Below are 70540 nucleotides of genomic sequence, written 5' to 3' on the forward strand. Positions count from 1 at the left end.
GACTATAAGTGTGTAAATTTTACTTTTAGTGTACACAAGAAATTAAAATAGTTATCTTCTCTGCTCGTTTCTGTTTCTTTTGGACAGACACAACGTTTCTGTTGAAATTAAACGTGAGATCTTTGCAATCTGGTGTTTTGAAGTAATTCATCAAACTGAAGTTCCCTCGGACTCGAGAGGATAAATCGAGGAGATTTCTCCAAACTGTCCGGAATGAATCACGTGAAACTCGTCCTTGTTCTGTGCCACAATTTAAAATGTTAAATTATTCTTAATTAAGTTGACCAATTTTAGATGAATTACAACTGAATTTAAAGGATGCATTAAAAATAAAATAATAAAATGTTTAGTAATATTTCCTTATTTTGTCTTTTGCTGATCACTTTCATGTCACATTTGTATTAATTGAACTATGAACATTAATGACAGAATAAGGAAATGGCGTATACATTTAGTTTTGCAGTGCGTCGTTCAAATGCAAATTTTAAAGTCTGACTAGTAACGGGGAAATCATTTTACTGGCATCTTGGTTTTAGATTTGTTCTTTTTTTAAATATTTTGACCACTTAGGTGGAAACCAGGCTTGGAATTACTCTGATTACTCGCTCCAGGCTCTGCACAGACTGAGTGATCTTTTTAAATACTTATTTTGGGGTGAACTGTTCTTTTACTGTTGCTTTTTCCTGGGGAGCTGACGACTAACAGCAGCAGAGAAACGGCTCATCTGAAAATCAACATCAAGAGATAATTAAGAATAATTAACTAGATCTGGGCTGCAAAGTCTTATCACAGCTTCTGTAAGGAATGAAGAGAAAAATGAGAAATATATGACCAAAAGGACAAAGATGAACTAATTTTCATTTATTGTAGAAAATAATATTACCAAAGTGGACCCCCCCAACCCATAAGAACAAAACAAAACAAAAAAAAAATAGAAATCCTCTGAAGAAAATGTCATATTGCATAGCACAAGGCACAGATTCAAGGTCAAGCACGAAGCTGAAATTCATGTAAAGACTAAAACATAAATTCATCCTTCTGTTAAAGAACCTCCAGGAGCCACACAGGTGCTACACACCACAAAAAAAATAAAAACAAAAACAAAAACAATAACATTTGGTTTGATGAGTTTTTGTCCAAACAGTTTTCAGTCATTCGATCTTTCGTTCTCTGGATGGAAAAAGAAGAAAACAAACAAAACAGCAAAGACGAATGAATGAACAGCAGGGAGCCCGTTTTAAAAATCACTGACTGGATTAAAAACAATGATCTGGGTCTAGTTGGACCAACCTGAGTTTATGTGCTCAAACTTATGTTACACGAACAACAGTATGTAATGTTCGTATGTTATCACTATATCTGCAAAGACGTCACTGCGTCCCTCTGCTGAGCTACACACTGATCCACAGCAGAGTCTGTGCTCACACTGGAAGAGTGACAAAACAAGGACCCCCTGATTTTTAAGTGTCTCTCAGTTGTAAATGAATTGTAAAAGGTAGTGAGACAGCACCAGAAAGATCTTAGAAAACAAAGAAACAAAAAGTATTCAATATTAATTACGTTTTTCTGTCACTTGGTGAAGAACTGGTGGTGTCAGTTTGATTGTGTGATTTTCTGTGAGTATAAAACAGTCAAGTATGAAGACTAAAACTGTTAAAACTGTGTCCTATAAAGATACAGATAGAAATACTTCTGAAAAATCAAACATATAAAGACACATTACACATACTGTATATCATTAGTATGTAACCAGGACAGAGGGACTCAGTTTTTACTGGTGTCTCAACCAGCTGTTACATCTTGTGTCCAGCAGGTGGAGACACAGATGAATATTTAAAGAATGCAGATCTGGATTCAATTCTAATATTTATGTATCAGGATATGATTGATCCAGTCTGATCAATCTGATCTATGTACGACTCTAAAACCCTTAATAAACTTCAAATCCTGATGGCAAAGAACAAAGAAACAAGAAAATAACAGATTTTGGAGTTCAGATTGAGATTTGAAGTAAAAAAACAAAACAAAACAAAACAAAAAAAACGGCTCACTGTTTATCCATTTATAGAGTTCACACACACACACACACACACACACACACACACACACACACACACACACACACACACACACACCTTACAGCTGTGGCATAGGTTGAATTGATGGTGTTTGCATTGCTGAAATCCTAAAATATATTACATAGTATTAAAAAAAACTCCAATCATTTATCAAATGACGGTAAATTAGATTTCCACCACGAATGACCTCTGAGTTTGACATTTTTAACCAATTACTTGGTGGGTTTTTCATTTAAAGTCAACTTAGAAGTCAGTTTTGGTGGATTTATCCTTAAAAAGAATACATTTTACATTCTGTACAAAACAAAATATTAGTGTCCAGAGTTACAATAAATATACACTACAGCTGAGAGATAATAAATAATTCATAGAGCCATGTGCTCTATGTTGTTTCTCATAAAAGGGAAAGCCTGCATTTCAAAGTTGGTATCATCACCACTGTTGGGTAAAAAGAACACATTCGTACCTCTATTACTGCAGTTTAACTTCTGTTTCCTTAAACTGAGCTGATCATACAAACATGTACAGTTTAATGTGTTTTATGTTTTATTCATCTCCAGATGTAAGGTTTTTACTCCAGGTTTAAGTTAAACAATTAAACTTTTATTGTAGTTGGAAATAATTTCACTGGTTGAGTCAAACAGAGATAAAGGTGAGTGCCAACAAACAAACAAACAAAATTAGACTGAAGCTCATTTAAAAACTCCAGCTGAAGATGATGATACAATTTCAAGGAAACATTGAATGTAAGTGTTTTTCCAAAATGTTTAACTATTCCTTTAGCAATAATAACAAGAGAATAAAAGAGAATTTGTCCATATTAAATAATGTAGGGTGGCTTGTTAAGATGCGCTAGCATAAAAAGAGAAAGGAAACAAACCTAAAGCTAGCAGCTAGTAAAGACAGTCTGTGTTTAAATGGAGCTACACAGCTTCAGTTCATTTTTAATAACATGAATATTCCAGTTCATGATATTTTAGGAACGTGTTGTTTTTTCTCCCACAATACAAGCTGACACTGATGCTAGCTAATGCCTAGTTGGTGAATCATGTGACTAACAGGTCTGTCTTTGCTAGTTAGCTTTGCTAATGCTCATAAGCTAGCAAAAGTGTGTCTTTGTTATCTGAACCTGAGATTCTATCACAAAGTTGATATCTGCTTCATTATTCCTCTAAAATGAGTTTGGAAACTTTGGTAGCTTGGCTACTAGCTAACAATATGTCAGTTAAGTGCAAGAAAAATTCATTATTTTACACTTATTGCACCAGCAGTAAAAACTGTGGTTACTTGTTTTCTACAAGTTCTTTCTAGCTAGTTATCTACGCTAACCCTCTTTCCTATTTGGTTTACAGTTATCTAATTTGCTCTCTCTAACTTTGTTCAATCGTTATCATCGTTTGACTCAACCAATGAGATTTTGGTCCTCTTGTGCTACTGAAGCTACAGCAGCTTTGACAAACTGTACTACAGGAAGTGTGACTGATAGTTAGCAACAAACTAGCTAAAGATGTCTGCTGTGATTTTTGTGACCCTGATTTCTCAACAGACAAAAACTACCAAATTAAGTTCGAAACAAAAAATTTAAAGTCTGATGATTTTATATATTTTCTTCAGATCAAATATCATGAAATTAACAAAACAATGAGCTTTGATGACACTAAGAATACAGAAGCACAGCAGACTTTTTCATTACAAATCTACAAGAAATAGATTAACAGTTACTTTCTTAAAAGCCTTTCACACTCAAAAATAAATTCATTTTGCAGGCTAGATTTTAAAGATATTACGTGATGAATTTTACATTATTAAACTGCATTCTGGAATAAAACCTCCTTCAGTGTTCATATTGCTACGTGACGAGCAACACCAAGACGTGAGCGTGTGATGGAGGTTTGAAAAGGCACTGGTTTGCTTTGTTTGTCATAAATGCTGCTGAGATTTCTTTCCTCATTTGTGAAAACATGCACAGACAGTAGAAAAGTCTCTGGAGACTTTGTTTCTTACAATTGTTGGACAGCGGTAGAAAACAGGACAGTACTTCACATTGGTGTTATTGAACCTGGAGTTCACCTGAGTCAACTGGAAGACAAAGACAAAGATCTCTGTGAGGAGATTATTCTCATGGTGGATCCTCAGTGTGTAGCACAGTATGACTTCTTCCAGTACTTTAACTCAGAGAATAAAGATGCTGGTATATTTTTTAACGATCAGTATATCTTTCATCAAACGTGACCTCCCACATTAAAGGTGTCACTCCAGCACTTAAAATGGCAGAATTTTGCAGTGAACCAGTTCTATGGAAGTCAATCCACACTAATTTTTCTGCGTCAAGTTCTTGCACCGTTGACCTTGACCTTCTTCTTGACAGAAGAAAGAAGAAATGGAAAATGAAAAAGCTTTTGTAACTGACTAGTGTTAGCGTATTGGCTAAAATGTTGTCAGTGCTGGATAAAATAATACCATCAGCATGGACAGCATTATTGCATTTATTCCATTTACTGGTGCACAGTGCATATTAATAAACACTGCTGGAGGTGTGTCACCTCTAAACCTTTAGCCCTGTCTCCTCTTGCACTACGGTGCCATCTACCAGTTTTATTGGATAAAAGGCGCAGATTTCTGATGAAATACAGCTTACGTAATTAAACTGTCTCAGAATCAGTGTCCTCACAATTTAGTGATGTTCAAACTCTACACACAGCAACATGAATCCTCCAGAATAAGGCCACTGTGAAGTACACTTGTAACTTTAAAACTGTACAAAATGAACAAAAAGTTCTAAAAAGTCTCCTCGCGTCTCTGAGGCGACTCTGCTCGTCCTCTCAGCTGCCCACCAACACCTCCATGATGTGGTCCAGCTCAGCCAGGTCCATTTTAAAAGGCTGGTTCTGACTGCCGGCCCCAGCAGAACTGTACCCAGACATAGACCGGACAAGGTCGTCAGCCATCACAACAGGGGCTATCTTGGATGGTGGCGCTCCCGATGGGGGCGGACAGGGCCCAAGGTCATACATAGAGGTGTCAATGTCTGTGAAGAGGACATCGTCCAGGGCAAAGTCAGTCAGGAAAGAGCCCACAGAGGATGGTGAAGGAGGAAGAGGAGGCGGAGGGGGTTTCTCCAACCTGCTCTCCACCTCCTGAAAGCCCCGTCCCTCCTCCTTCATGACAACATCAAATAAAACCCGAGAGGGAGGAGGTGATGGTGGGCTGGAAGTGGAGGAGGAAGATGAAGTGGAAGGACAGAGCTCCTCGATCTCCTCCAGGGCTGAGGAGAAGCTGTCTTTGGGCGATGGCGGCGGCGGCCTCAGGGAGTGGTGCAGGTGGTGTTGTGAGGAGGAGGAGGGCGGCAGGGTGAAGAACATGGGCAGGTCCTCTTCCAGCAGCGAGGCGGGAGTCAGGCAGGAGTCCAGTGCTGTCAGTCCTGACAGTGACGATGAGAGGATGCTGAAGGAAGAGGGAGGAGGCGGAGGCTGTCTGTAGCTTTCATCCTCATGGGCTGCAGCAGCAGCAGCGACGGGCGGTGCAGTAGAGAAGAAGAAAGCGCCGACGCCTCCTTCCTGTCTGAAGTCGTCATGGATGCGGCGGATGATGTTGTTGATGAGGACTCGACGCTGCAGGCCGAGGTCGGCGCCCATCCGTGGACCGTACAGCTTCATGAGGGACATGTTGAGGACCGTCTGGCGCTGCAGGGTGAAGGATGCCTGCGACGCGCATCCGACTGCTGGAGGAGGACCATCTTCCTCCAAACCATCCTCACCCTCATCCAGTTTCCGCTTCACCCCGTTACCCAACATAAATCTGTAGTGTACAAAGAGAAACAGTTCAGAGAAGGCGACATGAAAAAGAAAAGCATCAACACTTAAAAGCTTCAAAAAACTAAAAAAAGCAAGTGAGAAGATAATTAGAAAATTTAAGGGTTTAAAAGGTTAAAACTAAATCTGCTGAGGAAGACAGTGAGGTGCGACTGAAAGCTCTGGAAAAGCTTAGCAGGTGGACATTGAGCTGTGATTAATTCAATAAGATACAAATCAAACATCTTCAAGACATTCTGAGCTCGTTAACTGTGAACTCTGTACAAAAACAACAATGTGTTGGGACATGAAACCACCTGAAAATCAGTTTAAACCTTTTATAAAATATACTTTCAATGTTACCAGCAAGATCAGCAAAGATGCCCTTTTAAAAACCCAATGCAAGGAAGGAGATGTTGTACAGAACAACAAAGATCCAAAGTCAAATCAGTTTTATTAACTGCACATAGACCGATTTCACAAATCACAGTTTCGCCTCAAGAGGAGAACAGAAAACATCTTTGGTTCTTCAAGCTCAGATTCAGATCAGGAAAAACCCCAAAAAACCCTTTAATGAGGAAGGAACTGAAGGAAGATCTGACGAGTCATTGAGAGCAGCACTCTGAATAAACACAGTAGAAGAAATAGAAAGTTGGAGGTCACCTCGACATCACAGGCAGTCATGTGACAAGAGAGTCACATGACTGCTGAAAGTCCCTGATCGGCAGGGGAAATCTGACAGGAGAACAGCTGCCATACAGGTGACTGAGCAACATGCTGCCGTTCGCATCTTCTGATCAGCAAACTGAGTTCAGCTGAAGAACATAAAGAGCGATGCTGAAAAGAGCCGAGTGTCACGTGACTGATGACACGTAAAGCTGGCGTGATGGAGGAGCCGCAGGTTGGCTGGAAGCTGAGAGACTTCCTCTCAAACTGGGATGAGAGATGTGTGTGTGTGTGTGTGTGTGTCTGTGTCAGCTGACTTGCTACCATGTGAGCCGTAGTCAGCTGACTGGGTGGGAGTCCGACACCTTCTGACTCCCCAAACAACACAGGAAACAGGCGACTTCCGTCCTGATGACCAAACACTGAACAAAACACACACACACACACACACACACACACACACACACACACACACACACACACACACACACACACACACACACACACACACACACACCCTTGTGGGGACACTCACTGACACGATTCATTCCTGAGCCCCTCACCCGAACCTTAATCTAAACCTAATTCTAACCCAAGCCTTAAAACCAAGTCTGAACTCCAAAACGCATTCTGATCTTCACTTCAGTACAATTCTGATGTACTTGTACTATACACTAGTTACATTTTATGCTACTTCATTCTTCTACTCTGCAACATTTTTTAGGATAATATTGTACTTTGTACTTCACACCATTTTTCTGACAGCTTTTGTTACTTTTCGGATTAAGATTTTGCATGAACATGATTGTAACATGATTGTTTTCTGAAATATAATGTTACAATTAAACTAGCTAAAGGTATCTGATCGGTACATGGAATCAGCACCAACTCGGACAACTATATCAAGCTCCTGCTGAAATGTTAATGCATCAATAAAATTGATCCTAAACCACGTTATGCATGATGAATATGTTCACTTTTGACATCTTTTGTATTCCAATGCTTCTGTTCTTTTGCAAAACTTGAAGATATTCAGTTTTCAGTTATATAAAAACAGAAAAAAAGCTACAACTAATGCAGTTGAGTAGAAGTATGAAATATTCAAAATTGTTCTTCAGTGCTTGAGTAAATGTTCTTTTTTAGTTTCCACCACTGGTTTAGCAGTATATTTGTGATGGTGTGTGTGTGTGTGTGTGTGTACGCGTGTAGGAGTGCTGAGGAGGGCAGCTGTTGGGTTGGAGGTCTGTGGTGATGCTAGTGGCTGGGATCTGAACCTGTGACCTCTCGATTACTCAGCCCACAGGAGGCTGACAGAGACTGAATAAAGCAGCAAACACACACACACATGCACATGCACACACGTGCACACACCATCTTATACATGATTATTCATCAGCTCCGTCAGCTCTCCCTCCTCCTCACCTCTTTAAACCCTCCAGGGGCCCCTCAGAGGGGCCATCTGCTGCGACAGCCAGAGAGGACGAGGTGAAGAGGTGACTGGGCGAGAGACACAGAACAGACAGAGAGAGAGAGAGAGAACAGACAGAGAGAGAGAGAGAGAGAACAGAGAGAGAGAGAGAGAGAGAAAGAGAGAGAACAGACAGAGAGAGAGGGAGAGAACAGACAGAGAGAGAGAAAGAGAGAGAGAAAGAGAGAGAACAGACAGAGAGAGAGGGAGAGAACAGACAGAGAGAGAGAGAGAGAGAACAGACAGAGAGAGAGAGAGAGAACAGACAGAGAGAGACACAGAACAGACAGAGAGAGAGAGAGAGAACAGACAGACAGAGAGAGAGAACAGACAGAGAGAGAGAGAGAGAGAAAGAGAGAGAACAGACAGAGAGAGAGGGAGAGAACAGACAGAGAGAGAGAGAGAGAGAGAGAACAGACAGAGAGAGAGAGAGAGAACAGAGAGACAGACAGATCTTTGATGACACTTAAATTCTGACTGATTCTAAAAATGTAACTGATCCTGAATCCTTGTGGCAACAATTGAATATATATAATATATTCAAATATAATATACCCATGACCAGGTGTCCTGATGACCAGGTGTCCTGATGACCAGGTGTCCTGATGACCGGGTCCAGTCCAGTTTAGGATGAAATAGAAAAAAGAAAAGCTGCAAATCTTCAATCAATCAAATATTTGGTAGTTTTGCTTGAAAAAATAACTTGATGACGATGATTTTCTGATGATTGACTAACATTCACACTGATCACATTTAGAGGCGTTGGTGAAATTCTGCAGTTAAATGAAACTCACGCAAATAAAGTGACACACCTGCAAGTCGCCCTGCAAATAACCCGTGGGCAGAGTCACTCACAACAACAGGTATTAATCACAGCAGAGAGCACAGACTGGTCCAGTCTAAGTCCTGAACACAGACTGAAGACTCACTCAAGCCATGTGAGTGTGTGACATGTTCTTAGGCCTTTGAGCCTAAATGGCACAAAAACTAACTTTCCTCAGTTCGGATCAAAGGCGAGACTCTATCAGCGCGTGTGGGATCAAACCTGTGGCCTCTCAGTGGCAGGACAGCGTCTGTGTTACGATCACACTGTGTGGAGCTGCTTCACTGAGCAGCGGCTGCCTCCTTCACAGGAATTTTCTTGCTCAGCAGGCTTCAGCGTTTAGTCATCCTGACGACAGCCAGCAGCACACTGCCGGCCACCATCTTTCTGTCTTTTTACGACTTGGCCTTTGCAGGAGCTGCATCCTGTGGACGCTGTGGCTGCTGCTGAGCGTGTTTTCATTCACTCTAGTATCACGGTTCTGATCAGGCTCTTTGGTAAACGTGAACATGGAAAGATGAAATCCAGACCAAAGCTTTGAACCCGATTGTCCTCAATAAATGATAGCGCATCATGAGAACAGGCTCCTGATCAGTGTCTGCTTTCTGTACAGGTGGAACATGTGGCAGGAAGCCTGCAACAGCTAACGCTTCCCACGCTGGAGGAGAAACGAATTCATGAGCTGAACTGAGTTGGCTGTTTATCCACGTTATTCCAGTCTTTCACAGAGCTTTATGAAGACTCAATAAAAGCAGACGTAATGATCTGCAACTGCTTTGATGATCGAAGAATCGTTTTGGTTACTTTTTAAGCAGAAATGGAGCTGAGTGTTGGTCAGACATGAAGAGCTTTCGTGCAGCTGTGGGAAATGATAACGGAAACAATTCATCAAGAAAATAATACAAAATGAAAATAATGGTTGGTTGCAGCCCGACAGGCCTGAGGTTTTGGTGTGGTTGAGGACTGCTGTAATTTAACTACATCCATGTCAACTGGCTCCAGCAGCTTCACAATCGTACAAAATACTGAGGCCTCACTGCAGGAAACACTGACTCACACCTACGATTTATGACTATTTTCTGCTTGTTTCGTTGTCTGACAACAGGAACAGAAAGTGCATCAATGAGAACAACTGAAAAGTGAGTTTGGCTCAGTGAAAACAAAGTGACTCAGAGAGCAGGCGGGACGAGACCGAGCAGACTGTCCGACCCACGAGTGAAGACGTGCTGATTCATGAGATTTACGCCCAGATGTGGCCGTGAATATCAAACTCACTGTGTCTGTCACAGCCAGCGTCACAAACTGTCACGAATTCATGAGCTGAACTGAAATGAACATTCCACTCATAAGGAGGATTCACACCTTTACCGTGAACAAAGCACAGAATAAATTACTTTTTTCAAATTTGGGAGCAGGAGTTGAAAGTTTTTGTGCTTGTTTTTGCTGTTTTTTCCTCTAAGATTTGACGTTCCTGGAAAGAGAACAGGATTCAGTCTTCGGCCAGTTTCAAAGAGTGTTTGTCGAGCTAACAATCAGTTGCTCAGCCTGACATGCAGGAACACGCTGCTGCTGGCTGACCTGTTTAAGGTGAAGCTCCTATTTACAGCGCTCACAGAAAAAGAGATATTTCCTTAATTTAATCTATAATCTATAGGTTTCCTTTAGCACACGATACTTTTTCTGGTTCTTCTCATATCAACTACAGACCAAAAGAAAAACTAAGCTTATTTTTTCTTCGCACGAGCTGAAATTTTACCCAAAATTATATTTCTGTGTGCTATTAGTTCCAACTCTGCATCTCTATAAAAGCGTGAGACGCCGGTGCTGCTGCTGGTGACTGTGATCTGTGTTTAAAGGGAAACTGAGACTCCAGGAAGTGAAGGTGGACTTTACTCAGAGAAGAAACCCTGTGTGTTTGCTGCAGCAGCTGCCGCCTCCTCAGCACACTGCAGGATATTCCCCGCTGTGTGTGTGTGTGTGTGTGTGTGTGTGTGTGTGTGTGTGTGCGTGTGCGTGTGTGTGAGTCATCATGTACAGTGCGTCCAGCAGCAGTCACTTTAGCTTAAAGATGAAACGCAAACAAAACATTTGCATCTCTTTGCTCTCATTTCAAACAGAAACTGAGACACGAGCGTCTTTATGTTTCAGTTTCTTGGCAGAGCCGCCTGCACGAGTCACCGATGAGTCAGTCCGTCTGTTTTTGCCACTAAACCTTTCTGTCTGATGTTACAGAAAATAGAGAATAGCACCTGTGGGGAAACGTTTGTCACGTTTTTCTGTTTGAGGCTTACAGAAAGCGGTGGGTGGGTGGGTGGGTGAAGCTCTGTGAATATACATATAGAAAGAAGATGCAACATGTCAGTTAATTTATTTGCTGACGGGCAAAAAATGAAGTATGAGACCTCCTGTCCCATGCAGCAATTACACTTGAATTAGCTGCGAAACAACGTCTGAAATGAAGAATGAAGAAATCGATGAACTATCAGTTAACGCATCGTCTTTCCACTGCAGCACGCAGCAGGAACACAGCTGCACTTCATCTCCCACCGTGTCCTCAACATCTTACTCTTGACTCCCAGCCACAGGCCGCTCTTCTATCAGAGCTGAGAGCAACTGGCATCATGCAGAGTGTGTGAGTCCAATGTCGAAGCCTTACATAATACACACAAAGTGCTGATTGTACTGAGAGCAGAGTGAACGTCTGTCAGTCTGCTCTAACGCTCAGCGACTCCTCCTGCTCCACATTTTAAACTGCTGCTCGACCACATTCTTCCCTTTAAACCTCGACTCCGCAGCAGGAAACATACAGCGCGCTGACCTTTGACCCCCAGCTGCCAACCTCTGTCACCACAACTAGTGTAAACACAGCTCGAGAGCACTTGGTTCTACACGCTGCCTTCATGTCACCACTGCTAATCTGTTCTTTTTAATACACAACTGTCTCCGTGCACCTTTTCTACTTCTGACACATTTCTCCTCTTCTTGTGGCCCCATTTTAAGACTTTTTAATAAACATTACAGCTTTACAAACTGGTGTGTTCGACTGAAACTGATGCCTGTAAACTAAACCAATGGATTTTACATGTGAAATTATTGAAATTCTAACCCTTCTTTATTATAAATGTAATAACTCTGCATTTGTTTTTTTTAACTGCAGGTCAGACAAGATAACTCAATTCAAGACATCACTTTGAAGTTTGGTAACTTACTCCAGCCATCTCTCTTTACTGCCGGCCAATTATGAATCACACAGGTTGATAATTAAAAGGGTCAATAATAGATTAATAAATAACAGAGCCTTCATATTATGTAATATGTATTTTTTAGCTATATACTGATATATCGTATTGGCGTCTAGCTTGGCAGAGTTACCAGTTAATAATGGAGAAATGAACACATAAATATGAATTAGTCATCTGTGAAGTAACTGATCATAACACAGGCTTGGTCACACCACACACATTTAACAGTTAGTGTTGTGTGTCAGTGTGCACGTGCATTTAACAGCCTCAGTCTGGCTTTAATCCACACAGAATAATATTACTTGCACCTCTGCTTTATTCTACAAAGAGCCATGACAGGTATGATTCATAGGCTCACAGAAATATCAGTAAGTCCAATGAGATGAGTATGAAGCACTATAAATGTTGAGTACTACATGCTGAGCCCCCCTCTGCAAACATTAAAGGGAATTTAAAGTTACACCAAACAAGTGAGGAAAAGTCACTGCTGACCACCAAACCCTCACTACAACCATCTAAGACAGCATTACTGTGATTTAAAAGCCACTTTTCGCCATTTCTCTGCCCGGGTTTTGCTCTTTTGACGGTCACTTCGCTCTATGTGTAAATCACTGCGAGCCCAGTGTAAAGCTGTCAGAGCAGCAGCTGGTTTCCAGACCCTCCGGGACCTCCGTGCCACCGGCTGCTCCTGGCCACCTGCGCGGCCAACAGGCACCCGCCCCCGGCCACAGCCTCCACACAGGAGCGGAGAGAAAAGCGGTTGATCTTATCACACTTTCTTTTAAAAAAAATGTCACTTTTTCTAATCATAACCTGGCTCCTGACTGGTTAAAGGCATAACGTTACGCTGAGGAAGGAAACTATCAGGAGCAGCTTTCTTCTTTCTGTCCGCAAGTTCCGACACAAACCGCCCGGACTGTTCGGGCTCCCCGCGGACAGACGGCTGCCCGCTGCGGCTACACCAGCGCAAGTTTCTGTACGGTGAAGGTGTCGCTGCTGGTCCGTCACTCACCACATGTAGCTAGTCCCGTCCAGGGTCTCCTCTGCTGCATGGGTGTCGTCGGTGAGGCCAGGAGCGGAGCGGCGAGCGGTCAGGAAGACGGAGAAGAAAGAGAAGAAGACGAAGAAGAAGATGGATGAGAGAGGAGTCGTTAGTCCGTTTGTTTGTTGTTTGTTTCTACTCCGCCATCGTCCCCACGGCTGCCTCGATCTCAACAGTCACCGAGCCCCACACACAATGGCGAAGTGGAGCGGAGGAGGAGGAGGAGATGTGTCACCCAGGAGTGCGAGTCAAGACAGCGCAGACTGCTACGGACACGACTTCTGGCAAGAAATTTCAGAATAAAAGCTTGTTTCAGTGACTGCTGAGTACGAAACCTCAAGGAGCCAGGCCGGGGGGTGCCAAATAATTTGTGTTTTTCTGCTGAGGTACTCGCTGACTTACCTGTTGTTCTGCGTCACTGTAGCCACTGATGAGTTTCACTTGGGGGCAAACACACGCAGAAGTTCACCTTGTCACATAGTCCATATAAATAATTTTAAATAGATAGGAATTTTGTGAAATGTACAAAACATGCACACAATATATCACTATAATGCTAATATATTCAATATCTAACAGTCAAGAGAAGGAATTTTAGGAAGAAGTCATTTTTGAGAAGAGGAAGCTTTTAGTTTGAAGGCACAGTGGCAGTAACCAACATCCTTATCTCAATGTGATGAGCTTGATGCTGCTCCTGCTGTGGCTCACAGCACTGACAGAATAATGGTGCTCTGTGGGACCTTTCTGGAGAAACACAACACTTCCACACAGGAGCTGTGGTGTCAGTGAGTGGTTTAAAAGAGGATGAAAATGATGTGACTCACGTGTTATGGCCTTCAGAGTGACCTGATTCCATCTGAACACCCACTGGAGATTAAGGCGCAACAACCACAGTCATCAGTATGAACATCTTTCCTTTAGTGGGAGAGCCAGGAGGAGGCACAAACATGCAGTTACAAATAAAAGCAAAGGCTAAAGTGACACAATGACATTGTGAAGATAACATAACTATTATCTGAATCTGCCACAGATTACTCAATTTTCCTGAGAAAACCTCCTGATGATTCTTTGGGGTTAATAGTCTCCTAGCTGTTAACTGCAGCGCCTTTAAAACACTCACTCTGCAGAAAGTGTTTTCCATCTGTCTCAAGTTATGAAACCGTGTTTTCACTTCAGCTGAGAGCCAAGAAGCAGAAGAAGAAGAAGCATTGAGCTGAGGTGGTTTGATTCATTCAGACAGTTGGGACAGAACAGAAAGAGCTGTGGCTGGGTTGGATGTTGCCAGCGGACACTCAGCTCCAAGAAACTTCACTATCTCTGGAAAACTGTCGTCAAGATTTGATACAAACTTCTCAGATGTTACAAAAATAGAATGTAAATCAGGTGGGTTTCCGAGACGAAGGAGCTCAAGCTGAATGGAAACAGCTCTCCATGAATAATTGTCGCTGCAGCTTCTGCTGATCATAGTTTCTGTTTGGAAATTGTTGTCCGGAGCTCAGACAAAAACAAAAATATAATCCAAAGAATGTGTTCGTGCTGCAGGCCTTCATGCTCACGTCTGAGCTGCCGCTGATGTCTTTTTGTTTTGATGACAGTCCCTGTTTGTTCTGGGATGTAACCTCAATGTGGACGAGGAAAAATGATGCAAGTTCACATGCTGATTTTGTTTTTGCTTATAAACACAACGTCACAGCATTCAGCTGGTTGTTCGTGGTCGTGTTTTCTTGCCAAACTGTCAAAATTATGACAAGCGGCTGAAGTCAGAGGTCAGATTTACAGTCAGTGGTGGAAGAAGTACTCAAATGTTTCACTTTAGTTAAAGTAATAACACCACAGTGTAAAAACACTCTGTCAAAAGTAAAAGTCCTGCATTAGTAATGTTACTCAAGCAAACAAATTAAAAGTATTAGCATCAAAATACACTTAAAGCACCAAAAGTGAAAGCAATCATGATAGAGAATTAATATGTTCAACACTTTACTGCCTCTACTTGTCACATGGACATTGCCATAACTCTATGCGTTACATTAATTCTCAGCTTGGATTTTCTTGATTCCATTTGCACATTTGTAACGTTTGATTTTTCGTAGTGTATCACTGCCAGCTTTACTGCTCTTGTTATTCTGAAAAAACAGACTGTGTATATATATTTCCATCCATCCATTTTCTATATCGCCTATCCCTTTCAGGGTCGCGGGGGGGCTGGAGCCTATCCCAGCTGCCAACGGGCGAGAGGCGGGGTACACCCTGGACCGGTCACCAGTCGATTGCAGGGCAACATATATACACAAACAACCATTCACGCTCACACTCACACCTAGGGGCAATTTAGAGTCAGCAATTAACCTAATGAGCATGTTTTTGGTCTGTGGGAGGAAGCCGGAGTACCCGGACAGAACCACACATGCATGGGAAGAACACGCAAACTTCACACAGAAAGGCCCGACATCACCAAAACAAATTCCTTGTATGTGTAAAATCATACTTGGCAATAAAGCTTTTTCTGATTCCAGATTAATGCCGCAGCTGTTAAAGGTTCAGCTGATGTTAAGTGCTTTATATACTGCTGGGTAGTTTGTGAATTTACCCCAAGGAGTCAACAGACTTATCTTACCTTATAACTAATGTAATGTTTATTGATTTATTAGTTGGTATTATGAATCTTAATCAGAAAAGTAACTAAACTGTGGTGGAAGTGCAACATTTCCAACTGGACTGTGGTGGAGAAGAAGCAGAAAGTTGCAGAAAATGGAAATACTAAAGTACAAGTAGCTCAAAATTATGCAGCAGTAAGTGAGGCTGAAGAAAACTTCTGCTTTGCCTTCAAAGGTTCAGCAGAGCGTCTGTTCTTCCATCAGTGTTGGCTGCTGCCTCTCTATCAGCAGCTCGGCCCCTCTCATAGTAAATATCCCTCAGATGAACCGTCGCTGCTGGCCTGCTGATCACTGCAGGTATGATCCAGAGTTCAGACAAAGAGCTGGTGGTCCAGTTCAGCAGTGCAGAGCTGCTGCACAGTTTTCTGCCTGAGCATCAGCCTGTTTATCCCTCCAACTGTTTTCTTGCTTCTCCTGTGAACAACCACAACTATGTGAAGCATTTGAGTTATTCAGCATTGGACATCCCAGTGATATCCAAGCAGAGAGCAAGTCCTCGCTGTCAGCTGCAAATTAAAACAGAGGGAGGGACAGAGTTTGATCGAAGTCCACCATTACTCTGGCAAGCTTTCTGTGCACTTAAAACAGCTTTCACCTGAAGTCCTGAAATTAGCTTTATAGCACTGGCTCATGGCTGGTTTATATTAAAATCCATCTGGATGAGATCTTATTTATTTGTTAGCTCCCTCAGCCATTTAAATTTTCACCTACGGCAAATTTACAGACATAAAAACTCTTTTTATTGGATTAGTTGAGGATATCAAGACATTTCAAGACAAGTTATTGGGAATTAAATCAAGTTTTTGCTCTTTTTTCTCCCTTTTTTGTAAATTTAAATTCAAGCCTGACTGCTGCTCAAATATGTGAATTAGAGGTGCAGCACAATTAATGTTCAAGTCCAAATGTACGACACTCTGTGTTGCCTGAAAAACTATCTGTACAGTGTGTTGACTTTCTGTTTGACTTCTGACTTCAAACGTATGGTCGCCCGCCTGCAGCTCATCCTGACGTCACGGCTGATTCAGTGACTGAGGAAAGTTAAACTGGTCAAACAAGTTCAACCAAACAGGCCGTTGTTTCTACACGGCACTGAGCTTCGTCTTCATCTTCCAGTAAAACTCAACACAGAATGCACCTCGGTCCTCGCTGGAAAGATGTGATCATCCTGGTGCTGCGTTCCCCAGCAGCTGTTCAGTGATGTGCCGCTCAGGCCTGAGTGAGGCAGAGCGTGACATAATTGGAGACAGATGGCCAGAGTAAAAAACAGCACCAGCAGCTGATCCCCTTTACATGAACATGTGAGTAAAGATATGGAAATCCCATATGTGACTGCTCGGCTCTGAGCTCCATACCATCAAACAAACATGGAGCGCTGATGGCCGCCTGGCTGACGGTGAGCAGGTAAAGGTGTGTTTCACAGACGTCTGCAGATTTATTCCAAATAGGTTTTCTGATTAGTGAGAAGTGCAAAAATCTGCACCAATAACCACGTGGAGGGCATAAATCCAACACAGACAGACAGACAGACAGACAGACAGACAGACAGACAGACAGACAGACAGACAGACAGACAGACAGACAGACAGACAGACAGACAGACAGAGGCAACTTACAACAAATTACTTTTCATCAGTGAAGCTTTGAGACCACAAGAGAAAGAAAGAAAGAAAGAAAGAAAGAAAGAAAGAAAGAAAGAAAGAAAGAAAGAAAGAAAGAAAGAAAGAAAGAAAGAAAGAAAGAAAGAAAAGACAGGAAGAAAAGAAAAAAGAAAAGACAAGAAAGAAAGAAAAGACAGGAAGAAAAAAGAAAAGAAAAAAAAGAGAGAGAGTAATAGGAAAAGAAGTAAAGAAAGAGAAGGAAAGTAAGAAGAAAAGAAACAAAGGCAGAAAGAAAAGATGGAGAACGAAGGAAGGGAAAGATATGACATACTTTGTTGTGTCTGAAACAACATTCTGGTTCTAATCATGGCTGTGATGTGGAACATAAGAAACATTGTTATTTGTATCTTTGGTACCTGACTGTGACGTTTCTTTGACATGTCGACATCGTAATCAGTGTCTGTCATACTGGTTCTAATAGTTCAGGCATCATCAGTGTCCTGGTCGTGTTTTATGACGGGGGTGTCCACATACGTTTGTCCAAACAGTGTGTGTTGATCTTAAGCCAGACGTAGATTAAGAACATTGTTTTCTGTGGGCTGTTAGGGGAAAAGTACAGTTTTATGAGTAAGTACAGTAGATTTGATGAGGTCCTGAATGTGAAAATAGAGGCCCGGCTTCATTAGACCTGATCCTGCCCTCCTCTATTTACTCATTAAACAGTTTGTGTGTTTGACTCAGCCTCCGAGGCTCCACATAACACACTGGTGGCTTCTTCACCACAACATAAACCATGTCAGGCATCATGCACCACTTAATGTTTACACTGTTGCCATGGACATCAAAACCTTGTCTCTCCAGGAACTAAACCGCCAAGAAAAGGGAATTAACTCGTGGACAGAACTGGTCCCAAACAGCCGTCTCCTCTCTGCAGAGACAGAGGTCGAACCAGGAAGTAACAGTCTGTGGTTTGAGAGCGTGGGCGCCCATCCATCAGCGTAGTTCTCCTCTCACTTTGAGTCGCCCGGCTCGACCCTGGAGCTGCTTCAAACGCGCTGAAGTTCAACCACTGCTGTTGGATGATTTGGTCACTGTGAAAAAGCATAGCTCACTCTCTAAGATGGAAGATATGAGGCAGCTATTACGAAGGTAATTCACATTTCAATTGCTACAAGTTTGTGTTGTTGCTCCCTTTTCTTTTGGCTGCTCTCAACACTTGTGGCTGGTTTCCCAGATGAGGATTAAGGTTAGTCTCAGACAACAGGCTCCTACGCACCGCATGTCACAGTGTGTAAGAGAGGGCTAATAAGGTTTGGTTGTAATGTGTGTCAGCCTGTAATATCAGTTTTGAGGATTGTCAGATCATGTGAAGAACGTCTGGTGAATCGTAGCGCTTCAGTGTTAAGTGAAAAAAAAAAAAAAGCAAGCAGACAGCATCATTAATTTATGTCGGCCATCTGCGCTGATCTCATGCTTTGAAAATGCAGAAGCATCACAAACAAACCTGGCTGCATTCTGTGTCAATACTTGTTATATCCTGTGTTATAGTGGCAGTCATCTGGTCCTACATTTTGACACATGCTGTCTCTGAACCTCTAAACTGACTCAATGAGAATAAATACAGATTTCAGATTAGCTGCAGGTGGAAACAGCTTCTCTGCAGCTGATCGATGTGAATACTGATGGTGTTGGTTGGTTGGTTGGTTGGTTTCAAGCCTGTTATTTAAGTAAAAGAACAGAAGTATCAGCAGTAAAAGTACACTAGTATTGTCAGGCTCATGCAGTAAAAGTACTGGTTGTGCAGTAAAATGTCTCCTGTGAACTGATTTCTGACTCTGTGTGACATTATTAGATTGTTAATACTGAAGCATCAATGTTAAAGCAGCTTGGAGCTTCTCCAGCTGGAGCTACTTTCAACTACTTCATATACAGTTAGCTAGTTTAGCCCAGCGGTGCCCAACCTAGGGCTCAGGCTCCTCCAAAGGGTCACTGATAAATCTGAGGGGTCGTCAGATGACTGATGGGAGAGCATCTTTGATTTACTTGTAAAACATTGGATAATTAATCTCTCGGTTTGATCTTTAACATTTCACTGTATTTTGCAAAATTGTATGTTTTTTACAGTAAAATCTCAGTCTGAAAATAACTATAGCTGCATAATACCACAGCCATAAGACTGGTGACAAAGAAAGAAAAACCCCAGACTGCTTCCTTTCAGTTGCTGATCTGATTTGAAGGTATTGAAAAAAATGTGACACTGAACCCTCTGAGCATGAGTCAGCAGCCACACCTGCACAGTATGAACACAGCAGTCATGACGGGGTTAACCCACCCACACACACACACACACGCACACACACACACACACACACACATAAAACAGCAACATTGAGCCAGGAAGTGCCTGTCACTGTTTATGAGCCGAGTAAATGCTGCAGAGGATAAAACAGAGAGGTCACATCAGGTTTGTGTTGGAGCTGAGAGACACCAGAAAACAACTGCTGTCAGTCAGGCTGCAACATGTAGGTCCATCTGTGGACGCAGGACACGCCTACTACACGGTACACCCACTTCCTCCAGCCGCATTGGACGGTTAAGGTCGAGGGGGTGTCGTTTACTCTGCGTGTGTGCACATAGAGCCTCCTTCAGCATGATGTGTGGCACAAATAGACTGAGGTCATTTGAGGACACATCCAGAGGTCTTTCAGGGGCAGCTGGGCTTGAAAAAAGGAGGATGATTTAATCAATTAAGTTCACTTTATGTTCTTCATCAAATTAGTTTCATTTTTCTGGCTAAAAAAGATCCACAGACTGTAAAAACCAGAGCAACCTCATGAGCTGCGGAGGTAGGGAGCATTTTGACTTGAGTGGCGAAGGACTTCTTTTAAACATCAAACATGTGAAAATGCTTATTTCTACATCTAATGTTCGATCTCTACGTCACAGACTCAACGTCAGATCTGGACAAACCCACCAACACTGTCTTCTTCCAGCAAGACTCAGAGTCCACAGTCAGGCTAGCTGCTTCGTGAGGCTGCACTTAGGTGCTTTGAGCTAAATGCTAACAGCAGCATGAAAAATGTCAGCATGAAGCTAAATGCTCACGATGATGCTATTGGCTATATAGATGCTATTGCTACCGTTGCTAGTCTGCAGTAGTTCCAATCTGAGTGTGTCTCAGTGCAGCTGCTGTAAAACATGGACGCCTGCAGCAAACTGATGGTCGTCTGTCAAGACTCTGAGCTTCACAAACGTATTAGCACACTTTAAAGAAGATGGGAGGAGTAGGCTAGTGTGTGTGTGCATGCAGACTGCAGGTGGGTATGAAGGGAGGAAGAGTAGTTAACAAGGGGGGAGAACATACCCTGAAACGATGATCTTTTTTTTGTGATGCTCCTTTAATAGAGTCGGTCGAGTTACTTCATGATGTTGATTTTACTGTTTTTGTTTTGCTCTGCTTTGTTTTTGTTTGGTCATTTAAAAACATCTCTTAAGGTTAAAATTGAATTCATATATTGGTAACAAATCAGAAGCATTAGACCTGTCGGCAACGCAGAGGAACGTAACTCAAGTACTGTACTTAAATACAAATCTGAGGTTTTTGTATTGTATTTGAGTATTTCCATTATACATCTCATTGCCGTAGATTAAACCAGCCAACAGTATATTCAAATGAGCTCAACCTTACATGTGTACAGCAGGAAAATGCAACATACACATTAATGCAGCAGTAATATTAAATCACGAACATCAGATATAATAGAAAAACACTGACAGGGACCATTTTACTGCACTATGAGGAATTTTACTTTACGTACTTTATGTACATTTTAATGATGATACTGACACACTTTTACTTGATATTTTGAATGCAGGACTTTTACTTGTGATGCAGTATTTTGTGGTACAAGTACAGTGTTGCCAGATTTAGTTTGGAGTGTGTGCTGCCGCTTTTAATGAGGCCTGCAGTGTGTGTGTGTGTGTGTGTTGATGTGTGTGCGACAGCTGTGTGACACTGCAGTCTGTCTCTTTACAGCGAGCCATCAGACAGATCAGCTGGTGAGCAGCAGACTGACTGTGAGACTGAACTTCACACATGGACTCATAATAACCTCCCTCCTCCTCCTCCTCCTCCTCCTCCTCCTCCTCCTCCTCCTGCAGCAGCAGCAGCAGCAGCAGTGGGGTGAAAGGCTTCAGCCTCTGCAGCTGTCACACATGCCCCCCCCCCATCACCCAGCAACCAGCTAGAAACGAAGCCGGCAAACAGACCCACCTCCCCCCATTCCACCACTGCTCCCTCCCAGCCCCTCAGAAGCTCCCACCACAACATCTCTCTCTCTCTCTCTCTCTCTCTCCTCTGTCAGCTGCAGGCCTGCTCGCTCGCTCGCTCACTGTGTGCTTTGTTGTGCAGCTGAAAGCAAACTGGGGGTTCAGCCTGGGAGGAGGGGGGCAGGGAGGGGCAACACAGGCCTGACCTCATACTCGCTGCCTTTTTTCTATTTTTTACGATGCTCGCTTAATATAATCAGTGTGCTGGTAAATGAGGGAGGAGGGGATCACACAGAAACCTATTTAGGAACACAGACTCCACCACTTTTTAACAGTTTTTAACCAAGCCTGCAGATCAGTGATGGAACAAGTACTCAGATCCGTTACTTCAGTAAAAGTACTAATACTAAAGCCCCCTTCATTTGTACAATGAAGATGTTCACCTCTTTTAAACAGCCCCCTTGTCTCCTTTCATTAGATACGTAGAAACTCTGCTTGACTTAAGCTCCGTCTTACAACAGGAAACTAAGCCTCTTCGCTTTTTCTACAGAACTTAAAGCACAAACACACCAGAAAACTTTCATACTTTGACTTGATGTGTCTATAGACTATATGAACACATCTTATGCGCAGCTTTTTTTCTTCCTCTTTATGTCTACTTTAAACATGTACAGACTAATTGGATATCATTATTCTGGATTATTGTTAAGTTTATATGTATTGCATGAGTGTATGTGTGTATGTACAGTACATATACTGACCTTGGAAGGGCTGTGGGATGGGGGGGTTAGAATAGGTGATGTCATCTGCAACTCTGTACCTACTGCTCCTAATTAAAAAAAAACTCTAAATAAAGATTATTTAAAAAATTAAAGAAGTAAAAGTACTACACAGTCAAAATACTCCAGTACAAGTCCTGCATTCAAAACCTTACTTCAGTAAAAGTATCTGTTATCAGCAAAATGTACAAGTATGAAAAGTAAAAGAACTGATTCTGTAGTAAAATGGTTCCCGTCTCACATCCATCTTCAAGGCGACTGATTGTGATTGTGGTTTCAGTTTCTGAAGAGTTCAGACTTTGATGTTCACTTCTTTCTTCACTCTGAGGAGATCACCAGCTCCATATTTCACTTTGATCTACGCGCTGTAAGCATGTACACATGCTCAGGGTCTGTGGAGGGGATGGAGGAGCAGAACATCTCCCGTCCGGATGGGTTTTAAGGACTTAAAGGACCTCAGTTTAATTGAAACCATTGGCTGATTTTCTGCATTGCTTCTTTGTCTGCATGAAGCCAACGCTGCCCTCTGTTGGTGGGGAGCTGTGACTTCATGTTACAGCATCAGGAGAGCTCAGTGTTGTACTGCTTCGTTGGGAAGTAACGAAGTACTGAATGATAATAAAAACTGACAGTAGACACTCTGCACCATGAGTATTTACTTTCCATACTTTAAGTATATTGTGTCGTTAATATTTCTGTACTTTTCCATTCGTGAAACTGTATATAGGACTTTGACTTGGAGTATTTGTACGCTGGTACTGCTAGTTCTACTTATGTAAATGATTTGAAAACATGGACTTTGTGTTACTGTGTGAGGAACATGATGTGATGAATTTAGAGTACTGAGATGTGTTCAAAGCCCTTACAGGACAGGTTCATATCTGAAGGATTTGATCTAATTTCATGGACTTTTTCTAAACTTTCTTTACCGTTTCCTTTACAAGTTGTTCTAAATGTACATTCAAATGTACTCATTAGACAGGACGCAACATAGTCCAAGCCAAAATAGACCAAAGAGACACGTCCAAGAGAAACTGTTAAATTCCAAGAACGATTTCATGGTCTATGCATCTGTCTAATTGTTGAAGGACTACAGACATGTGACATACATACAGTTAACTGTATGTATACTAAGATTTTTTACAGTAGAATGTCACCTTCACAACACAAAAGACAAAATAAACTGCAGCTCAACTTTAACATAGAATTCATACAACAAGCCTTCAACTCCATTTGTAACATTACGCTCCATAAATAAATCTGAGGTGGAGATCCTTCATGGAGCTTGAAGTATATTTGAAGTCAAATGTGTATTTATTACTTGTTTGTGAGTTTGTTTTTTTGACTGACTGAACTACTGCTCAGGTGGGTCTGAAAAGCAGAATGAGACATCGTATGGTTTCATTATTTGAACCCATAAATACAAACTGAACTGCACAGTACTGTGTATTATGCTCTACTGCTGTATTACTATATGTAATATTGTGACATTATGGTGGGTTTTTCCTTTGACAGCATGAAGTAATGGTGGTATATTAATGTTGGAGACCTGCTGAAAATACAAGCTGCTGTATCAAACAGGAGCCTTAACTGCAGCCTGAGAAATCTAGGCCAAAGATCATCATTCCTCTCAGCTTACGGGTCACTGAAGAAATGGCTCAAACGAAGGTGGAACTGAGGCCGGACAACAAGTGTGAACAAAGGGCGCAGAGGAAAAAAAAACACACACACCATCAGGACCAGCAGTTATCAAAGATCTCCTTCACTGTTTTAATAGTAGACATTGTGCCACAAAAATGTCATGTCCGCAGCCACAAATCACGTGCCGAGATTACTAATTCCAGCTATTAATCATGTCATTCGCTTCACTTGCTTCTCTACACAATTTGCAAATCACTTCTTACATTTATGTATAAATATATACAGTTTATAGATTATTCTCGAGCTGGGATGGTGATTTCATTTCTCCTGTTGTGGTTGTGCTGTAGGTTGAGAATAGTTAGCAGAGAAACACACATGGCTGACGTCACGTCTCCCAATGTAGCACATGCTTATTGTATCATGAACACCAGCAGAGCGCACACAGAGCCGAATATAGATATATACAGGAATGTTAACTGCTATCATACAAAGTGGATTCTTTGCGAAGTCACGATTGTGGGCACACGAGTGGAAATATGCCAACAACACGAGAGCACCGAAGGCATAAATGTCACGTAAATCTCCTGCCACAAAGGCACTGGCACATTGTTTTTAGGGGCGACTCTGTGAGGTTGGAGTGGGCGACGTTACCGGAGCGTTTGAGCCACTCGCTTCATGACTGCAGCAGGTCACATGAGGGAGCATGTGATCAGTTCTAACATGCACGCTGCTGGTTTAAGCATGTGCTTCATTTGAAGTGCTCACTAATTCATAGATTGGAGGAGATTCGGGCCACAGCAAAATAAAGACAACTTTGTGGGTTTATTTCAGCTTTAGAAAAAGTGACTCAGTTCACAAACTCAAAGGAAGACTGGGGCAAACTATAAGAAAACAAAAAAAGAAGAAAAGCTTTACGCATGTGTTCTCTGTCACTGGTTAACTTCACACACTGTTAAAAATTGTATACATTTTGTTTTTCCAGTATGAGTGTGTTTTGGTAAAGTATGAAAAAAAGAACCGCCCAGTGTGTGCTGTGGGGATGGATGGGCTTACCGTCCTATTGCTGACTTTGAAATGGTGTGGTGGGAATCTGGTGTTGTAGCTGCACACACAATTACAAACCGGTCCACTCAAAGTCTTCCTGTCTTTCTTTCCCTCTCTCTCTGCCTTTCTTTCCCTGTGGAGCATGGTAACATTGAGACTGGTCGTGGGCTCGGGGGTGGATTCAGGTCGTGGCTGTTTCGGGTCTCAGCAGCAGCCTCCGGACGAGGTGTTGACTGGCTTGCTCTGGATCTTGACATTGGACTTCTCCGAGGCGCCGGCCGTGGCCCCGGGGCCCATCCTCTTCTTGATCTCGGCCGCCATGGTCATGAAGGCTTGCTCCACATTGGTGGCACTCTTGGCGCTGGTCTCCAAGAAGGGGATCCCCAAGTTGTCGGCAAATTCCTGGTGAACAAAAAGAGAGAAGAAGGGAAATAAATTCAATACATAAATTAAATCCTGTGACAACTGGTTATTTCTATCTGCTGAGGAAGACTGTGATAAGACTGAAAGCTCCACAACTGCTGCCAAATACCCTTGAGACTGTTTTGTCAATTGTTGTTTCCAAGGTGAAGATTTTGCTTTCAGTCTAACTTGAGAGATAAATCTTTTGTCCCAAGAAAATCTCCAGTGTCCTTAAAAAAGTCAAACTACTGTTTCCAAGCAAGAACTTTCACACTAAAGAGATAAACAAAACAAAAAAAGTTTCCAACAGGTCAACAGATGCAAGGTACAATTTCAACCCTTTAACATACAGTTATGTTACAGTCATATTTGATGTGGACTACGGCATTTTCACTTGACCATTGACTAAAAATCATGCACGAGTGTTGACATGGAAGCAGCTTATTTTCTCACTGAGCATACAAATGGACAGAGGAGAGGTGGATTATTCTGCAGTTTCTGTGGAAATTATATTACTTTTTACCCTCCAAAATAAAAACCAAATAAAAATCTACTTTAACCAACTAGAATTCAAGCTGACAGAGTACAGCCACCTTTCAAGTAATGGGTGGAAGTCACATCTTCAAAAGAATCCCAGTAGAGTTAATTAATATCAAAACACATTACAGAGTTATAAAACATCAAGGTTGTTGCTTCCTGTAAGCACAGCAGGCAGATGGAGATTTGCACATCTGCTTAGCACTTGCTGTGTTTTGTATTTCTTGTAATTTACAGATAATGTTCATTAAAATGGCTCAGGAGGTCATGGTTGAGGTGCCACCGCGACCTCATGTTGTGCCTGATAAACCCCCTGTCATTAGAAATGGGCCCATATGGCTAAACATGTGACACAATCCTTTAACAGGTCAATACTTGTGAATATGACTATACTGTACAACCCCTCCTTCAAATCCCCAGCATGACACAATTCACAGTCATCAACTTTTTAACTATCCTCCACAGTCGGCTCGGTTGTCTGACCAGCAGCCGGATGCTCAGCCGACAGTTTGTGTTTTCCACACTGAGATCTCACAGCAGAAACCAAACTGGTTAGATGTTCAAGGCTATGACACTAAGACCACTGGCAAAATGCTCAGTCAGCTAATGCTTATTTCATTATGCAATCAGCTGCAGACATTAGGACAAGTTGTCAAACAGCTGCAGGACTGGCAGATACAACAGTGAGATTAGTAAATCAAATGTTCTTGTAACAGAGCGCTTGTGTCCCACAGCTGTGTTTTGCCATGATGTACTCTTACCTTAGCTGTGGTGTAATCCACAACCTTCTTCGTTGTGAGGTCGCACTTGTTGCCTACTAACAGCTTGTTGACGTTCTCGCTGGCGTAGCGGTCGATCTCCTGTAGCCATTGTTTGACGTTATTGAAGGACTCCTGAGGATAGGAAGAAGTATGACAACAGACATTACCGACAGACAATGTTCTGAGTGACATCCAGTTTGCAATGATACATAATCCCTATTAAACATTTTGGTTTATGCTGTTTTAACTCACAAATTAGTGATATCAGTCTCAAAAATCCAGAATGGTTGCAGCTGTAATGTTTATATTGGACAATGTGGACAATAACACCAATGTTATTGTCTGCAGTGCCTCTGTTTGTGTGTTTGCTGAAGTAGATCTCCACCCTGTCTGCAATACACTTATTTTAAATTAAAAAACATTTCAGCTAAGTAAATGTCCACAGCTAATCAATACAACTAATCTTTCTAAAATTCTGACAAAATAAAAAAACTGATTATTCACTTCAGCACAGAAAAATAAAAAATGTGCTTTGTCTCTGTACGCAGATATTTTTCTTTTACGGGCCTTGTCAGCGCTGCCGTCAGCTGATGCTGATTATCTGAAAATGCCAGATATCAGCCCAATCATTCAATTTACAACTAATTTCTATTCTACACTGTTCATACTGACAAACTACAATTTTTATGATGCTTTTAAACTTCAAAAATGCTACTTTTTGTCCCCCACAAGGGCGTTCTGATAGTGACAACTGGCCACGTCCATCAGGAATATGAACAAACTTCACTACTGACTGAATTCTGTTCTTGATTTTTGACATTCAGTCCACTGGCTGGTGTCTTATTTCAATTCTTTTTATGGCCTTTTCTACTTGTCTGGTCCCTCTCCTCGGCTTATCTGTATAGAGCTTTTTACTCTTATTCATGATATAGTTCTTCTGTGCTGCTGTAATTGTATAAAAATAAAGTGTTATCTATTAAACATATGAAATCATCATTAGCATTACTGTGTGACCGGGTGATGAATGCATGTGATTGTGAAATCATGAGAAAGCCAACATCAGCACAAACGTTGCACTGACCTGATCCGTCACATCATAAACGACTATAATGCCATGAGCTCCTCTGTAGTAACTGGACGTGATGGTGCGGAACCGTTCCTGACCGGCCGTGTCCCACTGACAAGACAAAGCAGAGCTCGTCAGTTCAAAATGACGCACGCATAATCCAAAGTTTATCACTACTTATCTATTTACAGCCTATCACACTACGTTCTTCTTACAATCTGAAGCTTTATGGTCTTTCCGTCCAGCTCGATGGTCCTGATCTTGAAGTCCACACCGATGGTACTAATGTAGCTCTCTGTGTATGTGTCATCCTGGTGTAAAGCAAACACACAAACATGCACACAGGTGGGTCTGGGTGGCAGATATGATACCTGCAGGGTTATTAACCATCACAGTGCTGACAGGGAAAAACATCAAAGTCTGTTATGTAACATTGGCTGCAAAACAGACACTTACTGCAAACCGTAGAAGGAGACAAGACTTGCCAACACCAGAATCACCGATCAGGAGCAGTTTGAATAAATAGTCACTGTGAAGACAGAAGAGGGAAAAAAGCATTAACACAAAACCATCATCACAACACCTGCAAGACCTGAAATCACATAATACTAGACTCACGTTTCTGAGTGCTTCTTACTGAGCCGACATGGGATTCTTATTTCTGGGTAGATCGTGTGTTAATGTTCAGCAAAGTAAATTACATATTAAAAAAAATGCTGTTTTTGGTTTTGAAATTAAGGTATTACAGTGGCACCGATTATGAATAAAATCCTATTCCCAGTCCCAGCTAATTATGATTGTTATGATCTGTCACTGAAGAAAATGGAGAAAACCACCCATCATATTTTCCCGGACCTCTGAGACGATGTCATCAAATGTCTTTTTTTCTGAGCAAAAGTACAAAATCCAAACATTTATATATTATAAGAATATGAGAGTTGGAAACAGAGGATGTTTGTTTATTGCTTGATGAATGATTAACCACCTATGAGAATTGCTGACAATTAATTGTCTGCCAATTGACTAATCATTTCAGAATTAAAAACTATAATTAAATAAAGAATAAACTCATCATTAAACTTTTAGTAATTAATACTCCACTTATTACTTAGAAGCCTGTAACCAACAGCTGTGCAATGCAACAACATACAGCTAAGTAGTAATGTAAATATAAAAATGTAGTCAGTTAATCAAAGATAAATTATCAACAATTATAACAACATGATTAATTATTTAGGAAATGCATCAAACAAAAACATTCTGTTTCTCAAATGTGAGGATTTATAGGTTTTCTTGGGGTTTTGAACTATTGATCTATTGTTGTAAAATACACAACTAATGCCTTAATTAGAAAAATCAATAGATTGATCTATAATAGAAATGTCAGTCAGTTTCAGTCCTGTAATGAAGTGACACAGAGACTGACATTACCTAACTAAGTCCACATCGGGAGCAAATTTAGTAACTTCCTGTTTGCGGTGGATAAATTACACTGACATTACAATTGTACTTAGCCAAGATTAGTTAAGACATCTTAATTAGCTTCGTGTTTACTGATAGGAGTGTGTCCTGAGCTATGAAACTTACTGTGTATAGATCTGAGCAACTATCTGACAAAAAAAATCCTCAACAGTGTCAAGTAACGCTACGTAGATATTCGGTTAGCCTACTAGCTACTAACGCTACTTCAATTTAAGTTACCATAAGTAAGCTAACAAACATTTTAGACGAAATACGAACAATAAGCCCATTTAATGGGTGTTATATTGACCAGAAAATGTTGACAAACACGAGTTTTGCGATAAACATCAACGCTGTCATTTGATAGTGCGTACACCCCACCACAGCCCTCAGCTGGCTAACTTAGCACAGAAGACAAAGCAGCTGACGTTCATTTTGTACACAGTCTACCGGTCCGCCGAGCTAGCTAACGTTAGCTTAGCTTCCCCGGCTAAGCTGACAGCTCAACCGGACCTGTCATTAAACGACATGAAAATTTCCACTTACTATTCGGGATTCATCGTTGACTACGGGTTATAAACTGTTGTTACTGTGAATGCAGCTGGATTTCGTCGCAGATTAACCTTAAAACCGGCCTTGTAGTGAAGAAAAGACACCGTTTTTCAACCAAGAACTGGCTAAACTGGTTGTCGCAGCCAGAACAGCATAATCGAATCAAATATGGCTGTCAGCAAACCTACCCGGAAATACCACAGGATATGAATCATGGGGACTGTAGTCTTCAAGCAATGGGCGTTTACGGAGCACGGAAAGATTTCTTTTCTAAAAGATGGTATTAATAATTCACAGGGGTGGAGGAAGTATTCAGATCAGTAACTTTACTTGACACACTGTAAAAATACTTTGTTATAAGTAAAAGTCCTCCACTGAAAATGTAAGTAAAGGTACAGTATAGGTTAATTCTGATAATGTAGTCCACTGTAAGAATCAAAAGTAAAAGCACTCAGTGCAGCAAAATGTCCCCTGTGACTGTTCTAGTATTATATATGATTATAATGTACTTTCATTCATCCATTGATTCTTTGGTTTGAATAGTCAGAAATGTGGTCATTGACCCAGAGCCAACAGTGGCACCTTCACAATGTTTGTGAAGTCCTGTCCAACCAAGAGGAAAATATTCACTTTAGATGTTATTCCAAACTTTTAAAATTTGGTAGTGTTCATTATACATATAAAGTTACACTTGTGTGGAACTACTGATTACAAGTCATATCTAATGAGGACTGTGATCCGTTTTCTCTGGCAGAGATCTTCAGTTTAGCCGAGTTTAGCTGTTCCTAATCTTCAGTTCAGATGTTTGTGCTGAAACTGATTATGACCCAAAAAGCTGCATTTTTTTTACCACTTTGTGGCAAGAAAGTCACCCACAAACAGTTGCCCTTTTACACATCCAGCAGACACAGAGCAACATCGTCATCCCATTGGAGATGTATTTGTATTCACCTGATCAAAGTCCAATATTTACCCCCCATCAACTCTGTGCTGGCCTGAGATAAATATCTGACTAATTAGCTGCTAAATGCTCCACTTCCACCAGCTAGTATCTAACCGTGTCTGTCTGCTGATTGCTACTGAGGAGGTAGTGTAGACTCGGTGTATTGATTAACAGCTGCCTGCTGCCTGAACCAGACAAGAAACATGTCACAAAACCAAAACTAGGATCTAAAAGAGGCTAAAAAGAAGTTCTAATAATTCACTGTGGGTTCATCTTTATAAGCCAACCAATATTTTACATAAACACATTTTCAGCTTTGATATTAGTTCTAAATAAATACTTCAATTTCACACCAAACAACTCACAAGTTGTATAATTAATACATAAGACATGTAGGTTGCAAAATTATATTGTATTAATGTGTCAAAATCAAACATTTTTTGTTTGTACACTGATCAGACAAGAAAGTACTGAATGCATAGATCTGCGACCTCAACACAAATTCATCGGATTCTTGTTTGTGTAGAAATTCATTTCACGACGTTTTGAAACTCTAATAGACTTATCAAAGATATACGATCTTATATTGAGTGAAACATGCAAACCCAGGACCCTATAACTTTGGGATCACATGCAGTGGGAGTATTCTACTTATTCCATAATTTTATACACATTTCAACTCACGCAGGGGTTGCAGATGATAGATAATCAGCATGGAGAAACCTGTGTGATATAATAACAAAAGGCAATAAAAAATCAAGCAATATCACAATGAAAAAAAAATGCACACAAATACATACTTTTACATGACACTGACTGATTTCATGTAAAATCAAGTAACTGTTCTAAGTATTGTGATTGACAGGAGTGATGATCAGAGGTGCAGAGTTTTTACCACCATCATTAGGACAAGGACCAAAGTACAGGTAGAGTTTCTCAGTGAAGGAGCAGTCCATAAAGGAGTAGATAAGAGCTGCAGCATCTACATCATAAAAGGAGACCAGACCCTCCTCATAATCCACAAACACCCCCACCTTCCGAGGCTTCCGTTTTAGACGGAAATAGACACCAGGGCCAGTTAAAGCTTTGTAACGATTTCTGTTCCTCAAACATATAGTCCAGTAACCTTCTTCAGGCCTGAGTGGGATGTTCTCTTTCCTGTTGATCGACTCTCTGGCGACTCCCAAAGTCCATTTAGTCTTCTCTTGAACTTGAACCTCGTAGTAAAATCTGCCTGAAGAGAAACTCTGCTTTCCTAAAACACAAATGGCATTAGAAAATCTCTCTGGATTGTCTGGAAGAGTCTTCCTAACATCACCATGATTCACTTGTTTCCCATCATCAGACAGGATGAGATTGGGATGTGCTGTATCAGGATCAAGAGTCACATCCACTGCATACTGCTGGACCCTCTTCAGCTCTGCTTCAATCAGCTTCTTCATCTCTTCACTGAGTGTCTCCTCCAGCTGAGCCACAGCTCTCACCACAGTCCTCTCATATGATGCTGGAGGGATGCTGACCTCTGTCCAGTCTTTGGTGGTTGGGACATCCTTCAGAGGCGAGAAGCTTTGGAGAAAGTGGAGGTGGTCTTCAGAGCGTGAGAGCTGCTCCACCTCAGTGCTTCTCTTCATCAGCTCAGAGATTTCTTGTTCCAGCTCTTTGATGAAAACTTCAGTCAGTTGTTCTGTTGTTTTCTGCTTCTCTTCAATGATTTTGATGAGCTCATCCAGGCCTCTCTCTACAGACTCCTTCAGAGAAGTGAAGACCTGAACACCTTCTGCTATCTCTCTGTCTGCATTTTCCTTGCTGAGCCTCACTGACTGTTTGATCTCCTCAATCTTCAGTCGTCTCTTCTGGATCATCTGCTGAATTTCAGCCTCAGTCTTCCTCAGCTCGGCCTTCTTTCCATCATATTCTTCTCTCAGAGGAACAACATCATGTGTCTTGTGGTCTAAAACAGTGCAGAGCACGCAGACACACGTCTGGTCGGTCTTACAGAACAGCTCCAGAGGTTTATCGTGCTTCATGCACATCCTGCCTTCCAGGTTCTCCACAGGGTCGATCAGCTGATGTCTCTTCAGGCCTGACACTGTCAGATGAGGCTCCAGGTGAGTCTCACAGTAGGAGACCAGACAGACCAGGCAGGACTTCAGGGCCTTCAGTTTGGTTCCAGTGCAGACGTCACAGGGAACTTCTCCTGGTTTGGATACTTGTTGCTCTGAACTGCTGCTGCTGACTTCCTGCTGAGCCAACTGTCTGAACTGAGCAACCATCTCAGAGATGAAAGTGTTGACGTACAGCTCAGGTTTTGTCTTGAATATCTTTTTACACATTGGGCACAGGTACTGGTCACTGATGTTCCAGTGTTCAGTGATGCAGTTTTTGCAGAAGTTGTGTCCACATGGTGTGGTGACTGGATCAGTGAACACATCCAGACAGATGGAGCACAGAAACTGATCTTCAGATTGTGGACAACTGGCTGCAGCCATATCTACACAATGGAAACAAAAGTGAAAGTGTGAAAAAAAAAAGGAATTTGAGGACTAGACATTTGAGTCCATTCACAAAACCAGGTGACACCTGCAAAAGGTCCCTTTTGATTGGAGGAAATGACACTCACTTAACAACTGCAGCGGTAGTGACAAATGGAGAGATGCAGTGACTGCTGGCTTTGGAAAACAAGAACTCCAAAAACATGAAAAACTTACAGCTATTGAGGTATGATGAATGCAAATAGTTATCGTCACTGATTTTTCCACGAGAACAATGCATCAAGAGAAGTGTTCATAAATACAAACTCTGGTGCATCTGAATGACCTGTCCTATGGTATAATATGGTATTTCTTGTGTGACAAAACCATCAGCTGAATCATTTACCTCAAAAGTTCCTTTCTCGGTACAGATGACTCTGGTGTTTATGCTGGCTATAGAAAAAAGGGAAGGGTGTGCATATCCAAGGCTCCTGTCAGCTGCTCGAAAGAGGGCATACCAACATCAAAAATGAGGGTCTACAACATTGAGGAGCTCCCGTCTTATTTCTTTCTCCCCTTTGCCGCCGGCCTCCAGAAGGGATTTGCCTTCGCGGACGACTTCCAGAAGGGCTCTGCTGTCATCGCCGGCCTTCAGGGAAGCTTCACCTTTACTGCTGGCCTCCTGAGAAGTTCCGCCTTTGCCGGCCCCCTGTCCGTCCTCCTGAGAGGTTCTGTCTCTGCTGGCAGTGGCTCTGTGTTTCCCTTTGTCTTGGTCGTGTCATCCCTTATGTGTGGTTTTCCAGTTCCCTTTGAGACTCTCGGTAGCAGTTTCTAGTCTAGTCCCTGGTTTGTTTTTTGATCTGTGTCGTGTTTCCCTGTAGCTTTCTTGTTTTTGGATTTTTGAACTTTTTGAACTCTGTTGGATTTAGTTTGCCTTATTTTGTAAAAGAAATTATTCAAACAACCTCCGCTCTGCCTTTTTTGTTAGTCTGCATAAGTGGACTCACTTCCTTGTTATTTGCTCGGCCACACATTGTAACAGTCTCATGCATCAGATTAAAGGACAAATAAAGAATATGCACACATAAATGCAGAAAGTGTGGTAGCCTTATCTTTTTACTCTTCAACAGTAAACATTATCAGGTGTACTCACCAGTGTTTGTCAAAGACATCGCTGTGTTGTGGAGAACAGCCTGGTGAACTCTTGAATTTTCTTTTAGACCAGAGAGACTCATCTTGACTTCCGCTACACAGTCACCCTGAGAAACTTTCAGTTTCACTAAAGGATCATTAGTTGAACCTGGCCTCTCTTTGCTGTGGTCTTTATAACAGTAAGGAAGTGTTCATGGGTAGATTTTCTTGTCAGGCTGAATACTAATCTTGCCCCCTTTGGAGGGTCAGGGTGGGACAGGATGTGATTGATGTGGCTTGTTGTGTGTTGTACACACCTGGAGAGGAAGGGTCTACCTGAGGGCCTAATTTTGGGGAAAACAAGAATCTTTGCCTTTCCTTTTCATGGTTGCTGCTTCTCTTACTGCAGCTCTGTTGCTGATGTTTTGTTGCCTCCCTCAGGTCTGGACATGATTTTGATTACATATTTTTGACCAAAGATTAATTTCATTTTTTTGTGGACCAAACATCAAAGATGTGTAACGGTGTCGCTCTGTCATCCTATAGGCTCTGTTCATTAGCCTCAGACAGTGTACATCCCCATATCAGGTGTCACTTGATCATTTTTGGAAAGTTGAAACATCACATGAGCTACCTGTTTGGTGTTACCAAAATGAAGCAACAAAGATTTTGTTGGCAATACAACAATTACAGCACCAATCAGGTACAATGCTGCCAAAATTATTGCTTTATCTTCACTATTACTCACTTGCTATTACTTCATACTTAAGGTTTTCTTGAATATATCGTGTCTTGTCATTATTTTGCAGCTTTTGGCATTCTTTGTAACATTTGTATTGTATTGCACAATGTACAGTATATTGGTTACAGCTGGTTAGTAAACACAGATAAAAATAGGATGTTAACTGAAACTGTGAATTCAGCATAAAAGCCTTGTATTATAAAAAGACAACAAACCCAAAGAAACAACTATTACAGCTTCAAAGTCGGAACAAAAAGAATTTTCAAATGACCAAAGAGAAATCAGTGTCATGAGCCAAAGTGTTGGACAGACAATTCCCAGCAGACACTGACACTAGATTAAAACTTGATTAAGACTCAAATCCAAGTGAAGACTCTCTTAACTATTGTTAAAGTCAAAGTTTATTTACAGATCTTTTTGTTTTTTTGTCAAATTGACCATGAAGTAATCAAATTCATGACTTGAATCAGACCAAAGCCTAAAAATCAATCACTCTGTTTGATTGACAGGAGTGATGATCAGAGGTGCAGAGTTTTTACCACCATCATTCCGACCAGGGTTGAAGTATGGGAAGAGTTTCTCTGTGAAGGAGCAGCTGGTGAAGCAGTAGATAAGAGCTGGAGCATCAACATCATAAAAGGAGACCACACCCTCCTCATAATCCACAAACACGCCCACCTTCTTTGGTTTTGACTTCAAAAAGAGACAGACTGGACGGTCATTAAGAGCTTTGTACTTCATTCTTTTTCTCAACCATATAGTCCAGTAACCGTCCTCAGGACTCAGTGGGATGTCTTCCTTCCTGTTGATCGACTCTCTGGCGACTCCAAAGTCCCATTCAGTCTTTCCTGTGACCTCAACCTCGTAGTAAAATCTGCCTGAAGAGAAACTCTGCTTTCCTAAAACACAAGGATTTAGAGAAAATCTCTCTGGATTGTCTGGAAGAGTCTTCCTAACATCACCAGGATTCACTTGTTTCCCATCATCAGACAGGATGAGATTGGGATGTGCTGTATCAGGATCAAGAGTCACATCCACTGCATACTGCTGGACCCTCTTCAGCTCTGCTTCAATCAGCTTCTTCATCTCTTCACTGAGTGTCTCCTCCAGCTGAGCCACAGCTCTCACCACAGTCCCCTCATATGATGCTGGAGGGACGCTGACCTCTGTCCAGTCATTGGTGGTTGAAGCAGATTGCAGGGATGGGAAGCGCTGTAGGAGCTGGAGGTGGTCTTCAGAGCGTGAGAGCTGCTCCACCTCAGTGCTTTTCTTCATCAGCTCAGAGATTTCTTGTTCCAGCTCATCGATGAAAACTTCAGTCAGTTGTTCTGTTGTTTTCTGCTTCTCTTCAATGGTTTTGATGAGCTCATCCAGGCCTCTCTCTACAGACTCCATCAGAGAAGTGAAGACCTGAAAACCTTCTGCTATCTCTCTGTCTGCATTTTCCTTGCTGAGCCTCACTGACTGTTTGATCTCCTCAATCTTCAGTCGTCTCTTCTGGATCATCTGCTGAATTTCAGCCTCTGTCTTCCTCAGCTCTGCCTTCTTTCCATCATATTCTTCTCTCAGAGGAACAACATCATGTGCCTTGTGGTCTAAAACAGTGCAGAGCATGCAGACACACGTCTGGTCGGTCTTACAGAACAGCTCCAGAGGTTTATCGTGCTTCATGCACATCCTGCCTTCCAGGTTCTCCACAGGGTCGATCAGCTGATGTCTCTTCAGGCCTGACACTGTCAGATGAGGCTCCAGGTGAGTCTCACAGTAGGAGACCAGACAGACCAGGCAGGACTTCAGGGCCTTCAGTTTGGTTCCAGTGCAGACGTCACAGGAAACTTCTCCTGGTTTGGACACTCGTTGCTCTGAGCTGCTGCTGCTCACCTCGTGCTGAGCTTCCTCTCTGAACTGAGCAACCATCTCAGAGATGAAAGTGTTGACATGCAGCTCAGGTTTGGTGGTAAATAACTTTTTACACATTGGACACTTCCACTGGACATTCACATTCCAATATGTAGTGATGCAGCTTTTACAGAAGTTGTGTCCACATGGTGTGGTGACTGGATCAATGAAAACATCCAGACAGATGGAGCACAGAAACTGATTTTCAGACAGCAGACAGTTGGCTGCAGCCATATCTACACAATGGAAACAAAAGTGAAAGCATGGAAAGAATTCAAAAATAACTCTTGGACAAAGGAAGTCTTTTTCTGACACAGCTGGAACTCTCGATAATTGTTAAGCCTCGAACTTTAATTAACTTTGCTGGAGAAGATAAAGAAGCACCAGTAGAAAACAACCAGCCACCAGGAAAAAGAGCTCGCTCAAATGGAATATTGAAGACGAAAATAAAGACTGAGCCAGGCGAACTACTATAATAAGTGAGACTAAGTTCCTGTTTTGAAATTGATCAGAAACACTCAAATATTGAGACGCTTGAGGGAGTCTCAATTTATTGAAAAAAATTATAGCAAATTATTTGGTGTCTCATAGTCAACCAAATCGAAGGAGACATAAAAAATATACACACATAAATATAGATAGTCTGGCAGCCATTTTTTACTTTTCAACAGTAAGCATTATCAGGTGTACTCACCAGTGTTTGTCAGAGACACCGCTGTGTTGTTTAGAACAGCCTGGTGAACTCTTGATTTTTCTTTTCGAGAGAAACAGAGAGACTCGTCTCGACTTCAGCTGCACAGTCACTCTGAGGAACTTTCAGTTTCACCAAAGGATTTTAAGGTGAACCTTGCCTCTCTTTACTGTGACGTTTACAAAATGTTGACAGGTGGATTTTCCTGTCAGGCTGCATACTGATTCCACCTCTTTTGGAGAGTCCCCTTTAAACACCAGTGGCTCTAATCCAAACGTTAATAGCAGCAGATAGGATGTGATCGGTGTAGCTCGCTGTGGGTTGTACATATAGCTGGAACAGGATCAGTGAATACATCCGGACAGAAGGAGCACAAAAGCTAATCTTCAGATAGCAAACAGACAGCTGGCAGTAAACATATTTACACACTCAGAACAAAAGTGAAAGTATTGACAAAAAAGAAAAAAATTAATGCTTGAAAGCTTTAGTAACTGTCCTGTATGATTTAAAAAAAACAAAGTTAGGATTTTTCATATTGTCTTATTGAACCTATCAGGAATGGCTGTTTGACAAGAGAAAATGTAATAATTAATTTAATGGGAGTATCTATCATGCCTTTAAAATAGAGAATACTCTACATGCTGGAACGTTGTAGAGTAGGTGGTCTCTACTTGCCTTTCAGTGGTTAAATAGTTAATAGCTTCCTCTGTGTTTTTATTAGTAGTAGTAGTAGTTTAATCTTTGGAACTATTTCACCATGAATGCATCGCAACTTTTTTGCACCACAAATGTCAACCTTGTGGTTGTACTGGAGGAAAAGTCAGGGATTCACCAAAGTGAGTAGGAGTCATCCACTGACGACCACGAATGTCTGTACACATTTTCATGACATTCCATGTAATACTGTCAGGATAATACAGTCAGAACAAAAGTGGTGGACAGACAGACCGATTGACCCATGACCCTGCGGCCATGCTCTTAGCATGGCTAAAAATCTGAAGTATCAGGAAAGAAGCGCATCACTCAGAATCTGCTAGAGTAAAAAATGCCTTACCTTATGGAAGCCCAAAAATAATACAAGTCATACATGTTAATAGTTTTGACAGCACGCACGTCTGTATGAAACAAAAACCACAAATAGTGCAATCACATACAGTATGAAAGTTTTTTTTTTTTTCCAGGGCGCACATGCAAGTGCAGCTGAATTTAGGCCAATAAACAAATCAAACAGCACAAACATACAGTAAAGAGGATTCTATCTAAATTTCCAATGAAATAAAACATCTCTCCAAATAAAAGCCTTTAGCTATAACTTTCAATGAACCTTGTCCATATAGCCACACTAATACACTGCTGTTGTAGCAGGTGAAAGTTGAGCATGTGGTGGTTTGATCATGGTTTGGTTATTGTGTGCTGTGGAGACGTGTGGGGCTTTGTTTCCTGTGCTTCCCGTTGTGGCAGAGGCTGGGCGTGGTTCTCCCGGTGGCTGAGAGCTGGCTCCTACTCAGCTGCGATTCGTCACAATCAGCAGAGTATAGAGACTGGTGACTGCTGAGGACTCATGGCCAGATTGTTTCTGCTGCTTAGTGGCATTGTTGACCAGTTACTAGTGTTTGTTATGGGCTGGGTCACCACCCAGTCTCTTGCCTCCACCCCTCAACCTCCACCACCTTGCTCCACCTGTGCTTCCACCACCTCATGCCCTATCTATCTATCTATCTATCTATCTATCTATCTATCTATCTATCTATCTATCTATCTATCTATCTATCTATCTATCTATCTATCTATCTATCTATCTATCTATCTATCTATCTATCTATCTATCTATGAGCTGCTCTCTGCCTCATAACCTCGTACCTCATCTGCTGTTCCAGGACTTCCCAGCTCCGAGTTTCCTCAATGCACATTAAATAAATTCCTATTTTTCACTCACCCCCTGTCTGACTGTCTGCTGTTGAGTCCCATTCCTACCTGAAACATAACAGAGCAGTGATCATTTCATCAGAGATAAAACAATGATTATTTTATTAGCTTTCAAAAACAAATTAAAATCTTCTCTGCAGTTACTGACCGATAGATACTGATTTCACTTAGAAAAAAAAAAAAAAAGTTATTAGTAACTATATTCCAGTTGAAAGGACGTGGTCAAATGTAACAAAGTACATTTACTTAAGAACTGCGCTACGTGCAAATTTGAGGTACTTGTACTTTGCTTGAGTCTCTTCTTTCATACCACTCATCTACAGCTGAGAGGGAAATGCTGTACTTTTTACTTGATTGCTTTTCTCACTAGTTACTTAACAAATGAAGTTTTACACAAAAAAACATATTAAAAGTTTATAAAATATGATATTTGTTATAAATGACCCAAGATACTGTACAAGTACAAATGAAAAAACAGCTGATTAATCAGTCAATTGGCATAAAATTAACTGACGGCTATTTTGATGATCGTTTAAATCATTTTCTTGCAAAAACATTTCATGATTTGAATCAGTGTTTACAAACCAAACAATAAATCTATTGATGGAGAAAATGATCAGCAGATTAATCCAGAGTAAAAACAATCATTAGTTGCAGTCCTTCACAAAATAGTTCAAAATGAGCTCAACCTCAACCAACTCCAACAGTAAAATCCTGTTTTTACATGAATGCATGAGTCAGAATAATCTAATGACATCATATATAACAGTAGAACAGTCACAGGGGACATTTTACTGCTCTGAGTACTTTTACTTTGAATATTTGACGTATATTTCCTTGATTATACTTTCACTAAATAAAGGATCTGAAGACTTTCTCCATCACTGACTAAGACCTTTGTTGGATACAAACTGTCTCACGGCGGCTTGCTGAGATATATCAAACGAGCGAAGCCATCACTGACGCCATACATCTGTACTTTTCTTTCCATCATAAGTCAAAATGTCTGTTGGCACATAAACGATAATAACAAATCTTTCCACAGACTTACAATCACTCATTCAAACGTGCCAACAAGAATCTTCCTCTTCGGCTTGGAGAGGGGAAGTCAACAACACGGACGCCTCATTTCTAAGTACAGTCATGAGACGTTTGAGTGAATTTGTTGAGTATGAAATCATCAAACCCATGACTTGATTTTGAGTCCAAGTATTGTGACAATAGTCCACACCCATGTTCATTATCTTGTGTAATACTGAATCTTTCTGGAGAGAATAAAGTGAGGAGTCTATTTAGTGTGACTGACACGAGATAATTAGAGGGGTGGAGTTTTTACCATCATCATTAAGCCCGGGATTGAAGTATGGGAAGAGCTTCTCTGTGAAGGAGCAGCCAGTAAAGGAGTAGATAAGAGCTGCAGCTTCTACGTCATAAAAGGAGACCAGACCCTCCTCATAATCCACAAACACCCCCACCTTCTGAGGCTGAGACTTCAGAAAGAGACCGACAACAAGATCATTAAGAGCTCTGTACTCATTTCCATTTCTCAGCCATATAGTCCAGTAACCATTCTTAGGACCCAGTGCGATTTTTCCCTTCCTGCTGATCGACTCTCTGGCGACTCCAAAGTCCCATTCAGTCTTTCCTTTAACCTGAACCTCAAAGTAAAATCTGCCTGAAGAGAAACTCTGCTTTCCTAAAACAGAAACACAGGAAGAAAATCTCTCTGGATTGTCTGGAAGAGTCTTCCTAACATCACTATGATTCACCTCTTTCCCATCATCAGACAGGATGAGTTTTGGATGTGCTGTATCAGGATCAAGACTCACATCCACTGCATACTGCTGGACCCTCTTCAGCTCTGCTTCAATCAGCTTCTTCATCTCTTCACTGAGTGTCTCCTCCAGCTGAGCCACAGCTCTCACCACAGTCCCCTCATATGATGCTGGAGGGACGCTGACCTCTGTCCAGTCTTTGGTGGTTGGGACATCCTTCAGAGGCGAGAAGCTTTGGAGAAAGTGGAGGTGGTCTTCAGAGCGTGAGAGCTGCTCCACCTCAGTGCTTTTCTTCATCAGCTCAGAGATTTCTTGTTCCAGCTCTTTGATGAAATCTTCAGTCTGTTGTTCTGTTGTTTTCTGCTTCTCTTCAATGGTTTTGATGAGCTCATCCAGGCCTCTCTCTACAGACTCCTTCAGAGAAGTGAAGACCTGAACACCTTCTGCTATCTCTCTGTCTGCATTTTCCTTGCTGAGCCTCACTGACTGTTTGATCTCCTCAATCTTCAGTCGTCTCTTCTGGATCATCTGCTGAATTTCAGCCTCAGTCTTCCTCAGCTCGGCCTTCTTTCCATCATATTCTTCTCTCAGAGGAACAACATCATGTGCCTTGTGGTCTAAAACAGTGCAGAGCATGCAGACACACGTCTGGTCGATCTTACAGAACAGCTCCAGAGGTTTATCGTGCTTCATGCACATCCTGCCTTCCAGGTTCTCCACAGGGTCGATCAGCTGATGTCTCTTCAGGCCTGACACTGTCAGATGAGGCTCCAGGTGAGTCTCACAGTAGGAGACCAGACAGACCAGGCAGGACTTCAGGGCCTTCAGTTTGGTTCCAGTGCAGACGTCACAGGGAACTTCTCCTGGTTTGGACACTTGTTGCTCTGAGCTGCTGCTGCTGACTTCCTGCTGAGCCAACTGTCTGAACTGAGCAACCATCTCAGAGAACAAAGTGTTGACGTACAGCTCAGGTTTTGTCTTGAATACCTTTTTACACATTGGGCACAGGTACTGGTCACTGATGTTCCAGTGTTCAGTGATGCAGTGTTTGCAGAAGTTGTGTCCACATGGTGTGGTGACTGGATCAGTGAACACATCCAGACAGATGGAGCACAGAAACTGATCTTCAGACATCAGACTGTTGGCAGCAGACATGTCTACACACTGACAACAAAAGTGAGAGTGTGAAACGACATTTTAAGAGCAGAATTCTTGCTTGAAGTGATCATCAGCTGCTAAGTTCAGTATCAAATAGTTTAATGGACCTACTTGATCGGGCAGAAAAATTAAAAGTGCTTTTTATCCTTTTGTACAGAGTAATTGTCATTAATAAAAACAGTAATAGAGATGTTAATAGTTTATGCACTGTAGAACGCAGCAATGCTCAGAGATAAGCCGGCAGCAAACTGAAGTAGTGGCTGGTTTAGGTCGACCACACCCCAGACAATTCAATCTTACAGAAAGTCATAGAAAATCAAAAGACCTTTGATAACCTTTCTGTTATGATTGTGTGTGTTGCTCTCAGGACAATATTTACCTAAACTGCTAAGTCTACACACAGCATAGATAATCATTGTACAATTAATTTCCAGGTTTTTCATAATTCCCAGCCTGTTACTCCATTTATTCCCAGAGATCATTGTACCTGGGACGATTTCAGAAGTCTGTTGCCTTATTTGTGGGCTGTTAAATATACTGAAGAATGTTCAATACACTTTTTTTTAGCAAAACACATTTTTGATTGCTAGTATAAAATAAAGAGCTGAAGCTGGCTTGTTGTTAAAGCAGTAGTTATCATCAGCTGTACTCACCGGTGTTCGGAGACTCTGTCGCGTGAACTTTGTCGTTTCGTTAGACAGAAGCACCTGTCTGCTGTCGCTCTGACAAACATTCAGTTTTATTTCAGAACGTGTCGTTGAACCTCCTCTGGTGTTGCTCCGCCTGTTCTGTTGGTGAGGTTGTCTGTCTGCTTCTGCTTTAACAGAATTATAATACAATATAATGCATTATTTTGACACAGGATAAGCCTAACAGGAGCAAAGCACTGAGGCTGACTTGTTATTTCCTTGTGTTTTTTTCTTTCTTATTTTTTTCTCTTGCAGTCCATAGAACAAATTTACAACAAGAGATCGATCAGAGGTCGTCCTCCGCAAGAATTATCACCTGTCAAGGTTTAGCTCAGCTTTGATACAGTCTGGTCAGTTTTATTTTGCTACGACAACTACCACTTTTCACATTTTAATGTCTTTGGTCATGAATGAAACTTAAGGCAAAAACACAGAAATAGGAAGTGAGCTATTTCTCAACTCATGTGTTCATGACCATTGAAGACACAATGTGTGATTTAAAGGTATAAAAAAGGGGAGCCGAACTCTCAGTTTCCACACTACAGGATCTAAAATTGATATACTGTATTTTAATACAAGCTAACAATTAAATATGTTATTAATTTGCTAAAAGAATCCAAACCCCCATCAACACACTGGATTTTTCCAGAGCTGCTGAACTTGCATGTCTACAGATCCATCCCCTTGACAACTGAACAAACTCCATGTGCTGACGAGGACAGAGAGAGAGAGTCATGGGGAAAAAAGCTAGAAAGTGAAAATTGACTTTGAATCGTCAAACTAGCATTTTTATTCAATTATTAGTTTTCATGCTTAAGTTATTACTTATTTGCTTACCACTGACTTATTCCTTGAATTCACATCAGTTAGACCACTTCATATTTGCTAGGATTCAATCCCCTCCATGCTCTCACTTAATGTTCTTCTGTGGGTTGCTTCCCCCGTAAGATCTCTTCCAAACTGATGACCACATGTGATCAGCCCTTCAGTAGGGGACAGTTTGGGGCTGTTCAGATCAGCTGACTCTTGGATTGAGGCCTCAGACTTTGGTGCAGGTTTGAAGTTCATTAAATAGATTTATTTTGAATATGTTACTACAATTCCTTACTATCAGGCTGCCTAAATTTTTTTTGCTAAATACTCTCGAGCTGAGAATTTAAAATCCTCCTCCTTGCAAAGCCCTAAATGGTCAGGCACCATCTTATCTTAAAGAGCTTATACTACCTTATTACCTGACTAGACCACTGTGTTCCCAAAATACAGACTAACTTATGTTTCCTAAAGTCTCCAAAAGCAGAATGGGAGCCGGAGCCTTTAGCTATCAAGCTCCTCTCCTGTGGGACCATCTTCCAGTCTTTGTGTGGGAGGCAGACACCGTCTCTACATTTAAGAGTAAAGCTTGTCTTTTTGATGAAGCTTATAGTCCAGGACCAGCCCTTACTTATGCTGCTATAGGATTAGACTGTCGGGGGACCTCCGATGGTACACCGAGCTCCCGCACTCTTTCATGTTCTACCAAGGCGTGTTACTAACTTTGCTTCTTCTCCGGAGTCTTTGTGCTTTGTCATCTCGCAGGTTCTCCATGGATAGTGTTTAAACCTGGATCGTGGATTACAGCTACGTCTCCTACCATGGCCCTGCCTGACATCCACTGCAACTGTTACTGCTATTAGTCGTACTTCCAGTGCTGTATTACGTCTGTTATTAACATGTACATATATCACATACATAAATGTATCATATACAGTATGTATATACTATGCTATATATATTTACTACATATAGCTAACAGTCTATTATTAGAGCTGACACTGTGACTGCGATTGCATTTCTGGCTCTTTATCCAACTCAGCTGCTCCCAACCGCAGACAGTTAACAAGCCATTTTTTCCACCATTTTTTGGTCAATGTCTTGCATTTTTCACCCTTATGAACAACAACCTTTGGTACTCGATAAAAGCTACTCGTGGTTTGTTGGTTTGATCGATCTGAGCAACCATAAACAACACAAACACTGGCATTTTCAGGGTGTGTTATATAGTGCTTCCTATGCAGAAAATAATTTCTGGCCCTCCATCTGCAGTTTCGTGCCACAACAAAAGAGTGATGTGACATCATGTGCAAACAACCTATTGAACTGAAGAGAAAACTAAACAAGAATAACCAGTAAGATGAACAGTCAACATAATGACCAAATACTTAATAAACAACATAAATAAATAAAAAAGGAGTAGGATATCATCGGTAGAATGATTACATTGTGATTTTTGTTGACAAAAACAAAACGAATGTAAACATGGAAAAAAAAGTTGTAAACTTTCGTTATTTATTATTTCATGTTTTTGTTTTTGTTTTTCTCTCAGGCGAATATGATTTCAATGTTTGTGTGATGCTGAAGTCCAGCACCAAAAAAGAGCCGAAGGAGGGTGGATATTGAACTCTCATTCATGACTGGCCAGAAACACGACTAACTTCTGAATGTGTAAACAGTAAACTGCTTTCCAACATTCACCAGAAAAAAAATGATGTGGTAATGATGTGTGTACAGCTTGTAGCACTGCCCCCAAGTGGTCAAACAATCAACTGTTGCAAGTTTAAAATTCGAAACCTGGTTTTCATTTCATTTCAACCATCAGAAATATTCATATGAATTCCGAACTCCTGGATGATTACTTGCATGTAGTGCAAAAAATGTTATTTACTCGGCGTGAGATTTGTTGAGATCACGCTTTTATTCTGAAGGAATCACACCTGAAGTGTTAGGTGTGTTGCTTCCGGTGGGTTGGTGAGCTTGACATTAGCTAGTGTGCGGGCAGGAGGAGGCTTCTGCTGGAACAAAAATGGACAGTCAAGGGAGAAAAGTTGTTGTTTGTGACAATGGAACCGGGGTAAGTTTGAGAACAGTTGACACAGTTAGATCTCACTCCGTGTCGCTTTTGGTACTCCGGCGTTGCAGACTGATAAGAAAATGGAGAGAACTGCAAACAGGAAGTAACAGAGAGCTAACAGGCTAACGCGTTAGCTCGTCTGGGTGGGTTGTGTAAGGAATGTGTCTGTCAGCTGGATTCACCTCATTCATCGGCTTCAGGGCTACACTTACATTCACTGGGAGATTTTTTGCTTAGCTTATGTTTATGTTTAGTGATATCACACTCATTTAGCCAAGAAGGACACATAATCTCGTTGAATCGGGTAGCTACATCAGTTTGGTTAGTAACTTTGACAGCGTGACTTAACGGTGTGCACTGACAGTATGTTAGCTAATGTTACTGCACAGTTAAACACAATAACAACCGTCCCTCCAAGGAAAGAACACTGCACACCATTAAAGCAAGATTTCTGAATAGTTTATGGGTTTAAGTCATAATCATAAACTAAACTGATGGCCGAATATGTGAGATAAGCGTTCACTGAAGCTAATTTACATCCCCAGGCAACATTAGCTAGCACCTTATCCGCAGCTTTATTAAATATTTACATCTTTAAGCAAAACCACCACACACCAGTTGGAAGGACGAGTTAGAGCTAAAGAGATTAAGCTGTTTTCGGCAGAGCAGCATGACCACTTTCTGATTTTCCTTTATTTTTTCAGTAAGTTAGGTTAGCTCATTGGCTGGCTCACACAGCAACCTGCAGCCGTCACTTCTCTCTTTCCCGTGCTCAGCCACACACATGCAGTCCAGCTACAAGCGTGTCTTTAAATAGTCGCATATGCTTATGTTAGTTTTTAGAAATGAAGTCCGAATTTAACCAACTCGCCCTGTACAGCTGAAGTGAACCAATGCGCATGCGTGAGACTCTGGTCGCGGAAATGGAGCGAATTCTTCCATGTAAGGAAACTTGTCAGATCTGCTGCAGCTTTCACCAGTCTGAATGGACGTTTACACTGCCTACACGTTTTATTAATCATAAACTAGAGGAAGTCTGTTTTTCCCTGGTTAAACACTAGGAGAGAATTACTCAGGGACTTCTGTTTTAGTGTTTTCAGGAACAAATTGGCTAAGGTACCTACTGTCATCTCATTGTAACTGCTGAGGTTAGAGATGTACCTATTTAATTTGTTGGATTGGTAACATCCTTAAAACTGACCATATTAAGACGATGACACATTGGCCAGACACAACTAATCCGCATTAAAGTGGACAGAAATGACAGTTTCTTATCTGCTCAACTCATTTTATATGGTTGCTTTCTTGATTCGTAAAGTTACTGCAGATACCTCTTCACTTCCTGCAAGTGCTTCAAAACAAATGTAAAAAAAAATAAATAAATGAATAAATAAAAAAGTCATATAGAAACATGGATTAAATACATTTATCTAAGCTTGCTGAAGCACAAGGTTCAGAAAACTAGGACTTCAACATGACATTGAACAGTTAACTTTTAACAACCGGAGAAAAAATATTTGGAGGTGAAAAGTCTACGTTGAAAAGTTGCATCCCTGTTCATCGTTGGTAAAGCTTCTGTTATTTTACATTGAATATTTGGCTCGAAATGACATGATCGTACCGTCTAATTGGTTTACTGAATTCTTTTGTACAAATTATCTCAAGCAAATTGTAATTTAAAAAGAAGTTATTACAGTTGCTGTTTTACGTGTGTGATGAATTTTCTCTAATCAAACACATAACAGTCAAACACAGTTTATTGCATTAAACACCAAATTGATTGTGCATGAAAGTTCAGATAATATCTGATGTTTATACCCGAGTCCTGATAATAATTAATTTGCTGTCTCTTCATCTAATCATGTTTTGACACAGTTCTTACACAAACATGTTGTGCTTCACAGTTAGCTTACTCTTACTCAGTGTGACATCTTATATCTGCCTTGAAATCTAGAGGAATTTGCACCTGACTTGCACAACATTCGACTCAGTGAACATGCATTGTGCTTTACCATGTTATTTGAAATATTCTAAACACGTGCGCTCCTTTCTTCCTTCAATCCCATCCTAGTTTGTCAAGTGCGGCTATGCAGGCTCCAACTTCCCCGAACACATTTTCCCAGCGCTGGTTGGTCGGCCAATCATTCGCTCCACAGCTAAAGTTGGTAACATTGAAATCAAGGTAATTTCTGTTTCTTCTTTTTTTTTTTTTTTTTTTGGACATATCACAATGGCTGGTAGAAAGAAGTTAGGCCTTTAATTACAGCATGCAAGTAATCATGCATAATAAAGCATAGATTCATCCTCTGGCCCAAAGTATTTCTTTCAGCCTGCTGAACTGTTGACCTTTGCAGGACCTGATGGTGGGGGATGAGGCCAGCGAGCTGCGCTCCATGTTGGAGGTGAACTACCCCATGGAAAATGGCATTGTCAGGAACTGGGATGACATGAAGCACCTATGGGACTACACCTTTGGCCCTGAGAAACTCAACATCAATTCGCGCAACTGCAAGATCCTCCTGACCGAGCCACCCATGAACCCCACCAAGAACAGGGAAAAGATTATAGAGGTGGGTCGTGGCAGAATCAAATGTGGCATTGCAGATGTTTGGATTTCGCCACAGAGACTGGGGTAGTGTGACGTGACTGAGTGATTACAGTGATCCTAATTGATTAGAAAACTGTGCAGGCATAACATGTTATAGAAACAGTAAAACGTCCTGTGTAGTCGAAAATGATGTTTCCTGTGCTTTTCCTGCCAGGTGATGTTCGAAACATACCAGTTCACAGGAGTGTATATCGCCATCCAGGCCGTCCTCACTCTCTACGCTCAAGGTGTGTTTCTTTCGGTAACACTTGCTGCTAATCCAGAAAGAACTGAATTTTTGGGACAAAATCCATGTGGTTGTGCTTCTTTAGAAACAGCCACTGTCTGATTGCTAAACTGGGGTGTAGCTACATAGTTGCTATGGCATTGTCAGGTTATTACTGCTGTACAGTCTAACTAAAAGGAAACACGCAGGCTTTTGTTCGCAGTTGCTTGGGTGTAAGTGCTGCAAGCTGAGGTGTTGCTAGTTATTTGTTTGTTAATTTTTTTAGGCTGGTGTTGTGTGTTAGTTTGCACGAAGGTGTTGCTAAGTTGTGGATCAGGTGTTTCAGTGGTTGTAAGGTTTGTTGGAGTATTATTAGATGGTTGCTAGGGTGTTACCAATTTGTGCTACGATGGTTCTGAATAGTTGTTCATGTGTACTGACTGTTTTACTGTTTCCTATATAGTAGTGCCACCATCAGATTAAAAAATCTGAAACATTCATTCAGAAGAAGTTGGTTGGTCACAGATCTGAAGAAAGGCTTAGTGTAACAACAGTTAAAGTGCTGTGGAGCTGTGCCAGTAGGCGTTGCGATTAGCAGTAACTGGTTCAATTGAAAGTAAGGGCCTCTGGATGAGGCATCTTGATTACTAAAGGCAAAATTACCCTGGAATTCGCACTGTTGATGGTCCTTAGAGTATGACCCGTATCTGGAACTTGGAATAAATATTGTTGAATTTCCAGCACTGAAAGGCCTTCTTGTCTGACTACATGGCCATCCGCCTTTGCGTGGTCATCTGATCGCAGGCGTAGCCAAGAGTAATGTGCACTGATTTGATTAGCAGACAAGAGGCGGTACAAATTCAAACAAAGAGGATCAAACAAAAACAAAGCTAAGCTAACTGTTGGATGCAAAAAGTACCCACACTGAAATGATAGAAAGCTGGATGAAAATAAGCAAAGTTCGGCCTTGATAGTACCCTGGTGAGTTTTTGGCCACTAGTGGTGCTGTAGAGCAATGTTGATGAGCAGTTATTTGTAATTGGTGTCCTACCAGTACACACAGGCACACCACGAGCGCTAGCTGATACACATTTGTTTTAGGATTGCTGACTGGAGTGGTGGTCGACTCTGGTGACGGCGTCACTCACATCTGTCCAGTTTATGAGGGCTTCTCCCTGCCTCACCTGACCCGACGTCTTGACATCGCAGGGAGGGACATAACACGCTACCTCATCAAGGTACTGCTCCACACAATAAAGAACTGTCTTTGTTTCCTTCAATGTTGCTTTTCCTTCTGACATTTGGTGGGAATGTGGAGAATTCTTTGAGTGATGGGATTTTGGTACACTATGGGGCCAAAAGTAATGCACTTCCTGAAATAGATACAGGAAATGTTGAATTTGTATTAACAGTGCAATGCAGTAACTTTAAAGGGCAAACAGGAGTGGATTAAAGCAAGACTTTGTACTAAAATATGACCAAATGTGTTATCAAACAGAGGGAATTTTAGAAATAAAGGCCTGCCTCTAATATAAGCCTGTTTCAAAGACCTGGTATCTGCTCCAGTTGAGGTAGTTAAAGGCCATAGTCATGTTGGACATAGGGTAATAATAATATTAATTTTATTTTTTAATCACGTCCATGTTTCAGTCACCCTGTTTTTGTCATTGCTGGAATCCAAAAGTGTCTGTTTTGTCAGGTTTTGCTGAGAAACAAGACACTTCCAGCACAATGTGCAGCTGGTTATTTTACATTGGTGCTTATTTTGACAAAATATAAAACAAATGTATTACATAATAATGTCAACCACCAAATCCCGTCTGTCTGCCAGCTGCTGCTGCTCCGAGGTTACGCCTTCAACCATTCGGCAGACTTCGAGACGGTGAGGATGATGAAGGAGAAGCTTTGCTACGTCGGTTATAACATCGAACAGGAGCAGAAGCTGGCACTGGAGACAACAGTGCTGGTTGAGTCGTACACGGTCAGTCACAGTCATGTTAAAAAACTCTGCTTTATCTGTTTCTTCAATGATGATGAGAAGGCACTTACATTGTATAGTATTTAACATTATTGAGACATCAGTCCATTTCTGAAGGCAAGAATGTTGTGTGTCTCCTCAGCTCCCGGACGGCAGGGTGATCAAGGTGGGCGGTGAGAGGTTCGAAGCCCCCGAGGCTCTGTTCCAACCTCACCTCATCAATGTGGAGGGGGTGGGTGTGGCTGAGCTGCTCTTCAACACCATCCAGGCCGCAGATATTGACACCAGGTGAGCTGGAGGCGCCTGTTTGTCTTGTTAAGTTGATGGAAACTCTCCGGAAAATTTCCTGTTTTCTCCACGTTTCCTGTCAAGTATACATTCAAATTTCTCAAAAAGATATCACAGTTTTATACAAATTGAAAAAGAGCCAACATCCACAAATTCTGACGTCAAAGTGGAAGCCAAGCTGAAGAAATATTGAATTTATTATTGAGTTTGGAGTATTTAGGGGTGACGTGTACTATCTTAAAATTCCTAGAGGTTCCAACAGTCCAACAGTTGTTTGCATTGAACCTTGACACTGTTAGAAAGCCTCTAAAACAGAATGTAGATCAGCGTAGGACACTAAATCCCTCTGTAACAACACAGGATAACAATGATTAACGTGTACGCATGTCAAGATTAGGACGTCTCACAGTCAGCCGGGGTGGAGTGATCAAACATCGTTGTCTTTCTCTGATTAGGGCTGAGTTCTATAAGCACATCGTCCTGTCTGGAGGCTCCACTATGTATCCTGGCCTGCCGTCACGCCTGGAGCGTGAACTGAAGCAGCTGTACCTGGAGCGAGTGCTGAAGGGAGACGTTGAAAAGCTATCGGTGAGTGCAGGTGTCCACAAACCAAAACACCAAAAATCCATGAGGGCTTTAGGTAGTGGCCACTGATCACTTGTTACAATCATCAATCAATATAAGGCCTGTAGGCTCACACTGTTGTGTTAGCATTTATTGCAAATAACACCTTGAAATGTGCACGTCATCATGAGTTGAGCAGTGAGCATGTTTGCGCTGTTTCCAGGTACTGAGAACTGTGCACCAAACATTTCCATCATCGATTTTCAGTTTGTTTTAGCTGTAAACTTTCATTCGATTGGGTTAATCTTTGACAGAAATGCAGCGTAGGAGTGTGTATCACTGCTTCTTCTCCAGAGCTTTCTTGTGCAGTAATTGTATTTGCCACTAGGGGGTACCGAAAGCACAGTCAAGTTAATGCCTTCAACACCTCAGAAACATCTCTCTTTGTCACGGTCCGGTGATGACAAGGTGAAAATACACCCTCTCATTGTTCCTACATGTCTCCCTGAGAGGATGCACGCTCTGCTGCTCCTGCAGCCGCTCAGGGAAATCCTCCAACCTGTAATTAAAAGACAATCTTCCTCAGTCTATTTTAGGGACCTCACAGGGTGGCGGGGGTTTCAACACGTTATTATCTCTTACTTTCCTCCGTTAAGACTCGCTTATCCTCTTTCTGCCTCATCTCAATCGCAGAAATTCAAGATCAGGATAGAGGACCCCCCTCGACGTAAACACATGGTGTTCCTGGGCGGTGCCGTGCTGGCCGACATCATGAAGGACAAGGACAACTTCTGGATGACGCGGGAGGAGTACCAGGAGAAAGGGACGCGAGTGCTGGAGAAGCTCGGAGTCACCGTCAGATAAAACACAAACAAACAAGAACACTTCCCCCCACTGTCGCTCCATCCACCCCCATCAGCTGATATCCACACATCGCTTATCTTGATGTGTCTGGATGGTCACACTGTGTCTGTTATTCACGCTCATTTTTAAAAGCGAAGAGGGACGGATGGAAGGAGTGAGGAGGGCAAAGAGGGATGAAGAATGTGGAGTTTTGGGGTAAGAAGTATTATGGCCGGGGCAGGAAATCACCAAATCAGTTCTTGAATAGTTGACACAGAAAATACTGAGAATTATGTTTTGAAATGCACGATTTTGAAATACCATAAAGTGCTGCAAAGTACTGCAGCTCAGTTTAAAGGGATAGTACCACATATTGGGAAATATGCTTTTTTGCTTTTTTGGTGAGAGTTAGAAGCTGGAGCCAGGAGACAGTTAGCTTAGCATAAAGACTGGAGGCAGGGAAACAGCCTGCTAATCAGTGAGCTTTAGAGGTGCTGGTAGCTGGATTGTGTTCCCTGTGAACAGAGCCAGGCTAGCTGGTCTTTGTGATAAGCTAACTGGCTGCTGGCTGTAGCTTTAAATATACTGTGCAGACGTGAGTGGTGTCAATCGTATCTTCTACCTCTCAGCAAGAAAGCAAAGATAATCATATTTCCCAAAATGATGAACTATTCCTTTAAAGATGAAATCAGTATCAACGGCATGGAAAAGGCAAACTGCTCTGCGGTTTACTTTTGAGAAAGTGAAAGATATTCTAGTATTTTATTTACAGCAGCTGATCTGTGGGTATTTTGGGTCATCTCCCTTTTCACACGAGGCCAGAATGAGCTCCTGGCTGTTTTCAAGTTGAAGACGACGATGATGATTTTATTATTAGTGATGCATTCGAGTTCCTTTCCAAAACGAGAGCTCCGCCTGGTGAAAAATGTGTCACCTAATCTGTCAAAACAGATGCTGTCATTAAAAATAATGCTCACAGTGTGGAGCATTACAGAGAGAAGATTATGTGAACAAATAGATCATTACATACTGACCATCTAACATCCTCCCCTCACACTTCCTGTTTAACGCTTTGGACTGACGCTCTGTGCTGTCGGTGCAGGAGGGCAGGCAGCGCCTCGTTTGTCTAGCTTTGTGTCTTCTCTTTGTTGGGACATTTGCTTGCTGTGTGTGACACGAATACATTGGAAAAATCTGAGAGAAACTCTGCCCCCTTCCCGAGTCACAGCGTGGAAGGTCTGATTTGTGATGATGAGCAGAGTTTTAATTTGGAAACAGGCCAGTTGGAGCTTTTAATGGGTTTGATTTGGGTGTCGCTGTATCCAGTTTACCACCAACAAATCAACAAGCTCAGATCACACAGGATTTATGAGAGAACTGTTTCCATTCCTTAACGATTACAAAGCATCAAGTCATTCCTTAGACTTGGTCCAGGGCTGTCATACTACATATGAACGTCCTGCATCACCACCTGGAACATTTCAGCCACTGAGCAGCTCTTAAAATTTGCTTCACTAAGAATGAATCAAAAGAATTAATTCACTAGATGGAAGGAAGTCTTCTTATTGACCTCTAAGTGATGAAAAATGACGATCGGCCGGTTGTAAAGCAGCAAAAAAACATGATTATGTGACTCAGAAAGGTCTCTTCCACGACAGTCTACCAACATTGCTGTAATTTATCTTATAGCCACCAGTGGCAGCACTGAGCAGACATCCACTTTCAACATGGCATCATTTTCACACGTTTTTCTCATTAAAATACGAAAACATTTGTGACACGTGCACAAACAAAACCCTGTAGGACTCAGTCATTTGTAGAGCTGCAAAGATTAGTTGTTTAATCGATTCGTTAATGACACCATGTTGTGTTTCAGGAAATTCTGATGGCTATTTTTCACAATTTTATTGACCAAGTGATGATTTGATTTATAGAGAAAGTAACTGGCAGGATTTATCAATAATAAGAATTATTGTACAAGTTGCAGCCCTACAAATGTTCCAGCTGTCCCCTCTCTGAGTGGAAAAAAAGTGGTTTGTATTGACTAATGGAAGAGAAATTCATGTCACTTGACACTCGCTTAATTTTATCCCACCTCCTAGATTCATTAAGAAGAAAACCATTTAAAGAGGTTAAAGCTCAGTGACTGAAATGTGTGGGCGATACAGGACTGTGATGCCTAATACGACTCCTGGATCATGACGAGTCACTTCTGAATAATGCACTCAATAATCAGCTTCTTCTTTTTTAATGCTTATGTTTCTTTTATGTTCCTAAACATTCACGTGCTTTTGTTTCAGAGACCAGGTGTTGCCTCCACTCTGAGGGACTGTTATTATTCTGATTGTTCAGCTGTTTGTTGACCTGTACCATTCCCCCTGTTCAGTGAGGGTCACTGAGAAGCTTTCCGCCTTTAACAGCTGATCTGGGTGCAGCGATCATAATTACACCAAACTGATTGGCTGGTCCTGGGTCAGATGTTAGAGATGAAAATGAAACCTATCCTGTTTTAAGAGGAAATAATTCCATGTCCTGGCCCAGGAGGAGAAAAGGAGGTGTGGATAGCAGAGTCGGACAGACAGAACCATAAATCATCTCATTGGTTGAGACAGAGTGGACAGGTGGTATTTTTCCTCACTGTGACTTCACACGAATGATTCAGTGAGACAAGAAGTGACGTTATGGCCGTTGGATCAGGAGCCGTGAGCCTCAGCCTCGCATTCTTCAGAGGAGACTCCAGATTGTTGTTGCAATCGGGGTCTAAGTGTGTAACTGATGAACAAACGCTTTGTTCAACCAGTGAGATCATTCCTGGATGTTTGTGCCTTCAAAAGGTTAAATCTGCACACTGCTGGTGACTAAAGAGTGTGGTCAGTCCAGAGCATTCCACTGATCTTGAACCTTCCTCATGACCACACTCCCCCCTCCTCCTCCTCCTCTCCTTCTCGGGCCTGGCTGTACTGAAGATGAATTTGTGGGTTTCAGGTTACAGGAGAAGGTGTTTTGTGTGGGTCACTGAGTTATTATTTGTAATATTAATAAGAATCTGGTGTCAGGAAGTGGAGACCACGTAAAAAGCTGGTATTTGTGGTTTTCCGTCTCAGTTCTTATGTGTATATTTGAGGCACTTGGCTCACATATATAAATATAAATGTATAATTTCCTCTTGACAGCACAGTCATCAAGTGCCAAGTACACTTATTCTTGCTGGATATTATTTTTGGTCATCCTTTTTATGTTTTGTTTATAGCATAACTGCCAACCGCTGATTTAAATAAAGCAAAGTGATTTATAGACGCCTGGTGTTGCTGTGTCTTCATGTCTGTTGTCCTAAATAGCATTGACACCGTCCTCTGCTGAGGACAGCGACAGGGGATTAAAAGGGAGGAAGATTTAGAAAGAAGCGTCTGTTTTCATGTGGTTTTAAGGGACAGAATCAACAGGATGGACAGGATATGTCTCGTGGGTCTCTGGGGGCGGTGGAGAATGAAACCTGTTGCTTTAAGAGGGTCGCTGTTGCGCCGCTGATCTTCAGACGCCGGCTGCTTTTGATGTGGACAGTTTCTGAGGTGCTGACTGAGGAATTCGCGCACACTGTGGTCGCAGTGGTAACGAGATTCACCTTAAAGCCATCACATCGCCTCCATGTGTTCAGGAGGAGGATTTTGCTTTCTGAGTGGATAATTTTGAAAGAATTTTAAAGAATCTCATGAACAGACCAAAAACATTACTGATTGTATTTACTAACAAGTATCAGGCATCAGGCGCTGACAGGTGTGTGTATCACAGGTTGATAGATCTTCTTCCTCTCACTGAACACTTCAGTGAGCCACACTGTTGCAGTGGTGGACGTGTTCCTTCATTAACATGAACACACACACTCTAAATATGGATTAACCCGCCGCTGAAAATAGTCCCAACAAATGCGCTATTTCCTCCTGTTTGTTTGATAGAAAACACAACGAGCAGCTTGTTTAGATTACTGAACCTTTTCAAACGTCACTTTATGAGGCGTTTCTAAAGATTTACTTCGTCAGTAGGAACCAATGAGCTTGAAGCTGAGAGCCACAGACAGGAAGTCAGACGGTACTGACAGACGGACCAACACAGTATTGGTTTGGGTCTTTTCATGGTATCTGTTGAAACAGCAGACTTATCCTTTAAACACACTTCAAATATTTTGATCTGATGATATGTATTGATTTTACAATCAGCACATATGGTCAACTTATCAAATACGAAGCATCGTTAAACGTTCACTGTTTAAATTAGCTCCACCTCAGCTGGGACATTAAAATTCTGTTTGTGTGTGAATGTGTCAGTAATGGGCTGCACGGTAGCGCAGCAGGTAGTACGCGTGCCTCACAGCAAGAGGGTCGCCGGTTCGATTCCCGGGTCGGGCCTTTCTGTGTGAAGTTTGCATGTTCTTCTCGTGCATGCGTGGGTTCTCTCCGGGCACTCCGGCTTCCTCCCACAGACCAAAAACATGCTCATTAGGTTAATTGGTGACTGTAAAATTGCCCCTAGGTGTGAGTGTGAGTGTGAATGGTTGTTGTAGTGTGTATATATGTTGCCCTGCGATTGGCTGGCGACCGGCCCAGGGTGTACCCCGCCTCCAGAAAGGGATAAGCGACATAGAAAATGGATGGATGTCATGGATGGTCAGTAATAATGTTCCAGTAGCATGATGATATAAAGGACTACTCTGTCTCTGAGTGTGTATTTTTACTTTTGATACTTAAAGTACATTTTGCAGACAATACTTGGGTGAAATATCGAATGCAGGACTTTTACTTGGAACAGTTTTTGCAGAGTCGTAATGCTACTTCTACCTGAGTAAAAGATAAGACTATCTCAGCTGTTGAGTTGCATTGTGGGTAATGAAGGTTAATTATTGACAAAATAATCTCATCAAAATCTCAGCACCTATATTAGAGGAGGAAGATCATGTGATATGACTGAAAGCTTCAAAGCAGCCACTGATTGGACCATGTGGGGCATCATAAGAGTAATATCAGTCTAACCTCACTCCCAGAAAGAAGCGTATTTCCCAAAATCTAGTCCTTTAAAAATATAAGCGTGGTGTCAGAGTCTTATTTTTGAAGTAGGAGTAGTATTTATACTTTTACTTAAGTAAAGAGTACTTCCCTCACCGCTGCCAGGCAGTACCAGACACAGGTTGTAATCTATTGACTAACACACACATCCAGTGGCCAAACTGTGGCCACATGACTCAGCGTGTTCCTGATTTAACTCAACAGAAGAAAAAAGATTCTGCTCTTCAGTGTTGTTGATGAAGATGCACTCAAGAAAAGAACAAAAACACCAAAAACAAGGCCTGAAAATCACTCCTGTAACGATTCAGACACCCGGTGTGTGTGTGTGTGTGTGTGTGTGTGTGTGTGTGTGTGTGTGTGTGTGTGTGTGTGTGTGTGTGTGTGTGTGTGTGTCTGTGTGTGTGTTTGTCGGGCCTCCCCAGCAGAGCAGAGTGTGAGGAATCCAGCGGGTCGGGACGCTCGTCTGGGCCTGATTTACCGAGGCCCCAGTGAGTCTGCCTGCCTCGCTTTGTTTACTCGGATGAAATCTGAAACAAATGTGACTGCGATAGACCACCAACCCCGCCAACACACACCCCCTCCCATCCCATCCTGCTTTGAAACATCACCACTGTGTGTGTGTGTGTGTGTGTTGGTGGGTGGGTGGGTGTTTTCTGCAGCTCTAAACTGACACAAGCACTGATCTGATCTGAGCTGACACTTTCAGATGTCCCCACAGCTTCTGCACAGATTGGCTTGAAACTTCTAATCTAATCAGTTCGATCCAAGAACTGATTCTTCTTCTGCTGTTTTCTGATCAATCACTAATAGTTTTTTTTTTTTTAGCTCAAACATAATATCATCAAACACCATTTAGTTTAACCTCTAATGATGCTTCGTATTTTCTCGATTGATCATATCGTTCTTCTGGACTGGTGAGCAGCAGTCAGCTACGGTCACTGACAAATGGTGAAGATAAGAAGACTTCTTAGTTTTCATTATAGATTTTTATTAGTGCTGAATTAAATGAATTTAGTGCTGAACAGGTAACACTTTTGCCTTTAGACGTGGTCGAATGACATGTTTGAGTTTGAAGCACAGGATGGATGGGAAAGATGTCTATGACCAGATGCTGACAGATGTGTGGATCTGAAAGTTCAGAGGATAAATCCTAGTATTTGCCTTAAATGTCAGCTTTACAAGCACGATATCACACACCAGGACATTTGCTGACCACATTCAGGCTCCCAAACCAGTTTTAGCTTGTGCGACCTTTCCTCTCGGGCCACCTGAAGGACAAACTAGATGCTGTCAGGTTGGATTCACAACAGTTACAATGGCTTCCAATGGAGTCGCAGCACAAACATGCTTTACAGTGTATCAAAACATCCATTATATGCAGTATAATCCACCTCTCTGCTGTTCATCAAGCTCTGGTAGGCCCAGAGACCGCTACCTGCCCAGCTCGTAACAGCTGCTACCTGCTGAAGAAGATGAAACCTGGAGACCAAACCAGAGCTAAAAGGAGACTGAATGATGTTGGATGCTTAATCAGATGAATACAAGCACGGCTCTAACCCAGTAAGAAAGGATGTGTGAGCAGAGAGCTGTGTAGAGATTTGATAAACTGGATTTTTTCCCCCCGTGGTCAAAAGCTCTCGAAGCAACTTTGCAGTCTTGTGCTCTTACAGCCTACATTAGTTGTTCTGTGGGTTTGTCCTTCATAAATGTGACTGCAGTCTCTCTCTATTGTTATACGAGCACATTAACATCCTGTTTCGTCTCCTGCGGCATTTCCAGCACTCAGTAAACTGAGCACACTGAACACTGAAGTGGCCCCCGGAGCCTCCAGGCTCACGGGGGCCCAGTCTGCAGCCAGGAGCTCACAGTGAAACATTTGTGTTGTTACTTGAACATAAAACCACTTTATTCAATTTATTTCAGTGAATGAGTCGTTGACTATGTGGAGTTACCAGTTGAGTTGTTTATAAGTTTGTGTTCTTACAGGAAGTGTAGAATTTAAATTTTAACCTCATAATTTTAACCTCATTTAACCTCATCATATCTTTCTATGAATTGTTTTGTATAACGCAAACCACTCTGTTATAGTGCCCCTAAATCCCCAAATTTGTTAACTCAAAATTTTTGATTTTTGACTTGAATCCCTAAATCCTAAATCCCCAAAGGGATATTCTTTTATAGTCCCAAAGTCTGTTATTTAGCACTTTTACAACACCAGTCTGCCTTTATCCTTTCACACACACATCCATATGATGGTAGCTGGGCCACCTGCTCATTACAAGCTTTTAACCTTTCACACAGACTCACACACCAATGGCATCAGGAGCAATTTAGGGTCCAGTATCTTGCCCAAGGATACTTCGACATGTAGACTGCCGAGGCCAGGGATCAAAAATTGCAAAAATTAGCTGTTTTCTATACGATTTAAGGCTTCTGAATCCTAAAACGTGTTACAGCGTCACCAAAACCCATAAACTGATACATCCAGACCTGACAGGCCAAATCCTGATGGACCTGCTGACATACTGATCCTGTAAACAGTCTTAATGACTTGTAATATTTCCCAGAATGCCTTTCAGCAGCTCTCAGAGGTAGGGTTATTGGATGCTGGTTGGTTATTATAATTGAACACTGAATGGATTTAGGAATACAGAGATCAATGAAATTATTGTATGATTGTCTCAGGAACACACACACACACACACACACACACACACACACACACACACACACACACACACACACACACAGAGTGTACACAGTGTAAATGTTACTATCCAGGCTGTTTCTTTAGTTTCCAGATGATGTATTTGTATTTATACATGTCTCATTGTCTCTTTTTCTTTTAGAAGAGATTTACATCCATCATATTAGAAACAATAAAAAAATAGAACTGAAAATGTACATCATACACTTGATACATATACATATATATATATTCTGTTTTTTACATAGGTAAAAATGTGAATTATATAAAAAAGACAAACCAATGAATCGATGTTTGCTATTTTTACACAGTTATTATTTTCTGAACTCTACGTCAGGACAAAAATGAGGCTTCAGGCACTTTCCTTTAATAGCTGAAGTGAACGCAGGCCGAAGACGCTGCGTCCAACAGACAAACTGCTTTTGGTTCACTTTCCTCGCCACAGATCGAAAAGTAAACGTGGGAATCTTCTCTACAACGAATGGCGGCAGTATCATGAAGCTTGACTGACAGGAGACACAACAGGACAGACAGACAGACAGACAGACAGACAGACAGACAGACAGACAGCTTTACAACAGAGGCCTTCACTCCTGATTGCTGCTCTACTGAGTCTCTTTTCAAAATAAAGGTGCTAAAAGTAGGATTTACTGTAAAGACCATACTAGTGGTTTTGTCTGTTGTTGACCATTTAGTACACATTGCCTGTATGTTTTACATCCCTGCCAACCATCTTCCACATCCAATGTTTTCATACCTTTCAGGCAGCCATTGGTTTGAAACTGAAACTTCCATGAAAAAATTAAATTTCTATGAAAATAAAATTGAGACCTGAAACTTACTTCCAGTAGATAATCCCAGTTAACACGTGTCTGTCGCAGGTGTGGGATTATTTTGAAGTCTTCCACTAATGCGTTTAAAGGAACATACATGTGTTTTCACATATTATCCGAATTTACTAAATAACATACACTTTACATAACAATCAACTGTTGTTTTCTTTCTGAATGTACATTTTCTATTATTTCTCACCTGTTTCTATTTCTTCTTGACGTATACAACAAGACTAAACTCTGTGAGGCTGGACCATGCTTTGAGCTATGTGCTAGCATTGATCGTTCATCACGTTCACAATCAGTTTAGACTGTTAGCATGCTAACATTTCCTTATTCATCTTACCGCTCCTGTAAAACTAGCCTTGAATGCCATCCGAACATACCCAAAGTAAACTGACAGCTGTTGAACCACTGACTACATGCATTGTTTTGGTCTCTTTTGTTTTAGCACTCTGAACTTTTACTCCAGCAGTCAGAATCACCCTAAGTGCTATTGGCATTGAGTCATAGAGGTCTGAACACACTGGAGAAGAAGGTTTGTATTTTGAATATTTTATTCAAATAGATGTCTGCAGATGACTATGTCTGGGCCTTATTAGCTGGAAAAACAGAAGCAGAACGGGACTGTGGCATTGAGCCTTACCCGAAACCAAGTTTTCCTGTGTCTCCAAAAAAGGCCATTAGCAATATTTGTCTCAATAAAAATCTAGGCTATCTATCTTATATTTAAGATTTACTACGTTTATCATTTCAAACGATGTGTAATATCTCTATTTGCACTGAATTCCTTGATTTGCAAATTATCCACTGAGGCAACATCTCCTCATTTTCAGAACTTCATTAGTCATATGAATACATGCCAGTCATCTGCACAACTGGTTGAAATTGGCTCGTTCTCGAGAGTGCAGCGGCCATTTTGAGACCAACATGTCGCCTCCACGTACGTCCTTATTGGAGTTATAATGGAGAAAGCGTGGAAGATTAGCACGTCTGCTGGCTACTTTGAAATGATGAAACAGCTTCTGTGGATTATTCTAGTATTTTGGACTAAATCTTTTACTGAATTGGATTGGTCAGTGAACCAGACAATTTTGGTTTGAGTTTTATCCAATGTTGGATTATCTGAGACTTAATTTTGAGTTGCCTCAATTTAGTAAGTTTTTGTCTGTTGTTGGCTGTACATGCTGTTGTGACTGTATCTTGAAAATGGTTTGCATCAATGAATAGAACTGACGCTGATGGGAACATCATTAGTTTTGCACATATTTAGCCACAAAACAAAATAGGGAACAAATTAATATTTGGACCTGATGATGTTGCGTTGGATGTGTGAAGCAAATGTGTGAAGGATTATAAAACTTCAGGGTTTTTCATACTGAATGGAAAAGTCTGAAAAAAAAAAAGCATCCAAAAATGTATTTAAAAATCTCATCTAAACTTTGAAGTTGGATGAAAAAGAGAAGCTTTTTTGTTAAAGTAAGAAACCAAAATCTCATTTCCTCGCAATATCCATTCATTATCACTCATCATCACTCGAGTGCACCACAAATTTTTAAAAAATGGTCCCTGCACGGACCTGCAGCACAACAATATGATGTTAAAAAAAATATTATAAATAATGAATTACTGTATCAGTGAGCCAAAGTAAGTTTCAAGTCTCTGCTGGTTGATTTTCATGACTTAAAAACTGAGACCAACAGCTGCCTCGAAGGATGAAAATCAGACTGATGGTATCGTTTGGACAATGCTCAGCAGCTTTAAGACATGAACTGTACTTACATGAGTTGGCCTCGGAAATACTGTGGGAGCTGCTTCATCACAGCAAACGGTCCCACTGTGTGTTTAGTGTGTAATCTCCACACAGAAGAATTACAGGATGCCAAAACATTAACGTGATCATGAAATTACTTCTGCGATCAAAGGAAAATGTGGTCCTCAGTCAAGACGCACGAGAAAACAAAGAAAAAGAAAACAAAAAAGCACCAAAAATGACAAAAAGGATGACAAATAATTAAGCATCACTCTTCCTGAAGTTTGTTCTGTGTTGTAATGAAGACTGAGGTTTTTCGCTTCCTGTGACAAATTCATTGAGTCTGTATACGCTGCAGCTTATTCACAACCACTCAGTGTTCGGACCTCGCTCTGATGGGAAAGACTCATGTTTCTGTGAAATGAGCACAAAATCTTACAGCGGTGGTTGAAGATAATGTAACGTTAAGACTGAATTTAGTTACACTAGAATTGAAGGAGCCAAATATCTTCCTGGTTTTGCTCCAAAAGATGTGATATTGATGGAGAGAGCCATCCATCCTGATTTATTGGTATTCAGAGGATATTTGTTGCTTTATTGGTCACTTTAGGTCTCTAACATTGGGTTCAGATGAAACAATATCAGCCTGATATCCAGATGTTCCAGATGTGGGCCATCTGGAACAAAAATGGGCATCAGGTGCGACAGGTGATGGTTTTAACCTGTGTAGTGAATTGCACTCATCCCAATGCACTGACAGAAAGAAGAGCACGCTGTGTTGGTTTATATTCTTGTTCCTGAGCTCCTTCCTGATGACACTGAAAAAAGAGAGAATTCAAACCCTGGCTTGTTTCTCACCTCCGCACAGCTGGCCAATCACAGCATGGCGTGGGTGTGAATGTCGCATCTCTTTTGGAAAGTGACAGAAATTGTGGACAAATTGGAAAGAGGTCAGAAAGTAGTGGGGGGAGGGAGATTCAAGAGCCACTCAACCATAATTATGAGATTTAAAACCCCTCTCCTGAAAACTGTAGATTGTTGCGATTATAACAGTTGTGACGGATCATTATTATTATTATTATTTGATTCTTCATTTTTTTCTCAAACTTTATCTACACTTCCAGACTTTGTACTCACTTCATAAAATGTTGTGGGATCAACTCATTTCCTCCAGGCTCAGGCAATCTTAAATAAATCATCTGAAGAACATCAGTTTCTCAAGAAGAAACAAGCTTATAAAGTTAACAATTTGTTGAACAAATTGTTAATTACTTAAGTATGTGTGTGTGCATGTACGTGTGTCTTTGAGTTAAACTGTAGGATTAACTATTCTGACACTTTTCAGTTACTTTTCTTGCCTTCATGATATTTACACCAATAACCTTGTCAGACAATCTCAGATACATTCATGAGCACACACACAGATAACAAACCTCCCACAACCCCCCCCCGACACACACACACACACACACACACACACACACACACACACACACACACACACACACACACACACACACACACACACACACACAATTATCTTGACCAGTGTTCTGTCATAGCTTTACTCTTACTGCGGTTTTGTTCTTATCATCAAACAAATGTCCAGACCACAAACCAGTAAAGACAACCACTGTGACCAGTGGTGATGATTCAGTGAGGTACAACAACTGCTTGTTTGCTGCTGACTGATGTGGACAAAACTTCAATTATTCAGATTTAGATCCAACATGCTGACGCACACTTCTGCAAATGTTACCTTCATTGTGATCCTGGATTATTCAGGATTGTAATCTTCCTGTCTGTCAAACTGGTTTGTTCAGTTTGCTGGGAGGGAAGCAGAGCAGCTTTCATACCAGTTAAGTGCCTCTGCTGAGCATCAGGGAACCAGAGCTTCCAGCACAGTGCCAAACATTCACCTTAACAGTAAGTGTGTGTGGACACAATTCAAGTTATCTTACGATCAATCAAATTTGCTTTCTTGTTGTGAATTTAAGTATGGGGCTGGCGTCAGGACGAGGTTAGCCTAGCTCAGCATAAAGACTGGAAGCAGGGGAATCAGTTAGCCAGGCTCTGCCTTATGTTCAAAAATACACGTACCACCACTAAACAGATGTGAAAATGAGAGCATTGATGGAGAGTTACGTGGTAGTACCATCTCTTAGTTAACTGCAACCGAAGCATGTAACTCCCTTGAAAACCAGTGTCTGAGTGCAGATTAAACAAACTACATATACTGTATTAATCTGTAGCTTTAGAGTGTTAGCCACATTGGAAAGAAACAGGCTAGTTGTTTCCACCTGCTTCCAGTCTTTATGCTAAGCTAGGCTAACCTCGTCCTCACTCCAGCTCTTTACACAACACACAGACATGAGATTTATGTCCATCTTCTCATATAATTTTCACCCTTCAAAAAAAAATCTGTTATCTCACATTTGATTTTTTTTTAATGTATATCCTAAAATGACTTGTTAAGGATAAATGTTTTGCTGCTGCAGAGAGAGCTGCAGTTCCCTCTGCAGACATGACAGCATTCATACTGACTTCACACAACGCTGAGAGAAATGACATTTTCCAACCTTTCAACCACGAGTGTAAAAATATAGAGTACCTGTTTATATATACATATATACGTATAAATGTATAAATACGTATATATGTATATATAGATATAGAGATATATATATACGAATATTCTTTGTTCAGTCTTTGTGAGATTTGTAAGCCATTTGGCTAAGAACAAAAAACAACAGGGAACTTTTTTATCCAGACAAAGAGACAAAGTTATTATTCTCCACCTTCTGGAAATTGGAGACGAGACAAACAACAACAACAAAAAACAACATAAAAATCACAGCGGCCTCTGTTTCCCCACCTCTTCCCATGAGTCCTTGCTGTCTCTGTGAGACAGGCGGGGCCTGTGACGTCTCAGCCCACAGCTTTGTGTTTCCCGCCGCAGCAGTGGCAGGCTACGCCGCAGCGGTAACATGCCCTGAGGGGGGCGTAACAGCACATGCAGGGCGCCAGTAGTGACAGACCCACTAGCGCCGCCCAGCGCAGGCAGAAGCGCTCGTCGCTGGTGTCACAGGAGCATGGGTCTGAGTAATCCCCCTCTGGGTCCGACATGCAGTGATATAGCAGGCTGTCCGCGCACCACATGAAGCTGACTCGCCTGATGCAGGTCTGAATGGGGTCAGGTGCTTCCTGGCAGCGGCCCCGCCCGTTGTCCTCATGATTGAACATGTCCTGACAGTAAACGCATCGCGAACGCTCCCCGTCCTCCTTCCGCCTCTTGCCTTTGGGCTGCAAGGCTTGAGGCTGCACTGTCACCACCGCTCTGTGGCCTCTGCCCAGTTCCAGGCAACCAGGTTTGCCATCGCAGCCTCGCTGCACCTCACAGCTCAGCGGGTATGGGTAGGTGTAGTCATGTTTGGGCGGCTCGCTCTTGGCGAAGTGTACATAGGCTTCAAGGTTGTCGGGCTGGGTCAGTTTGGCGTGGCGGTAATCCTCGTAGCCGGTCAGCCAGGTTCGCTCGCGGGGGTTGATGCGAACAATCTCTTCCTCTTCCACCTGGAAGCTGACATGACGAGGGAACATGTGCACGGCCTGCAGATGAGATGGAAACTGTTTAAAGGTCAGCAGAAAACATGGACCACAGCTGCTTGGGGGTTCAGGACCCTTTATGGTTAATTGACGGGTTTCCAGTGGGTGTGAGTTCTACAAATAGATCTCAGCAAACCTACATTTAAAATATGTACAATCTGGATTTTGAAGTAATTCATGATATTTTTGTCACTATTCTGCCTTCATCTTAACTTTTCATGCAGATTTTTTGAAAAATGAACACATTTCAGCACCAATCCCTTTGCTTTTTGTAAATCAAAAGTTCCCTGTGGAGTGAAGGTTGACTTCTTGCAGCACTATGGAGCCTTTTTGTCTGGGTCCCCATTTTGTTTATCTCATGCATGCACATGAGGACACATGTATGGTGATGCGATAAACAGACCAGTCAATGGTTTCCCACTATTCTACTAAATCAACAGGTGGCAGTAATGCAGCAATAGAAGAAGAGGAAGAAAACTGCTACCAAGTAGAAAAGAATGTTTATAACGCTGGTTTTAAAATATTAAAAATCTCTTGCAAACCTCTGATGATGAAGGAAATGCACTCAGCACATTTGTTAGAACTCAAGATACACACACTGTGTTTGGGTGAGTAACACCGAACGTAAACATAACTTTTGTTTGTTTACCAGGAAACTTCACAGGGCTGCTTTAAGTCAAATGAGATCCAAATTGTTTAACCAAGAACCAAACCAAGAACAGGAGGTATTACAGGCCATTGAGGCAAACTGGTTCAGAGGTCTTGCCTCTTACTTACTTATTCTAGGAGTCGTTACTACAGCACCTTCTATGGACCAACTGGTATCATTGTTTGTGTCCACACGGAGAGCCAATCAGATTATCACTGTGCATTACGCTAATATAGTGTTAGCAAAATTACACTGTGATCATCACCTTTTACTTAAATTGATGATGATCTCATAACAGACTGACACCAAGTTGTTTGCAGGTTCTAATACTTGTCCTCCTCCTTCTTCTTCTACAGTTTTGACCATCTGTACCAACTAATCCAACGCAGGATCCAGTCAACACCTAAAATGTCCCCACAATTCTAGAGTCCATATATTGTTGAATTCCACTTTGGGCCTTTTTGAGTCTGATCACTCCCAGTAACTGTAGCTGCCACTTTGACTCTACTCACTTGGTCCAGGAAGTAGTGATCAGAGGGCCGATGCTGCTCGTAGAAATGTCCCAGGATGCAGTGGTGCCGACGGGTCTCGCAGAAGTTCGGCGGGGCCAGCGTGTGCATGGCTGGCTCTCTTTTTTGGGATGAGTTGGATGAGCTGTCAGTGGCCGTCTAGAGGCAGCGGACAGAGAGGAGGACAGTGTGAACAGTCCATAACAGCATTTTATGTCAAATGCTCAGGTATCCTGCACCTCTGGCCACACCCCAATCAGTGATATCACAGAGGGCATTTTGGCTTTGATAGCTGAATGAAAACACTCGCAAGCAAGTAGTTGTCGATATTAAAACTTCCATTTTTCTGAAAACTTAAAGCCGTTTCTCTGTTTAGACTTGAAAGTCAAACATCTTGAATTCCAGGACATCTGAAAAACTCAATCCCCTGAGCAAATGTGCGATCTGACTGAGAGCTCCAGAACAGCTACTGAATAGACGTTGTGATGAGACTGTTTTAACAGATGGCGAGCTGTTTAGATCCGGAATTCTTGAACAATTGCGAGGCTAACTGCCAACATCTGGCAGTGCAACAGTGTGACGTCACTGACCTTTTTCCCTAGACTGATTACTCTGTCTCCACCTCCACTGTGAGAATTAACCCACTGCATATAATTGTAAAATCATAACGAGCAAATCATGAATTAGAACTTCCTTCAGCTCACGTGAAGATCAGAAGGTCTCGGTTCCTCTCTGAAACCACCTGAGCCTCACTTCGGTGCGTTCTGACCCTCCACCAAACTTCTGTGTGTAATTAGACAAGAACGAGGGAAAAAATAAAAGACCTCCAGAACCAAAGCAGCGTGGCAGAAACGTCTCTGAAGTCTTTGTGTTTTTATTGGGTCTGTGCTAAATGAATCCCAGCCCGGCATCGCGGCCTGCGGCCCTGTGAGCGCTCGGCGCAGCGTTGGGTTGCGTCATCCTCGGGGCTGACACAAGCCGCAGCTTTCATGTGGATCACTCAGATCACACAAGAAGACTTTCTCAAACTCCAGAAAACTGGGGAACTGAAGAACCTGCCGAACTTCAGAGGAAAATGAATATACTGCTTTCCCACATTTCTGGGCTTGTTTTTGCTTTGCAGTTTGAAGGGCAAATGTCATTTTGCTGATATATTTTAGATATATTTTCCATCTCTATGAATCTACTTTTGACTGTTTTTCTCATTAAATTCTGCATGAACCAATTCTCCAGCTACACATTTTCCCACCAAAATGTAATGTTAGCATCTTTAAGGTCTAACAAACATGGTGAATACATTTCCCGCCACATGAAATGATGTACACCATCATTTCGGTGGGTCGGATCCTCACCTGCACATGAAAAAGTAGACAGGGTTTAAGCTTCCTTCTCAAGCTCTCTACTACTTTTTGTGTGAACACCCAGACACTATGCAACACTGTGAATGTCATTCTGTGGAGATTTGAGGAGAGACAGTCTGAAAGTGTGCTGTTATCCCCATCTGAATGATTTCTTGTGTCAGTCCTCTCTATGACAGCAGGTTTTTCCACTCTGTCTTTAAGTGCAGCCATTGAAAACAGGTGTAAACACTTCTGCCTTTAGATGTGTGAAGCTCTGCTGCTTTGACTTGTGTTGCTAGAACCATGTCCCATTTTCTGCCTCTGTTGTGTTGCAACAATGCATCTAGCCAGCGGTGACCCACCCTGTTGTGTTTAGTCATGCTAATGGTGTTGCTGTATTGATGGTGATGTAGGTCGATCCACTACTTTGGTTCAAACTGAAATATCTCAACAGATATTGGATGGATTAGATCAGTTAGGTTTAAGGTTGTCCTCAGATGTCCAACACATCTGAGGAAAATTAACATCCATTGTCTTAATTGGGCAAAAAAGTAACTACTCCCAATTTTTAACCCCTCGAGAGTCATGGTTGAAGACCTCAGCTTCAGTGCATTACAATACATAGCACATACATTTGGTGTTTCTTCATCTGTGTCACATTTTGTCACATTACTGTAATTCAGGGCTCAAAACCTCCATAGTTCCATGACTACATTATTTATGCTCCTGCTGTTCGCCTGCAAACACGTCTGAGCACATCGTCCAGATCTCCTCATTCGGAGACCTCCAGAGGAAGCACTGCATCTTGACAGGGAGGGTTTTATTTACTCCGACAGGATATTAATTTACATCCTCATTGTCCTACGAGTCTTCCCAGCCCCTCAAAGTTAAACTCTTCTTCCTCCTCCTTAGAGAGCCAGACTTCAGACTTGAAGACAGGATGGATGGGAATGATCTGCAGCCGGGGCAGTTCAGCCACGTTCCCCTCAGTCAGCCTGGCTTTCCTCTAAACGAGGCCAGCTATGTAAACAGGCAGCTCAGTGACGGATTACTGACAGGTCAGACTCTCTGCTCCAGCACTGGACATCCTGCGGAAACGATACACCCTTTTTCTTTGAAGCCGCTGGAAACATGGAAAAAAGAGCTGGACCTGGTCCCTTCATCAGACTGAGGATGGAGGTGGAGGGGACACGAGAGAATCTTTTAATGCACTATATGCATTATATTTATAGTTTAGGGTTGTTTGTGTTTTGTTGGACAAAGTATAGTGTAAAGAGGAGGAAAGATGGGTGGTCAATGTGGTATAGCTGTCAGTTCAAGATAGGCTGGAACACGCCTATCTGGGCTGCACATAAGCAAACATTTGGTGCCATTCAGAGATGCTTATGTGGCTTCTTCTACCTGTACGAACATGGAA

At 41.7% G+C, this 70540-nt stretch overlaps 7 protein-coding genes across 15 annotated transcripts in view; 1 reads left to right on the forward strand and 6 right to left on the reverse strand.

Annotated features, from left to right (window-relative positions):
• Positions 1-1644: 1644 nt before the first annotated feature.
• On the reverse strand, positions 1645-13296 carry LOC139343235 (SERTA domain-containing protein 2-like). Its single transcript, XM_070980742.1, has 2 exons — positions 13081-13296; positions 1645-5876 (listed from the first exon to the last, which is right to left on the reverse strand). The coding sequence occupies exon 2, from the start codon at positions 5870-5872 to the stop codon at positions 4901-4903; it is 972 nt and encodes a 323-aa protein (XP_070836843.1). The 5' UTR covers positions 5873-5876; positions 13081-13296; the 3' UTR covers positions 1645-4900.
• A 10862-nt stretch (positions 13297-24158) lies between these two features.
• Positions 24159-30033, reverse strand: rab1aa (RAB1A, member RAS oncogene family a). Its single transcript, XM_070980175.1, has 6 exons — positions 29869-30033; positions 28318-28390; positions 28077-28172; positions 27877-27972; positions 26796-26927; positions 24159-25497 (listed from the first exon to the last, which is right to left on the reverse strand). Exons 1-6 carry the CDS (start codon positions 29880-29882, stop codon positions 25300-25302), a joined length of 609 nt encoding a protein of 202 aa, XP_070836276.1. The 5' UTR covers positions 29883-30033; the 3' UTR covers positions 24159-25299.
• Positions 30034-31662: 1629 nt separating this feature from the next.
• LOC139344151 (E3 ubiquitin-protein ligase TRIM39-like) lies at positions 31663-37809 on the reverse strand. 2 transcript variants are annotated; one of them, XM_070982117.1, is made up of 2 exons: positions 37755-37809; positions 31663-33308 (listed from the first exon to the last, which is right to left on the reverse strand). In XM_070982117.1, the coding sequence occupies exon 2, from the start codon at positions 33304-33306 to the stop codon at positions 31663-31665; it is 1644 nt and encodes a 547-aa protein (XP_070838218.1). In that variant the 5' UTR covers positions 33307-33308; positions 37755-37809. The 2 variants fall into 2 exon arrangements, with proteins under 2 accessions (XP_070838218.1, XP_070838209.1); XM_070982108.1 differs by lacking the exon at positions 37755-37809 and adding an exon at positions 34442-34503.
• On the reverse strand, positions 35651-37300 carry LOC139344165 (E3 ubiquitin-protein ligase TRIM39-like). Of its 4 annotated transcripts, XM_070982138.1 has the most exons (3): positions 37068-37294; positions 36737-37031; positions 35651-36703 (listed from the first exon to the last, which is right to left on the reverse strand). In XM_070982138.1, the coding sequence occupies exons 1-3, from the start codon at positions 37292-37294 to the stop codon at positions 35651-35653; spliced, it is 1575 nt and encodes a 524-aa protein (XP_070838239.1). The 4 variants fall into 4 exon arrangements, with proteins under 4 accessions (XP_070838239.1, XP_070838230.1, XP_070838248.1 ...); XM_070982129.1 differs by having other exon boundaries at positions 35651-37031; XM_070982147.1 differs by having other exon boundaries at positions 35651-36479; positions 36606-37294.
• Positions 37810-40969: 3160 nt separating the features above from the next.
• LOC139341396 (nuclear factor 7, ovary-like) lies at positions 40970-42607 on the reverse strand. Of its 5 annotated transcripts, none has more exons than XM_070977925.1 (2): positions 42381-42607; positions 40970-42344 (listed from the first exon to the last, which is right to left on the reverse strand). In XM_070977925.1, exons 1-2 carry the CDS (start codon positions 42605-42607, stop codon positions 40970-40972), a joined length of 1602 nt encoding a protein of 533 aa, XP_070834026.1. The 5 variants fall into 5 exon arrangements, with proteins under 5 accessions (XP_070834026.1, XP_070834036.1, XP_070834053.1 ...); XM_070977935.1 differs by having other exon boundaries at positions 40970-42309; positions 42346-42607; XM_070977952.1 differs by having other exon boundaries at positions 40970-42100; positions 42248-42607.
• Positions 42608-46077: 3470 nt separating this feature from the next.
• Positions 46078-55969, forward strand: actr2a (actin related protein 2a). Its single transcript, XM_070972553.1, has 9 exons — positions 46078-46186; positions 48258-48368; positions 48541-48756; positions 48949-49021; positions 50101-50237; positions 50831-50980; positions 51120-51265; positions 51721-51853; positions 52523-55969. The coding sequence occupies exons 1-9, from the start codon at positions 46139-46141 to the stop codon at positions 52691-52693; spliced, it is 1185 nt and encodes a 394-aa protein (XP_070828654.1). The 5' UTR covers positions 46078-46138; the 3' UTR covers positions 52694-55969.
• An 8161-nt stretch (positions 55970-64130) lies between these two features.
• The window catches only part of spred2a (sprouty related EVH1 domain containing 2a), a 23892-nt gene continuing 17482 nt past the window's right edge, over positions 64131-70540 (reverse strand). Inside the window, exons 5-6 of the mRNA XM_070986276.1 lie at positions 67787-67942; positions 64131-66628 (exon numbers count right to left, since the gene is read on the reverse strand). Coding sequence (XP_070842377.1) covers positions 65951-66628; positions 67787-67942 — 834 coding nt within the window. The 3' untranslated portion in view covers positions 64131-65950. The remainder of the gene's footprint in view (positions 66629-67786; positions 67943-70540) is intronic.

This window comes from Chaetodon trifascialis, chromosome 2 (assembly GCF_039877785.1).
Source record: "Chaetodon trifascialis isolate fChaTrf1 chromosome 2, fChaTrf1.hap1, whole genome shotgun sequence".
In the NCBI taxonomy this organism is placed as follows: Eukaryota; Metazoa; Chordata; class Actinopteri; order Chaetodontiformes; family Chaetodontidae; genus Chaetodon; species Chaetodon trifascialis.

What these genes read in the sequence shown, in the direction of transcription:
- LOC139344165 (XM_070982157.1), bottom strand. Translation starts at nt 37,294, where the DNA reads ATGGCTGCAGCCAACTGTCTGCTGTCTGAAAATCAGTTTCTGTGCTCC.
- rab1aa (XM_070980175.1), bottom strand. An exon ending in GTCTCCTTCTACGGTTTGCA is followed by an intron (nt 28,173 to 28,317) that starts GTAAGTGTCTGT and finishes GCTTTACACCAG; the next exon opens with GATGACACATACACAGAGAG. An exon ending in TTTATGATGTGACGGATCAG is followed by an intron (nt 26,928 to 27,876) that starts GTCAGTGCAACG and finishes TCCTATCCTCAG; the next exon opens with GAGTCCTTCAATAACGTCAA.
- LOC139341396 (XM_070977917.1), bottom strand. Translation starts at nt 42,607, where the DNA reads ATGTCTGCTGCCAACAGTCTGATGTCTGAAGATCAGTTTCTGTGCTCC.
- actr2a (XM_070972553.1), top strand. Translation starts at nt 46,139, where the DNA reads ATGGACAGTCAAGGGAGAAAAGTTGTTGTTTGTGACAATGGAACCGGG. An exon ending in TTTGTGACAATGGAACCGGG is followed by an intron (nt 46,187 to 48,257) that starts GTAAGTTTGAGA and finishes ATCCCATCCTAG; the next exon opens with TTTGTCAAGTGCGGCTATGC. An exon ending in TGCTGGTTGAGTCGTACACG is followed by an intron (nt 50,981 to 51,119) that starts GTCAGTCACAGT and finishes GTGTCTCCTCAG; the next exon opens with CTCCCGGACGGCAGGGTGAT.
- LOC139343235 (XM_070980742.1), bottom strand. Translation starts at nt 5,872, where the DNA reads ATGTTGGGTAACGGGGTGAAGCGGAAACTGGATGAGGGTGAGGATGGT.